This window comes from Manis javanica, chromosome 9 (genome assembly GCF_040802235.1).
Source record: "Manis javanica isolate MJ-LG chromosome 9, MJ_LKY, whole genome shotgun sequence".
NCBI classification, from domain to species: Eukaryota; Metazoa; Chordata; class Mammalia; order Pholidota; family Manidae; genus Manis; species Manis javanica.
In genome coordinates, this window is record NC_133164.1 from 73032207 (window position 1) to 73104295 (window position 72089).

At 41.6% G+C, this 72089-nt stretch overlaps 1 protein-coding gene and 1 long non-coding RNA gene across 8 annotated transcripts; one reads left to right on the plus strand and one right to left on the minus strand.

Moving 5' to 3' along the window:
- The first annotated feature begins 1646 nt into the window (after positions 1 to 1646).
- LOC140843406 (uncharacterized) lies at positions 1647 to 23159 on the plus strand. Its single transcript, XR_012121138.1, has 3 exons — positions 1647 to 2505; positions 3776 to 3853; positions 23025 to 23159. It is a non-coding gene; the product is annotated as an uncharacterized lncRNA (long non-coding RNA).
- LOC140843405 (bromodomain adjacent to zinc finger domain protein 2B-like) lies at positions 13463 to 43000 on the minus strand. Of its 7 annotated transcripts, none has more exons than XR_012121133.1 (7): positions 41142 to 43000; positions 30881 to 31020; positions 23168 to 23261; positions 21238 to 21312; positions 20238 to 20443; positions 15597 to 15659; positions 13463 to 15110 (listed from the first exon to the last, which is right to left on the minus strand). XR_012121133.1 is itself a non-coding variant. In XM_073212779.1 (6 exons), exons 3-6 carry the CDS (start codon positions 23176 to 23178, stop codon positions 15655 to 15657), a joined length of 297 nt encoding a protein of 98 aa, XP_073068880.1. In that variant the 5' UTR covers positions 23179 to 23261; positions 30881 to 31020; positions 41142 to 43000; the 3' UTR covers positions 15237 to 15654. The 7 variants fall into 7 exon arrangements, 2 of the variants coding, with proteins under 2 accessions (XP_073068880.1, XP_073068879.1); XR_012121135.1 differs by lacking the exon at positions 13463 to 15110 and having other exon boundaries at positions 15237 to 15659; positions 21238 to 22061; positions 23007 to 23261; positions 41142 to 41375; positions 41630 to 43000; XR_012121136.1 differs by lacking the exon at positions 13463 to 15110 and adding an exon at positions 39049 to 39114 and having other exon boundaries at positions 15237 to 15659; positions 21238 to 22061; positions 23007 to 23261.
- Positions 43001 to 72089: the final 29089 nt, after the last annotated feature.

A 72089-nucleotide genomic window follows, 5' to 3' on the forward strand; every position in this document is an offset into this window, starting at 1 on the left:
TGTCTGCTGTTTTTTAAAATTAATCAGCCCCAAATAATCCTATGCCCAAGAGGCATATTTTAGGGTGGCATATTCTGGTCCCTTTCACATGAATGTACCACAATTTACCTATTCATTCTGAATTTATTATCTACTTATTTCAAGTGTTTAGCCATTATGAATAGAGCTACTGTGTATAATTGCATGGTGGTTTTCTCAAAGCAGTTGTCTAAATACTGGAGGCATGATTCTTGGATCCTAACGTGAGACTTGTGTTGAAAGAAACTGGCAAACTCTCTTCCGAGGGACTGTCCATGCAGTGGAGGAGGCTCCCAGTGCTCCTCGCCCCACAGAGGTCGGTGTTGTCATGTTTCTGGAGCTTGGCAGTTCTCCTAGGTGTGCAGCGCTGTGTCTCCTGATTTCCCAAATCCTTTATCAAATATATACTTTGCAGATATTTTCTCCCAGTTTGTGTCTTGTCTCTGGGTTCTCTGAACAAGGTCTTTCATATTAGAAAATTTTAATTTTATAAAGCCAAGAAATTATTTTTCTTCTGTGAACATGCTTTTGGTGTAGGATCTTAACAGTTATCAGCAAATACAAGATTGTGTAGGTTTTCATTTTTTATCTAGAACTTATAATTTTGCATTTAAAATTTGCCTATGTACAATTCTGAGTGAGCTTTGGTGTAAGCTGTAAAACTTGTGTCTGTAAGATAAATTCTAGCTGAAATAAGCAGGCAAAGAGAGACAACAAAGGGCCAGGTAATTTATACGAATGCCCCCGGGTGAGGTTCTGCGGTCTGGCTATCACACACCGGGGAAGTCACATGAAAATAGACAGGCAGCGAGTTTTTAAAGAAGGTAGGGGGTGGCAGAGCTTAAATTTACAGCGGCGCAAGGATTGGCTAGCCTAAGGCACATTTTTCAGGTTGGGAGGCGGCAGCAGCTGGGGATTTTGGCACGTCATCAGTGTCTGACGTGCTCACCCCTCACTCCAGTGCCTTCAACCTTACATTTCAGCCTTTTGGTCACAATGGGCAATGACTTGATCTGGCTACTTCTGGCTGACAAGAGGTGTTGTGGGGAGGTTTCGTAGCATGTAGTTACATTGCTCTGACTGCAAATATCTTGCCTTACCTTTTCTAGAGGCTCCTACTCTACACTGCCTAAGCTCATGATCCCTGTCTCATTTTCTCTTCTATAGATAGAGGCTTTAGCTGCTGCCAGGGAAAAGGGGCGATGACACCTCTGGCTGCTTCATGCTGAGAAGGGGCACAGTAAAGGGTGCAGCTAGGTTTTTATTACTGGTCAGTTGAGAGGGCTTCGGAAAGTTGGCACTTCTATTCTGGAAGGACAAACTTGATGAGTTTAAGAATTCATGGCTGAATATGAGAACTAGAAATATGAAGAGTCTAATTGAGAATCATAGCCAGGTATTATGGGGAAACTAAAATTCTGGATTGAGTTTACATCTCAATGACTAGTATTAGAATGTAGTATAGAAAAGACTGGATTATTGAAACAATACTTTTTTCTAAAATCACCCTCATTTTTATTAGAAGCAACCAGGTCAAGAAAATAGTTAACACTTGGCTTAATTATTTGCATAAGTGCAGAAAGAAGAGCAATTGATTACATGGGCTCTTTTAAATGTGCTTTGCTGGAACTTTTTGTAAGGAATTTCAGATTGAACTTTTAAAGCCTCTGGAGGCCAGAAAGCCAAGCTAGACTTGCCATCACGTTGTGCCTGCAGTCCCAGGTTTTTGCACCAAATGTTAAGATAAATTCTACCCGAAATAAGCAGGCAAAGAGAGGCAACAAAGGGCCAGGTAATTTATTTAAATGCCCCCAGGCGAGGTTCCGCGGTCTGGCTGTCACAGTCTGGAGAAGTCATGTGAAAGTAGACAGGCAGAGAGTTTTTAAAGATGGTAGGGGAAGGCAGAGCTTAAATTTACAGCAGCGGGAAGATTGGCTAGCCTAAGACACATTTTTCAGGTTGGGAGGGAGCAGCAGCCGAGAATTTTGGCAAGTCATCAGTGTCTGACGTGCTCACCCCTCCCCCCAGTGCCTTCAATTTGATTCCTTATGGTGTCCAACGAATTGCTCCTTGACTGTTCAGAGAACACGGGGAATTCCAGCCCATTGCAGTTTGATTTTCCTGTCTGCGGGAGGACACCGCCTATTCCGAGCTGTGAGCGCTCGTCCTGCACAGCCCACTAAGGCCCGCAGGGGGCGCCTCTGCTCACCGCGCGGACCCTTGGGGCGCATGCGCATCCAGTCCCCGAGCGTTGCCTCAGCATCCGGCTGCCAGGTGACGGATTTGCTCAGAACCTGCCGCCGCTCTGGGACCCCGCCCGCAGCGTCTGCAGTGACAGCTCGGTTTCCTTGGGAGCCACAGGAAGGAAAGATGAGGAGAGGCTCCCCGTGCGCCGCCTGCTGAGCGCTCCTCTTAAGGGACCGGGCGAGCAAGGGCCTGCGGCCGCAAACAGGGTGTTGGCGGAGTTTGGAGACGTGGCGGGCGCGCGTGAGTTCAGGCTGCGAGCGCGGCAGGCGGTGCTCGGGGCGAGTTCGGGGCGTGGCTGAGTCCTCGCCAGGGCGGGTGTGCAGCGCCCACCGCGTCCTCGGGAGCCCGTGTCTCCGCGCTGTACGCCCCGGGCTCCGTGCGGCAGGTGGATTGGCCGCAGCTGCGGGACGCCATCCGGGCCCCAGGCATCCTTCCTGAACGAGGCTCTGAAACTGGAAGCGGGGAGGAGGGGACTTGGTTGCTGAAGCGGCCTGGGAAGTGGGGCGCAGGCCTTGCTCTGTGCCGAGTGCACGGGGCGGGTTCCTGGGAAGGGTCCGCGGGGTGGAGGCCGCCTGGGAGGCCCCTGGGGTGCAGCGTGGCGCTGACCCAGCCCAGCTCCCTGAGGGTGGCGCCCACCCGCGGCCGGGACCCAGGGCCTCGTGAGCCGCCTCCTCGGGCAAGTTTGGGGGGGGCGGAGGGTTCCCGGTGTCTGTTTCCACGCCTGCGTCTGCTTGGGTGCTGTGACGGGTCACGTTTGCTGCAGCCCCGCAGTGTAGTGGGAGGTCCTGGTGCGATGTCCCGGCTCTGCTTTCCCAAGACGTCTGTGGGGATAGGGGTCCCGTGCGGTTCTGTCCAACCTGTAGGGTGTTTGCTTCTGTGAGATGTGGACGAAATTTTGGTGGGGGTTGCACCTAGTCTGCACGTTGCTGTGGACAGATGGACTTGTAATAACCTAACCCTTCCCGTCCACATCCTCAGTATCCAGTGTTTTGGAGCTGAGGCCTCCCACCTCCTTGGTTACATTTGTTCTTAGGTACTTGTAACTCTGGGGGAAAATTCCGGGGCAAAATACCTTTGAACCGAAATCAGTCAAAGTGAGAAATAAAGTGGGAGAAACCTGTTTCTTGCTTACTAGCCAGTGTCTCGCACAACGCAGCTGCAGAAGGGAGGTCCCACCCAACTTCTCCAGTCCAGATATGCTCTTGCTCACCCTTGTAATTACCTGTTGATAGAGATGGACTACTTCTCTCCACCCTTTGGAAACAGCTATTGATACAGAGATGCACCAAGGCCAGGCGAGAGATTCTAGAAATACTGCAGTTTTACCCACAGCACTTTATTCTCTATGATGCAATTGTAAAGAGCATTGTTTTCGTAATTTCTGTGATGGTTATTAGTGAATACAAGCAACCAACTTTTGTACCTTACAAGTTTATTTTTAGTTCTAAAAGGTCTTTGGTGGAGTGCTGTGGGAAATTGGAATTCTAAAATCCCACTGTTGGTACCTCAGGTCGTCCCAACGCCCAAGGCCCAGTGGCTACAGGGGATCCTCCCTCGTGACTTCTAGTGACCCCTGGACCCCTGCAAGGTGAGTAGCGCCCCCATCAGGTGAACTGGATGGGGAGGCCTTGGCCTCTGTTGACGGAGTGTGATGTCTGCTCTGCTTTTCTCATGGTTGTTTGGCAAAGTAATTTACTTTCCAGAAATTTCAAACATACAGAAAACTTGCAGTGTCAGTACAAATTCTCATTTTACTGAATTCCCCAGCGTCTCACTTTACCACAGTTGCCACTTCACACAAAATGCTGTAGCATCTACCCCAAACAGGGACATGATCCCAGGGAGTATTAGGGTCTCCACATGGTGATCCAATGCACAGACCCACGGTAGCTGTCACCACCCGCACCAGCTGTGTGCACACGTCTTTCTATCCTGATGCAGTTTCCTTTTTCTGGAACAGTTCCCGAGATTCTACCTCAGTTGGGCTCTCAGGGACCTTGGACAAGTGGGATCACATAATATTTGTCCTTCTTTGAGGGGCGCATTTCACTGAGCAGAACGACTTTAGGTTCCATCTGTGTAGCAGGTTCTAGGACTCCTTGTTTACTCCACTGTGTAGAGACCACATTTTTTTCATGTGTCTGTGGATACCTTCAGGCTGTTGTGAGTAATGAAGCTCTGAATATGGATGTGCAAATATCTAAGCCCCTGCTTTCATGTCATTTGGGCAAATGCCCTGAAATGGAATCACTAATCATATGTTAATTCTATACTCTAGCTTCTGGGGATCACACACACACACACACACACACAGGAATCGCTAATCATATGTTAATTCTATACTCTAGCTTCTGGGGATGCCCTACACACACACACACACACACACTCTCTCTCTCTCTCTCTCTTCAAAGCAGCTTTGGACCACTTTATTTCTGTATTTGGCAGAATAATGCAGTTTGTGGGTCAACCCTGTTTTGTTCATCTGTTTACCCCTTAATGGGCATCAGGGTTGTTTCTGCCTTTTTGCTGTGGTCAGCAGTGCTGCCAAGAACTCTTGGGCCAGTTTCTGTTTGAACAACGTTTTCATTTCTTTGGGGTGTGTATCTAGGAGTGGGTGTTAACCCACAATTAGGTAATTGCATTATATATTATGAGGAAATGGCAAGCTGTTGTACACAGGCTGCATGTTTTACATTTCCACAAGCAAAGGTTAGGGGCTCCAATTCCTCTACATCCTTGACAGCATGTGGTTTTGAATTTTCCGGAGTATGGCCATTGCCGTGTGCTTGCAGTAGGTGGTCACTGTGATCTAATTTGCATTTCCATTATGACTAATGCTGTGTGATGCCTGGTCACGTGCTTGTTGAATGTTTGTGTGTCTTAGCTGGAGTCTTTTGTCCAATTTAAAATTTGGGTTGTTGTCTTGTTGCCCTGTATGAGTTTGTGGTGTTTTCTGGATAACAGGCTCTTGTAAGATGTACAATGTGCAGATATTTTCTTCCATCCTGTGGCTGTTTTTCACATTATGGTTGGTGACTTTTGATGCAGAAAAGTTTTTAATTTGGGAGAACTTTAATTTATGCTTTCTTTGTTGCTTGCCCTTTGGTGTCATATCTGAGAAACCATGGCTAAATCCAACATCATGAAGGTTTCTCCTCATGTTTTCTTCTAGAGTCTATAATATTACCTATTATATGTAAGTGCTTTACCTTGAGTTAATTTTTATATGTGGTATGTACTAAGGGTCCAGTTTCATTTCTCTGCACCGGGACAGCCATTTGCCCAGCACCATTTGCTGAAAAGACCATTCTTTCCCTAATTTAATGTTGTCCACCCTTGTCAGAAATTAAATGACTGTAGATGGTTGTGGTCATTTCTGGGCTTTCCTCTCAGTTGTGCTGATCTATACATGCAGTTGACCTTTGGACTACATGGGGGTTTGTGTAGCTCACATCCCACAGAGTCAGAATCCACATGAAACATCTGACTCCCCCAAAAGTAAAGTATTATCCTAAAACTGGTTGCCTATTTTGACTGGAAGCCTTACCAATAATATAGACACTCAATTAACGCATATTTTGTACACTATACATATATTTTTGTGCTGTATTCTAACAGTAAGGCAAGGTAGAAAAAAGCAAATGTTTCAAATTGTCTTAAGTCTTTAAACACTTTTTCTATATATTTGTGGAAAAAAATCCACTCAAGTGGACCTGGGCAGTTCACACCCCTGCTGTCCAAGGGCCAACTGTGTATGTTTATGCCAGTGTCACAGTGTTTTATTTACTGTTACTTTGTACTAAGATTTGATCTTGGGGGCCATGAGCCTCCCCCTTTGATTTTCTTTTTCAAGATTGTTTTCAAGGCCTCTTTGGGGTCCCTTGATACTCCATGTGTCAGGATCAGCTGGTACATTAAAGGCTGTGTGAATTTTCAAAGAAATCATGTTGACTCTGTAGGGTGTATTTGAGTCATTGCCACTTTAACAGTATTTAAGTATTTCCATCAACATGAGTTCCCTTTAAATGTATTTAGCTCTTTTATTGTTTTTAAATTATCAATGCTTTATTATTTTCAATGTACATGATTTGCTCCTTAAGTCTATTCTATAGTATTTATTATTATTCACATCATTTAATATGGAATTTTAAAAAAGAGAGGCTTCCCCTCTGATCACAGGGCTCTTTCCATCACCGTGGGGGAGGGGCCTTCACTCCCCACCCAGAGCTGCAAATGGACAGTTAGAGAAACTGCCTGTCAGACCCTCACATAGCCCTGGAAGCTGATACTTGTCACTATGGCCACATTGGCCTTTTGGTTGGAATCTCAGTCCGTACATCTTGGGGTCACACATTATATATTTTGTATAACTCAACTTAGTTTCTGTTTTATGTCCTTCTCCTCATGGGAATAGTGGAAAAACGAATTCCCAACCCTCTCCCTGGGATGTGCCACTATGAACACGGGAGTACAATAGAAAACATGCATATTGGTCTGGGCCTCGTTCCTGACACTGGGTTCCTAAAGCCCTGGGGATTTCCTGAGTAATAGTGGCATCTTTTGTTCTAAGTAGGTGGTTCTGGGTGGGTTCTGCTTGGTTGTCTGACAGGCAGAAAGCCCAAGCCATGATGAGAAGTTTGGGATTTTCAGCGTCACCCCTCCATTCTCCAGAGAAAGGGGAGGGGATAAAAATGGAGCCAATAATACACCATACCTGTGTCTCAAAATATGGAATTTGGAGAGCTTCCAGGTTGGCGAACACATCCATGTGGTGTACTGGGAGGGTGATGGCGCTCCAACTGCACAGGGAAGAATGAAGCCTTCTGCTGGCCCAAGGCCGGCCGATGCCTTCGTAATCCCAAAGAAGCTGTTAGAAACCATTTCTTACACCAGACCTGTAACCTCCAGTGATCAAGGCACCAAATTCACTGGGCAAATCACTGTACATTTCATTGTACAAGTTGTAGTGAAATGTTACGGATGTACCCCAGTTTGCCAAAGCATTCATCTACTGAAACACGTCCTGATTTCTTTAAGTTTTTAGCCTTTATGAATAGAGCTATTGTGTAAAATTGCATGGTGGCTTTTGTTGGGGCATAGTTTTTCAAAGCAGTTGTCTAAATACTGGCAATGTAATTCTTGGATGTTAAGGTGAGACTTTTTTTAATTGTAAAATATTTGTTATGGCTCATTTTTGTTTTATGGATTTTTGTATATCTTGAGTAGAAATCCTTTATCAAATATGTATTTTGAAAATATTTTCTTTCAGTTTGTGTCTTGTGTTTGGGTTCTCTGAACAAGGTCTTTTAGAGTAGAAATTATAATTCTATTAAGCCCATGTGATTATTTTTCTTTTGCGGATAGGCCTTTGGTGTTGGGTGGTGAAAGTCTTCAGTAAAGTTGTGTAGATTTTGCTGTTACCTACAAATTTTATAATTTTGAATAAAAAATGTGCCCATGGAGAATTTTTTAATGAGTGTACTATTAGAAAAAATTTTAATTAAGGTATTATTGATATACTCTTATGAAAGTTTTACATGAAGAAACACTGCAGTTACTACATTCACCCATATTATCGAGTCCCCTCCTTAACCCATTGCAGTCACTGTCCATCAGTGTAGTAAGATGCCACAGAGTCACTACTTGTCTTCTCTGTTCTACACTGTCTTCCCCGTGATCCCCCACACCATGTGTGCCAATCATAATACCCCTCAATCCCCTTCTCCCTCCTTCCTCACCTGCCCTCCCCCACCCTCCTCTTTGGTTAACCGCTATTACCTTCTTGGAGTCTGTGAGTCTGTTTCTGTTTCGGTCCTTCAGTTTTACTCTGCTGTTGTACTCCACAAATGAGGGGAATCATTTGGTATTTGTCTTTCTCCACCTGGCTTATTTCACTGAGCATCATATCTTCCAGCTCCATCCATGTTGTTGCAAGTGGTTGGATTTGTTTTCTTCTTATGGCTGAGTAGTATTCCATTGTGTGTATGTACCACATCTTCATTATCCATTCATCTACTGATGGATATTTAGGTTGCTTCTTGCTTCTATATCTTGGCTATTGTAAATAGTGCTGCAACAAATATAGGGGTGCATATGTCATTTTCAATCTGTGAAATTATATTCTTTGGGTAAATTCCTAAGAGTGGAATTCCTGGGTCAAATGGTATTTCTATTTTTAGTTTCCTAAGGAACATGCCTATGGGGAATTTTGAGTTAATTTTGGTGTAAGTTGTAAAGCCTGTGTCTACTTCATTTCATTCCTTTCACTCTCAAACAAAGTGGAGAAGACACAGGAAATTTGTGCCCATTGCGGCTTGAATTTCCAAAGATGTGTGGTTCATCAGTTTAGCCACAAGAGGGCACCACCTTCCCTGAGCTGTGAGCGGGGTCCTGCACCGCTCACTGTGGCCCACAGATGGCGCCTCTGCCCTCTTTGTGAACCAGCGGAGCGCATGCGCGGTCAGGTCGCAGGACTTTTCTCCCAGCTCTGACTGGTGCTGGAATTGCTCCGGCTCCCCTGCAGCTCCGTGACACCGCGGGTCGCGTCTGCAATGACAGCTCTGTTTTCTGAGGAGCTGCAGTAGGGAAAGGTAAGGAGAGGCTCTCCGTGCACTGCCTGCCGAGCGCTCTTCTTCAGGGCCTGGGAGAGGAAGGCCTGCGATGGGAACCATATTGCAGAGTCTGGGCTGAGGCAGGTGCGGGTGAGTTCGGGGTATGGCGGGTGTGACTCAGGGCGAGTTCAGGGCGCAGGCTGAGACTGGGCTGGGGCGGATGTGCAGCGTCCAGTGCGTCCCCGGGAGCCCGTGTCTCCGTGCTGCGCACCTCGGGCCCCATGCAGCGGGTGGATTGGCTGCACCTGCGGGATGCCCTCCAGACTGCAGGCGTCCTTCCTAACAAGGCTCTGAGATGGGAAAGGGGACGGAGGGGACTTGGCTGCTTAAGCGACCCGCTTACCCGGGCTGCAGCCCTTGCTGTGTGCCCTGCACATGGGGCAGTTTCCTGGGAAGGGTCCCCGAGGTGGGGTCCGCCTGGGAGGCTCCCCGGGCACAGCATGGCACACAGCCCAGCTCCCTGAGGGCGGCCCCCACCCACGGCCTGCGCCTGGGGCCTCGTTGAGCCGATTCTTCAGCCGATCAGGTTGGGGGATGAAGGGCACCTGGTGTCCTGTTTCCACACCCACTTCTACTTGGCGCCTCACAGGGTCTTGGTTGCTACAGGTCCACAGTGAAGTGGGAGGTCAGGGCATGATGCCCGGGCTCTGCTTTCTCAGGACGGCTGCGGGGATGGGGTCCCATGCGGTTCCATTCAGCCTGTTGGGTGTTTGCTTCTGTGTGAAGTGCGGTGGAGTTTCGGTGGGGGTTCCCACGGAGTCTGCAGGTTGCTGTGGGTGGAGGGGACTTGTAATAACCTAACTCTCCTGTCTAGGTCTGCAGTGTCCTCAGTGTTCAGAGCTCAGGCCTCAAGCCTCCCGCATCATTGGTTAGGCTTGTCCTTAAGTACTTTATTCTTTATGATGCAGTTGTAAAGGGCATTGTTTTCTTAATCTCTCTTTCTGGTGGTTGGTTATTGGTGAACAGAAGCAAACAACTTCTGTATATTGATTTTGTATCCTGCAAGATTCTTGATTTTATTTTTAGCTGTAACAGGTTTTTGGTGGAGCGGTGTGGAAATTGGAATTTAAAAATCCCACTGTTCCACTCCAGGTCGTCCCAACAACCAAGCCCAGTGTCTGCAAGGGAATTTTACCATGGGCCTTGTAGTGACCCCTGCAGGCTGAGTAGCGCTCCACTTCGGGTGAACTGAATGGGGAGGGCTTGGCCTCTGTGACCGGGTGTAATGCCTGCTCTGCTCTTCTGGTGCAGGACTGACATGGCTGTTTTGCAAAGTAATTTACTTTACAGCAATTTCAAGCATCTAGAAAACTTTCAGTGTCAGTACAGTCTTTACACTGAATTCTCCAGAATCCCACTTTACCGCACCCACCACTTCACACAAAATGCTCTTGGCCTCTACCCCAAATAGGGACAAGTTTCCAGGGAGCCACCACCTGACCCTAAATAAGAGAAGCATTAGGGTCTCCACATGATAATCCAGTGCACAGAGCCTGCACAGCTGTTCCCACCTACCCCAGCTGTGTGCAAATGTCTTTCCATTCTGATCCCATTTCCTTTCTCTGGAACTGTTCCAGAGACTTGAGCTCAGTTGGGCTCTGCCAGATCTCACATAAGTGGGATCACATAATATTCATCCTTCTGTGACTGGTGCATTTCACTGAGCAAAATGGCTTTAAGGTCCATCCATGCAGCAGGTGCCAGGACTCCCTTGTTCACTCCACTGTGTGGAGACCACACTTTGTTCATCCATTTGTCTGTGGACACGTGGGTCCTCTCCACCTTTTAACCATTGTGAGTCATGCAATTGTGAACATGGGTGTCCAAATATCTAAGTCCCTGCTTTCGTGTGGTTTGGGCAGAGACCCTGAAGCGGAATTGCTGCTCATACATTAACTGTATGTTCAAGTTTCTGGAGACGCCCTCCCCCCTTCCTACACTGTTTCAAATGAGGCTGTGGACCATTTTCCTTTGTTTCTTTATATGGCAGAAAAATGCAGTTTATGGATCAACCAGGTTTTATCCATCCATTCACCCCTTGATGGGCACTCAAGTTGTTCCTGACTTTTTGCTGTGGTGAACAATGCTGCCAAGAACTCGTGGGCCAGTTTCTGTTTCAACATCATTGTCATTTCTTTGTGGTATTATCTAGGAGTGGGTGTATAACCACAATTCAGTAATTGTATTTTATCTTTATGAGGAAACACCAAGCTGTTGTACACAGGCTGCATGTTTTACATTTCCACAATCAAAGGTTAGGGGCTCCAATTCCTCTGCATCCTTGGCAACATGTGATTTTCAGTTTTCCTGATTTTCAGCCATTCCCATGTGTGTGCAGGGAATTCTGTGTGACACCTTTCCATGTGCTTGTTGTGCGTTTGTATGTCTTGGAGTCTCTCACCCACTTAAGAAATTGGGATGTTGTCTTCTTGCAGTATACAAGTTCGTGGTGCATTCTGGATAAGAGGCTCTTGTCAGATGTACAATGTGCAGATATTTTCTATTCTGTGACTGTCTTTTCACTTCTTGGTTGGTATCTTTTGATGCAGAAAAGATTTTAATTTGAAGGAAATTAATTTATTCTTTCTCTTGTTGCTTGTACTTTGGTTTCAGATGTGAGAAACCATAGCTAAATCCAAGGTCATGAACATTTATCCCCATGTTTTACCTATTACACGTAAGCCCTTACGTATTTTGAGTTAATATTTGTATGTGATATGAGTTAGGGTTCATTTTCATTCTTCTGTATGTGGACAACTGGTTGCCAAACATCATTTACTGGAAAGACACTTTTTCTCCATAACTTAATGTTGTCCACCCTTGTCAGAAATCAACTAGCCATTGGTGGTTAGGGCCATTTCTGGGCTTTCCATTCAGATACGTTGATCTATATATACAGTCAACCCTTGAACAACATGGGGGTTAGTGGTGCTGACAACCTGCAGAGTCCCAATATACATAAAACATCTGACTCCACCAAAACTTTGTTATCCTAAAACTGATCGCCTATTTTGACTGGAAGCCTTACCAATAATATAAACACTCGATTAACAATATTTTGTATGTTATACATATTATGCGCTGTATTCTCACAGGAAAGTAAGCTATAGAAAAGGCAATGTTTCAAATTGTTGACTTAACATTTTTCCAATATATTTGTGGGGGGAAAAATGATTTAAGTGGACCTATGGAGTTCACATGCCTATGGACCAAGGGTCAACTGCGTATCTTTCTGACAGTGTCACAGTGTTTCATTTAATGTTAAGTTTGTACTAAGATTTGATTTTGGGAAGCCTGTGCCTCCAGCTCTGATTTTCTTTTTCAAGATTCTTTTCAAGGGCTCATTTGGGTCCCTTGCAATTTCATATGTGACAGGATCAGCGGGTGCATTTCTTCCCAAAAGGCTTTGGGAATTTTCACAGGAACCACGTTGAGGCTATAGGTTGCATTTGTGCCATTGCCATCTTAGAGATATTAAGTCTGCCATCACCATGGCAGGACCTTACATTTATTTAGCTTTTCTTCATTTTTCCTATTATCAATGTTTTTTAATTTTCAATGTATAATACTTGTACTTTAATTAAGTCTGTAGTCTGTTCCCAAGTATTTTAGTAATGTTGACATTTAGTAGAGAATTAAAAAATTCCTTTTGTGATTATTCATTGCTAATGTTTATAAAGAAAACACGTTCGCATAATATTCTTTTTTCCTGTAACTTCACTTAGTTAATACCGATGCTTACATTTGGAATTTAAGGGTTCAGAGCTTTGGGATTTCATAATTTAGATATTTAGGACTAAAATAATGCCTAACATTTAAGAGATGGAGGATTAGAACACAGTGAAGTGTAGGGTTTGTTATAGGGGGTTTGTTTGAAACCAGGCTATAGGAAGAGAAGGAGTGAGAACTAGGGATAGGGTACAAGAACAGCTTAGGGTTAGTTAGGGTTAGGATACGGGAATGGGTTAGGGTTAGGATATGGGAACGGGTAAGGGTACAGGAACAGGTTAGGATTAGGGTATGGGAATGGGTTAGGGATAAGGTTAGGATATGGGTTGGGGTATGGGTTAGGGTTAGGGATCGGGTTAAAGTTAGGGTACAGGTTAGAGGTCAGGGTACAGGTACAGGTTAGGGGTTAAGATTAGGGGTTAGTTACGGTATGGGTTAGGGTTTAAGGTATGGGTACGGGTAGGTTACGGTAGAGTTAGTGTTCCCACCCCTGTGCTCACCACGTGGGACCCTCCATGTGCTAGGGCTGGAGAGAAGGGAGGATGTAGAGTTAGCCCAAAGTGTCGACTGTGACAGACAGTAGCCCCTAAACGGGAGTTGAGGAGAGCCCCTAAGGCACCCAGGGCACACACAGACAGAAAGGCGGGAAATGAAGGGGCGGCAGGAGCTATCCTGCATCCACAAGCCACAAGCTATCGGCCAGGGGGCTCAGCCAATGCCTGAGTTCTAATGGGCAGGACTGCAGAGCCAGAAGCCCGTGGCCGGCCAGGCCTGTGTCCCCCTTCCTGCTCCCCCCAGCGTCTCTGGCCCTGGTTGGTGCTCCCTGGTGCCCAGCAGCTTATGTGACGGCTGCTCTTAGTCTCCCCATGATTCAGACGTTTTCTGACATCTGCTGGCATCCACTCCCTTGGCCACTGAGCTGTGTCATGATTGCTCACACCCCAGTGTCTGGGTTCCCGCAGCCTCTTCTCAGCCGAGCCAGGTGGGCTTGTGACCCTCGCGGGCCTGCACAGCCAGGGCGCCTGACTTGGCTACCCAGTCCTGACTTGCCCCCAGATCTCCCAAAGAACTTCCTCTCTGGCACTGTCCGCATGTCTCCAGGAGCCTCCCACCCTCCTGGTGGGCCTGGGCTCGTCCCACGCCTGCTGCTTCGCCGTCACCCTGGCTCTGGTGGGGAACCTCCTGGGAGCTGTGTGAGGAAGTGGCACCTCCCAAGTGGCACATTCACCACTGCCTGTTTGGAGGAGGTGTGGTCCCCACCTGGCACCTCCTCTCAGCCACCCCAGCCTCCTGCTGCCAAGCCCGGACTTCCAACTCGATGCCTCCATGAAGCCTGCTCTTTTTCTCTCAGGCATCTAGGGTGCTCTCATGTCCCACGTGTGGGATGTCGGAGGACGGATGCGCTGGTCCTTCCCACCCGTGCTTGCCACGTGGGACCTTCCAGGCAGGAAGCGCACCCCTTGGGACTCCATGGCAGTTTCCTCCCCAGCCGGCTGCACCTGGGTAGGTCTCAGGGGGTCTGCCAACGCTGGCTCTCCAGAACTCCCCACCTACCTTCCATTCACTCTTAGAAAGGCCCCTTGGACTCCAGCATCCCACCTTCTGTTGGTATCCACGCTTTGCTCTCCTGTGTCTAACTGCTGAACTCCTGTGAGTCCCTGGGTACCCTGGCAGTGTGGCCTACCCTCTACCCTCTCTGGTCCCAGCTCTGCCACCAGTTTTATGGGGAGCCTGGCAGCTCCTGCCCTCTGCACACCTGTCTCCTCCTGGACCCTGCTTTGCTCCGTGAGCCCCTTTCATGAAGGGTCCCGATCCTTGTGGCAGTGGGAGCAGGACAGCCACCAGGAAGTGCAGCGCCCAGTGGCCTGCTGCCAACCCGGCACAGCGGTTCTGGTGGGCAGCCCAGATTCTGGCACCTTGGCCTTTCCCAGCATGTCAGTGCTCTGGGGCCAAGAGACGGGCTGGGCTCAGCCCAGTGTGTGCCTTCCACCACGCTGCTGGCAGGGCCGCATGAGACCCCAGCCTCTGCTGCACGATGGCTTGGCGGCTACGGGCTTGCAGCACATTCTCAACCATCACTTGAGTCCAGGCTGAGAGGTGCTCAGCCCTCCCTTGTGCTCGTTTGGCCTCACTCTCCTTCTCCTCAAGATGAGTTGGCGTCAGGTGCCAGGCCCCCACCATCCAACAGCCTTGGAGGCTAATTCTCTTCAGTTTTCAGGAACTTGATGGGAAATTGTGACCCTATCAGTAGCAGTGCCTGAATTCATGGCTTTTCCCATTTAACATTCACTCGAAATTTCTGCTTGATCTGCTAGCAACACCCCTGCCCATGCTGTGCAAGCCACCCCCGGTGTGAGCATCCCCACACCTGGGCACCCCTGGGACCTCACCTGTGTTGTCACCAGTTCACTTGATGCTCTTCCTTGAGGAGCTCAGGGTCATACCAGACATGTTGCAAAACTTAGGCAGCATATGACTGAATTTTGGAATAACTGTGTGATGAATCTAATAATGACATAAAATACAGATATCTCATAATACTAATGCTGAAATACTTCACTAATGCTACTGAAATTCCATTTTACAGGAGAAGTACATATATGTACAGTTTCCAGTGCAAATAAAACCTACAAATACACTAAAGAAAAATAAAACTCAGGATGCTGAAACTATTACCATGAAATCTGACTGAATTTAAAAAGTAATGAATTCCAAGAAATAAAACCAAGCATTTATTGATATATTGTATTTAAATAAAGAGCTAAAGAATATAGCTATTGATTAAGTTAGCACCATGTCTTAAGAGGCAGGCCTTTAACATTGGCAAGAAACTTTTATGGTTCAGTTGTGAGAATGTTTCTGTAGCTCCCCATTATAATTACTTACAAGAAGCTTGCTTTTATTTAGCAGTCAGAAAAAAGGAATCCCATACAACGTGGATTTTTAAAACATTGCAAAAATGATGTAAGCTGTAATCTGTAAAGTGCTTACTTTACTCAGCTTTTCAGTCTGTTTTTCTAGCTCTTCAAGACTTGCTGCTTGGTCACCTTCATCCTATACACGAAAAACTACAGTATGATTTGCTGGTTTTAAGATTTATTCAATCAATCAGTGAATATTTGATGAAGGCCTCCTATATGCAAAGCACTAGGATAGCCTCATCTCTTGGTTCTTTGTAAATTAATCATCTGGTAGGGAGACACATGCACATCACACTAAGAAAATAAAAACCACTACACAGAGGAAGCCATAGGGACCCCAAAAGAGGTAGAGTTTAAGAGTCATGGAGTTCAGGAGAAGGTGAGATTACTTTTAGTGGGAATCCTTACAAAGAGAGGCTACATGGAACAAGTTGTGTCTTAATTAGCTACCAAAGAGTGGTTCGGATTCGATGGATCAGAGGAAAGAGGGCAGGGCATTCCAGAAAGAGTCTGATGTATCTTGACATGAAAGGTACAAGAAGAGGTAAAACAGGAGATGAGGCAAGGATGAGTTCAGGGTTAAACGATCTAGAGCTATAAATGCTTGACCATGGTCAATAACATGATCTTTTGAGGGAGGTTAAACATGAGAACTATGCTTACAAAGATAATACGGCAATAGTTCTAAAATACTGGTACCATTCACTGAAGGAGTCATTTTTAGGGCAAAGAAGATGTTATATTTTGAACACATTGAGCTGTTAGAAGAAAATTAATACCTCCAATATATACTACTAATTTCCAAAGTGGTATTTTACTAGTGATTACATGAAATCTTTCATTCTAGAAAACGAATAGAGAAAAACAACCACGAAATTATATGTTTTAGAGGGAAAGCATGAAGTAAAAGGTACATGTATTTTCTTTGTATCTTAGCCACGCTACTTACTTCCTATGGGCAAACTACGTAACTCATCTAAGACTATTTCCTTATCTGTAAATTGATAAGAACATTTCCTGTAACATGGGGGCATTTGTGAGGGCTGAGAAGAACAGATGTGAAAGTAACCAGCAAACGTCCAGGCACACAGTATGCAAACTGGTTACTTTCCCTCTTTCTGAAAATTGTACCTAGAAAATGCAGGTACCTCTTAGGTTTAAAAAAATAAAATTTGTTTCTGGTGCTCACTTTCTAGAAGCATTTTTAAAAAGCCACACTGACACCAACCACTCATGACCAGATATTTCTGGATGAGTATAGTTATCTCCCCAACAAAAGGAAATGAAAAGAAAGCCTCATGAGCTTTAGTATTATCTATCATTTATCTACTTCGCATCCAATTCAGGGGAGCAAGTTACAGAGGCATTTAGGCATATTACTTGTGCTAACAGTAACACAATTTCTACTTCAGGAAAGAAACCTTAAAAGAGAACAGGCCCAATGACCCTCAAATAGATAATTACATAATTACATGTCTGTATGATTCTAAAGTGACCTTTTGACTCGCAGGGCAAATGTTTGATAATACGCTTATACAAAAATACAATTCAAGCAACAGTAATAAAAAATACTTACAAAAGACATCAAAGTAACTGTGTATCAGTCAAATAAACTTACTGCTGTTTCTAAGACTCTCCCTAAGCTGAAAAGGAAGTAAAGTGTCTACTAAGGTTTGTTTAAAGCAAAGGCGTTTTGGCTAATAGTCCTTATAATTTTAAGACATGTGTAGAACTTGACAGGTCAGAGAGAAAAGCAAGGAGACTAGGCACAAAGAACCTGTCCCTGCTGTGGTTCTCCATGATTTCCCAACCCAAAGAGAGGCCATTGTATGTCCCTATGTGTCAAAGTTCAATCATCCACATAACCCGTTACCAGGCCAACTTGTGAAGTTAAAGCCTACATAGGTTTCAACACAATTCTAAGGTTTAGGTATACAGACTCCATGTGCTGAAGGAATGAGGAGTGTGGAGAAGAGGGAATCATCTTTGAGACAAAGGGGGATGACTTAGTCAAGGGCAGGACCTTCTAACTGAAAGCCAGCACATGGGTCTCAACAGAAAGAATCCCTGAAATTAATCTTCTAGGGAGTTTTAATTCCTGGCACTGTCTCTAAACTTTAATCAAGAATCTAAACCTGCTTTTTGAGGAATAATGTATCTATCTTATCATTGGGCTCATTAAATAGTTAACATTTTTTAGGCAATTGATAAGTGGCTACCAGTTCTTCATCATAACAAATAACTCTAAAATCACTTAAAATAAATGTCATTTTGACTTGTTAGGTCCTAAAATAATTATCTTAAGAAGTTTTTAAACTGTTTTCTCACATTAATAACATATACATTTGCCAGGATTTTGATCAATGAAACCCTATAATCTAACTCTGTAATTCAGTACTCATAAAAAAGTCACTTTAAATGATACATGTGGTTTAAGAAACATTAATGATGTTTAAATAATCAGTAATAAATTTTAGTAGTGTTTATCTACCATGGCCCATTATTTTCTTTATCTCTTCAACCCCCTCTCTTACTGACTCTTTCCCTTCAACCCGAAATCAAATTTAGCCTTTCACATCTGAGTAATCCTTGGTATCTGTCCCCCTTTAGGAACCAACTTTTCCTCTGAGGCACAATGCTTACAGAAGTCATCATCACCTCACCTTCTATTGCTCTTGATCCATCACCACCCAGCTCCTGCTCGGACCCATCTAACAACTGTGCTGCCTCTGGTCCCCAGTGACCTCTGCCTTGCCCAATCCAACAGACACTAGACTCCTGCTGAATTAACATTGTTTATCACTCCCTCCTTTTTGAAATGTTCAGTGTTCTTGATTTTTGCTACTACTACATGTGTAGAAAAGAGTTGAGATTGCAGATCTGACTGCTCTCCTTTGAAAGGCCCGCGTACAAGGCTGGTTCCTGGCTGGTGTCTGGGAACTTGTCTTTCAGACGGTTTCCTCCCACGCTGATAAGATTGGCTCACTGGAACCCAACTGTGCTAACAATGGGGTGCATACTGAACACCTGTTTTTCTCCTGGGAATTTTATACTTGTCATAACCCATTCCTAGGGGACTTAAGGCCATCCTGTGTGACTCTACTTGGAAAAGACTTAACATTGTGGGTCTGGTTTCCTCTGGGCCGTGGCTCACATGCCTTTTCTCTCTGCTGATTCTGATGTGTGAGCCTTCCTAGTGAGTCACTGACTCTGGAGATGGCCTCAGAGATCCTTGACCCATTACAGACATCTCCTACCTCTACAACTGCTCCTTCTTCAACAAGGAGCCCTATGGGGTCTTCTTAAATACTGACATCCCCCGAGGTTCCAACTTCAGTCTGCTACTCTGTTCCCTAAACCAATCCAACTGTACGAAAATCACCCACCTCATGATTTTAAACTATTGTCTGTGTGAATAACTTTCAGATCTATATTTTCATGACTGAACTCATCTTTAGGCTTCATATTCTTATATCCAACTTACTGCAGAACTGCTGCATAGGCACCTCAAACTTCACATGTCCAAAATAAACCGACCATTATTTCTTGTCTCCCGTTATCTGTTCTGCACTCCCCTCCTCCTCTATCATCTATTTACTCTGTTCCTCCTGATTTCTCTAACTCAGTTCATGGCAAGAATGCAAACCAGATGGTTGGGAATCAATCCTACCCTTCCATCAACCTACCAGTTCAAATACTACTCATTCTTCTTCCTATGTATTTACTGAAATCTTTTCCTCCTTCTTCCCAACTACCATCAGGCTCATTTTGGACCCTACAACTCACTAAACTCTTGCAACATCTCCTGACTGATCTTTCCACATCTGATCTTGCCCTACCCCAAATCTATTTCTATTTTCCATGGAGCTGCCATAGTGAGCCACTAAAAAAACCCAAGTGTGACTCTGTCATTCTGTTACTTACAAAGAGGAAGCAATGGTTTCCTCTTACCAAAAAAGTATAAATACCAGTTCATAGTTGTTGCTAGGAGGCTCTCTAATAACAATGAGGCACTTGTCAGTCACTTAAAGCGCATCGTGCTCTCAGATTTCTACGTCCGTTTATGCTGTTCTTTCTGCCTGAGCACTTTTCTACCGGTTCTTCCCCAGGTTAACATTCAGCCCACCTTTTAGCCTCAGCCAATGGGCCCAGAAAGCCTTCATGAGGACCAATTTCTCATAAAGGTTCAATGCCCTTCCTTTCTGCCTGCCTAGCACAGAGTAAATACCACCAGCAAAGCAGTTAACATGTAGTACATTACATTTTCTTATGGCAAATCTTCCTCAATGAGACTGCAAGTTGAGAGAGGACTTTCAATACCTTACTCATCTTTAATCAAAAGTGCCCAGAGCTAGGCACATAATAAAGTGATGCTTGAGAAATACATCACTTTCACTAAATGTGACAATACTTTCAAGGCAGGAAGTATTGTACACATATAAGCTAGTATTTTACCAGAATGAAAGAGGATATATGAAATTAAGAATCTGCATGGTTCTTTGAAGAACTCTCAATATGTTCTATACAAAGAAAAAGTTGACTTTGTTTATTCAGTGTAAGTCCATCCTACGTGTGGGCAATTATTAAACCATCACAAAAAATTTTATGAGGTGATTGTTATAAATATTCAGTTTTCAGATGAAGAAACGGAGGCAAGTAAGCGTTCAAAATGGACTTAAAACCCAAATCCACCCAAACTTGATTACTTCACCTTCACAGACATCGATTTTCTTTCCTTTTTTGTCTTCCTTGTCTTCCTCCTCCTCCTCCTCGTCGCCGTCAGCATCACTGTCCCCGCCCTTCCTTCTTCGCTTGCATTCTGCTGTGGGGGTGGCCGACACGTGCTGCTCTTCTTCAAGATCGACACCACCTTTAGTGTCTCTCTTGCCTGCTTTCTTAGCATGAATGATTCTGAGCCTTTAAATGTAACAAAATTATTATGCACAAGAAAAGCTTCTCTTCATATTTTGAGAGAGAATAATGTGAGTTTTAAGCAAAAATGCCTTATGGGTGAGTAATAAGTCGATGGCAATAAAATTAGAATTAAGGAAATTCAAGAAATATGTTTCCAGAAATTACAGAATATATTGACTTTTAAGAATTATTCTGGATCTCTTTGGGATCAGAACATATTAAAAAAAAAACTTAGAAAGCTGATAAAAAGTAACTCTAGCAATGACCAATGATAATTCTTGATCCCATGCTATCAGACTGTATAAATTTCTGTTCAAATTATGCAAAGAAATATCTTCTTACATAGAAATTGACTAATTTCAGCATTATATTTCCTGGCAGAAAGCTAAGTTTTAATTCTGAATACATTTGGATATTTTAGACTCTATGAAAGCAAACTTTAATTAGAAAGCAATTTTAAAAAGAGGTAGTTCTAAACAGATTCTACATATGACAAACATAACTTGATAGCAACAACAATCTAAGAAAACGCGATTGCTTGACTGTGAGATCAGAAAGGGAAACTGACTTTCTTCTAACTTTGAAGCATAAGATGTTCAATGACTCTAATTACAACTTTTGTCCATTGCAGACTCTCACCCTGGGTTTTATTAATTTCTTAGTTCATCTTAACTAAGCTTTAACTTTTTTTATTTCTTAGACAAATAAAGTTTAAACTCTATCTTTGCAATTTATGTTTTACTGGCGAATTTGGACAATGGGAAACAATATACTAACTTTAATAAAACAGGACTTACTTGTGGAGTTGACCTTCTACCACCCGTTTATCTCTCCTCAAGTTTGACATATAATCAATGTTCTTGTCAATTTCACTGTCAATACAAAAATTTATTAGAAGACAGAAATGGATTAATTTCTCACCATGTGAACTGTTGCCATTTCTTGCTAAGTAAAAATGATGTCAATGAGTAGCAACAACAAATAAAAAATTGTATCAATACAGTAACGCAGCTAAGAGATGTACAGAAGACTTAATATGTCCATCAATGGTAGAAATGCATGGCTCTGAAATATATGGATTGGTCCTTTTCCTAGAAAGGTAAAGAGCTAAAAGTAACATAATTAAGATAAGTAAAACAATGAATAGCAAGAACAAGGTGAATATGGATTTGTCCACCAAAACTTGAAATACTAGAGTGCAAAATTTACTTCAACTCTTAAATGTAAGTTTTTAAAAAGTACAATACATCAATAAACGAATAATATTAAATAGTTATTAGCACATAAAATAAAAAGCTGGATAATTCTATTAATGGCTGCAAAGGAAGATCAGGTAGTTATTTATCACTGAAAAATGTCAAAGAAAGAAAAAATTCCGGGTTCTTGCAAAGGTGCTACATTCCGGTGCCATAGTAAGAAAAAACTATTTTTATGTTTCCTTATATGAATAATTAACAGAATTATCAAGTAAACAAAATGGTTGCAAAGACAACATGGTCCTCAGGCTTTCAGTGAGCTCAGTCTGTCCACAACGGGCTTCCATAAAGATCTGCAAGGTCTCAGAAACATTGTCTCGATTCACACCAACATTCAGCAAATGTTCTCCAAGGGCTGTTTCGGCCTACAAAAGTTTGGCATTTTTGTCAGTACTAACCCTAACCATACAGAACATAAAAACAATTAAGATTTTAAAATATTGTTATTATATTATCTATATATTACTGAAAAGGGCTTTATTCACACTTTACATGAAGATAAAATAGGCAACAGATAATAGACAAGCATTTGAGTACTTGCATCTTTCCATTCCTTCTTTAGACCCTTGGTTTAACACGCGGGAAGGAGAGTATGTAAACAGATGAGTAGATACCATACCTTCTTCGACTACAGAAACTATCTCAAGCTTTCTAAGGCTTTATCTAGGCGTTCTATCAGTAGTGGTTGCGGGAGTTCCAGGGGCACTATTGTTGTGTTTTCCAGCTCTAGAGTGTCATGGACTTTATTGTCTGGTATACTAAATAGGAAAATGGAAGAACAAGCAACTGATGCATCTGGGAACATCTCTCTCCACCATATTATCTACAGCAAAGCTGACTGAAATGTGTATCTTAGCTGGAATTATGATAAATTTGAATTTCTTGAGTATCCACTGAGAGGTACAGAGCCTTAACATGCTGATCTTAGAGGTGCTGCCATTAGCCTCCATTTATTCACAGTGATTGAGAGCACACAGCATAATTTCAAAAGGCATACATAAATTTTAATTCTTTATGATCTATAAATTCTCTTTTGCTGAATATCACTTTCCTTAAGTCAGCTTGGTTTTGGCCAAAAGCTAGAGGAAAATTAGAGTAATTTGGGAATATCCACATTCCCTAGGCCTTATGAACCAGGTTTTCCTAGATGTGAACCATTTGCAACTGAATGCAAATCTACACTTAACTTTGTGAGATGTGGAAAAAACTGGATCAGTGTGTATACACTCTTCTGCTAATATGCTAAAGCCAGCTATCAATGCACTGAGGGTACAAATTAAAATTAGCTTTTGTATTTTGTTTTTTTTTACCTTGTATCCTGTAATTAGATCTGGATCACATACAGCAGCTGAGAGAAGCCTCACAAGCAAGTCTTGTACTTCACCTATGCTGTCCCCTATATTTAGCAATCCCTCTTGAAGAACACTCACGCATGGAACATCAATATTCACATCAAAGCCCAAAACTTTACCAAAGTTTCATAAGAACTGCACCACCATGAGACAGTCTGAAAATGTACTTCCAGAGAGAACAAGTCCTGGAACATGAGGCAACTCTGGCAAAGGCTGAAAAATAAAATAAAATAAAAAGCTAATTAAGTAAAAAGGCTATGACTTCAGATCTTCTGAAATAGAACAGGTTGCTATCTTTCTTTGCTCTTGAGTTCTACCAGTGGTTTTCTGTCTAGACTGTGGGTTCCCTGAGGACATTTCTGCAACCCCATAGTACTAAGCACAGGATTTTGAAACCAAGCAGCCATCAATAAATTTCAGTTGAACTCAATACGAACTCAGAACTCTGAAAAGAGAACACAAATTTTAATTAACATATACTGATAGAACATGGGTTACATGACTGGAGCAACATAAGAAATGAGTATTTCAAATTACTCGGACATGGACATCTAAGTAGGGCATGTGTACTAATTTCTTCTAATGATGGAGACTGATTAATAATTCACACTTTGTTGGTAGCTTAGAAACTACCGTGCATCTATGGGCTGATGGGAGAATGGTACCAACCTTTGGCTAATTAATGCAGATAAATTATTTGGTCCACATGACCAGAACCCATGATCCTATCAAGAACCCAGTTACACTGCAACTAATAGTCTCTAGGCTTGTAGCAAAACACTAATATTGAATTTCAATACTACAATTAGAAAGCGGCCTCTTTTGCTACTTCTCAAGTATGCTCACATATGAACATTTTAACGACTAAACTGTAGTACCAGTTGTCATGGATATTTAAGAAGTAAATAAGGTAATAAGGTCCATGAATTAGATTTAATAGCATCTTAAATCTTGATTTTAAAATATGAACTTTAAAATATTTCTATTTCACTGGTCTTTGTTAAACAATGTTCCTCCACCCTGCACTTACTGAAACAACTAACCAATGACCTTTTCTACTAAATACTGTGTGGAAACACAGAACTATGGATAATATCTGATAACATACAAACCTTTTATATTCCATTTGATAACCATCTAAGTCTGATCATCTTTTTAAACCATATCAGACAAACACATACCATATGATTTAAAAAATTTATATAACAAAGCTAACAAAAGTAAGGCATAACTGAGGCAGGCCACACTCACAGCAACCGTGGAGCTAAACTCCATAGTGGCCGGGCAAGAATCAGAAACCCCATCTGCACACAGCTGCCAAGCACAAGCCGCTAGAGGTCGCTGTTCTCCCAGGAGAGGAAGGCCACAAACCAAACAAGAAGGGATGTGCTCCCAGCCATCACTTGGGCCAGCTCTGCAAACTATCTCTATTGCCATGAAAAGGCAGAAGAATTTGATAAAGACCAAAACCACAACCTCTGAGGAGATAGACCTAACCAGTCTTCCTGAAAAAGAATTCAAAATAAAAATCATCAACATGTTGATGGAGCTGCAGAGAAGTACACAAGAGCTAAGGGATGATGTCCAGAGGGAGATTTCAGAAGTGAAACAATCTCTGGAAGGATTTATAAGCAGAATGGATAAGATGCAAGATGCCATTGAAGGAATAGAAACCAGAGAGCAGGAACACATAGAAGCTGAGGCAGAGAGAGAGAGAGACAAAAGGATCTCCAGGAATGAAACAATATTAAGAGAACTGTGTGACCAATACAAAAGGAACAATATCCGCATTATAGGGGTACCAGAAGAATAAGAGAGAGAAAAAGGGATAAGAAAGGGCCTTTGAAGAAGCAATTGCTGAGAACTTCCCCAAACTGGGAGAGGAAACAGTTGCTCAGACTATGGAAGTGCACAGAACTCCCAACAGAAGGGACCCAAAGAGGACAACACCAAGACACATAATAATTAAAATGGCAAAGATCAAAGACAAGGACAGAGTATTAAAGGCAGCAGGGGAGAGAAAAAAAGGTCAGCTACAAAGGAAAACTCATCAGACTATCATCAGACTTCCCAACAGAAACTTTACAGGCCAGAAGAGAATGGCATGATATACATAATGCAATGAAACAGAAGGGCCTTGAACCAAGGATACTGCATCCAGCACGATTATCACTTAAATATGAAGGAGGGATTTAACAATTCCCAGACAAGCAAAAGTTGAGGGAATTTGCCTCCCACAAAACACCTCTACAGGGTTTTTTAGAGGTACTGCTCTAGATGGAAGCACCCCTAAAAAGAGCACAGAACAAAACACCAAACATGTGAAGAATGGAGGAGGAGGAATAAGAAGGGAGAGAAATAATCATCAGACTGTTTATAACAGCTCAATAAGCGAGTTAAGTTAGACAGTAAGGTAGTAAACAAGCCAACCTTGAACCTTTGGTAACCACAATTCTAAAGCCTGCAATGGCTATTGATAATCACCCTATATGTAAATGGACAGAACGCACCAATCAAAAGACACAGAGTACTAGAATGGATAAAAAAGCAAGGCCCATCTATACGCTGCTTACAAGAGACTCACCTCAAACCCAAAGACATGCGCAGATAAAAAGTCAAGGGATGGAAAAAGATATTTCATGCAAACAACAGGAAGAAAAAAGCAGGTGTTGCAATACTAGAATCAGATAGAACAGACTTCAAAGCAAAGAAAGTAATGAGATAAAGAAGGACACTACATAATGATAAAGGGCTCGGTCCAACAAGAGGATATAACCATTATAAACACATATGCACCCAACACAGGAGCACCAATATATGTGAAACAAATACTACCAGAATTAAATGAAGAAATGGAATGCAATGCATTCATTTTGGGAGACTTTAACACACCACTCACTCCAAAGGACAGATCCACCAGACAGAAAATAAGTAAGGACACAGAGGCACTGAACAACAAACTAGAACAGATGGTCCTAATATACACATCGATACAACTCTACACCCAAAAGCAACAGGATGCACATTCTTCTCAAGTGCACATGGAACATTCTCCAGAATAGAGCACATACTAGGCCACAAAAAGAACCTCAGTAAGTTCCAAAAGATTGAAATCCTACCAGCCAACTTTTCAGACCACAAAGGTATAAAACTAGAAATAAATTGTAAAAAGAAAGCAAAAAGGCTCACAAACACATGGAGGCTTGACAACATGCTCCTAAATAATCAGTGGATCAATGACCAAATTAACATGGAGATCCAGCAATATATGGAAACAAATGACAACACAACGCCCCAACCTCTGTGGGACGCAGCGAAAGCAGTCTTAAGAGGAAAGTATATAGCAATCCAGGCATATTTAAAGAAGGAAGGACAATCCCAAATGAATAGTCTAATGTCACAATTATGGAAATTTGAAAAAGAAGAACAAATGAGGCCTACAGTCAGCAGAGGGAGGGACATAATAAAGATCAGAGAAGAAATAAATAAAGCTGAGAAGAATAAAACAATAGAAAAAAATCAATGAAACCAAGAGCTGGTTCTTCGAGAAAATAAACAAAATAGATAAGCCTCTAGCCAGACTTATTAAGAGAAAAAGAGAGTGAACCCACATCAACAGAATCAGAAACGAGAAAAGAAAAATCACGAGGGACCCCACAGAAATACAAAGAACTATTAGAGAATACTATGAAAACCTTTACGCTAGCAAGCTGGAAAACCTAGGAGAAATGGACAAATTCCTAGAAAAATACAACTTTCCAAGACTGACCCAGAAAGAAACAGAAAATCTAAACAGACCAATTACCAGCAACGAAATTGAAGCAGTAATCAAAAATCTACCCAAGAACAAAACCCCCAGGCCAGATGGATTTACCTCAGAACTTTATCAGACATACAGAGAAGACATAATACCCATTCTCCTTAAAGTTTTCCAAAAAATAGAAGAGGGGCGAATACTTCCAAACTCATCCAATGAAGCCAACATCACCCTAATACTAAAACCAGGCAAACACCCCACCGAAAAAGAAACTTACAGACCAATATCCCTGATGAACATAGATGCAAAAATACTCAAGAAAATATTAGCAAACTGAATTCAAATATACATTGAAAGGATCACACACCATGACCAAGTGGGATTCATCCCAGGGATGCAAGGATGGTACAACATTCGAAAATCCATCAACATCATCCACCACGTCAACAAAAAGAAAGACAAAAACCACATGATCATCTCCATAGATGCTGAAAAAGCATTCCACAAAATTCAACATGCATTCTTGATAAAAACTCTCCACAAAATGGGCATAGGGGGCAAGTACCTCAACATAATTAAGGCCATATATGATAAACCCACAGCTAACATCATACTGAACAGTGTTATTCAACATAGTACTGGAGGTCCTGGCCATGGAATTAGACAAAACAAAGAAATAGAAGAATCCAGATTGGTAAAGAAGAAGTCAAACTATCACTGTTTGCAGATGACATGTTATTATACATGAAAAACCCTAGACTACACTCCAAAACTACTAGAACTAATATCAGAATTCAGCAAAGTTGCAGGATACAAAATTAATACACAGAAATCTGTGGCTTTCCTATACACTAACAATGAACTAATAGAAAGGGAAATCAGGAAAACAATACCATTCACAATAGCATCAAAAAGAATAAAATACCTAGGAATAAACCTAACCAAGGAAGTGAAAGACCTATACCCTGAAAACTACAAGACACTCTTAAGAGAAATTAAAGAGGTCACTAACAAATGGAAACTCATCCCATGCTCCTGGCTAGGAAGAATTAATATCGTCAAAATGGCCACCCTGCCCAAAGCAATATACAGATTCGATGCAATCCCTATAAAATTACCAACAGCACTTTTCAATGAACTGGAACAAATAGTTCAAAAATTCATACGGAAACACCAAAGACCCTGAATTGCCAAAGCAATCCTGAGAAGGAAGAATAAAGTGGGACGGACTCACTCCCCAACTTCAAGCTCTACTACAAAGCCACAGTAGTCAAGACAATTTGGTACTGGCACAAGTAACAGAGCCACAGAACATTGGAACATTATAGACACCCCAAACATTAACCCAAACATATATGGCCAATTAATATATGATAAAGGAGCCATGGACATACATTGGGGAAATGACAGTCTCTTCAACAGATGATGCTGGCAAAACTGGACAGCCACATGTAAGAGAATGAAACTGGATCACTGTCTTTCACCATACACAAAAGTAAATTTGAAATGGATCAAACACCTGAATGTAAGCCATGAAACCATAAAACTCTTAGAAAAAAACATAGGCAAAAATCTCATGGACATAAACATGAGTGACTTTTTCATGAACATATCTCCCCAGGCAAGGGAAACAAAGGCAAAAATGAACAAGTGGGACTGTACCAAGCTAAAAAGCTTCTGTACAGCAAAGGACACCATCAATAGAACAAAAAGGTATCCTACAGTATGGGAGAATATATTCATTAATGACAGATCCAATAAGGGTTGACATCCAAAATATATAAAGAGCTCACACACCTCAACAAACAGAAAGCAAATAATCAAATAAAAAAATGGGCAGAGGAGCTGAATAGACAGTTCTCCAAAGAAGAAATTCAGATGGCCAAACAGACAGCTGAAAAGATGCTCCACATCGCTTGTCATCAGATAAATGAAAATTAAAACCACAATGAGGTATCACCTCACACCAGTAAGGATCGCCATGATCAAAAAGATAAACAACAAATGTTGGCGAGGTTGTGGAGAAAGGGGAACCCTCCTACACTGCTGGTGGGAATGTAGATTCGTTCAACCATTGTGGAAAGCGGTATGGTGGTTCCTCAAAATGCTCAAAATAGAAATACCATTTGATCCAGGAATTCCACTTCTAGGAACTTACCCTAAGAATGCAGCACTCCAGTTTGAAAAAGACAGATGCACCCCTATTGTTTATGGCTGCACTGCTTACAATAGCCAAGGTATGGAAGCAACCTAAATGTCCATCAGTAGATGAACGGGTAAAGAATATGGGGTACATAGACATAATGGAATAATACTCAGCCATAAGAAAAAAACAGATCCTACCATTTGCAACAACATGGATGGAGCTAGAGGGTATTATGTTCAGTGAAATAAGCCAGGCGGAGAAGGACAAGCACCAAATTATTTCACACATATGTGGATTATATATAAGAACAAAGCAAACCTGAAAGAACAAAACAGCAGCAGAATCACAGAACCCAAGAATGGACTAACAGTTACCAAAGGGAAAGGGACTGGGGAGTATGGATGGGAAGGGAGGGACAAGGGTGGGGAAAAAGAAAGGGGGTATTACGATTAGCATGTATAGTATGGGGGCACGGGGAGGGCTGTACAACACAGAGAAGACAAGTAGTGATTTTACAACATCTTACTATGCTGATGAACAGTAACTGTGAAGGGGTATGTGGGGGAGACTTGGTGAAGGGGGGAGCCTAGTAAAGACAATATTCTTCATGTAATTGTAGATTAATGATACCAAAAAAAGTCAAAGTGTACACCTAAAAACAAAAGAGATAATAAAAAAAAAAGTAAGGCTTAAGATGGACTTCCATATTTGATTTATTGCATATGGATTTAAACGGAAGTAACAAATTCAAGGAAAATAAAAGTCATTTAGGATTTTTAAAATTTCTCACTGTGAGCCTACTAAATGTGTCAACTGACCTATGTACCCTCCCTGGACTTCAGAAAACTTAAACATCCAGTTTTACTAAAACTAGTATTTATACTTTTATTTGTAGTTAAAAGCATTTGTGCTAAGTAAGAATATTATAACTAAATCCCCACTGGGATATTGTTCGCTTTATGTGCTTTAGAAAAAGCTGTAAAGAGACACTCAATTATTCTTTGTATTATCAGTTGAATGTGGCATATAATATAGATGCTATTGACTATAGTATTATTGACAGTATTACAGAAATAATATGCATTATTGATTTTCTAGAAATACCATCTTAACTGTAGTCAAACATAATTGATTTTTTCTGGTAAGTATGTAAATCATGCCAGTTAACATGATTATCTCGCTCTTTCCAAATTTTTACTTTTACGTATTTTAGCAACATCACACGTCTGTGGAAACAACAGGAGAGAAATCACATGAGGTACTCTGACTGGATGCATTTCTTGGCTTTCAAGGTGATAAACAGTATGGACCCTGGAGTTTAACAGATTGGAGTTTAGATTCAAGGTGTGTCATCTTGGGCAAGTTCCTTAACCCTTTGTGTCAAAGTTTCTCACTTGTAAATGGGCATAAATACCTGTTCTACAGGATTGTGGTGAGGATTAAATGGGAGAATTCATACATAAAAGCACTTAGCACAGTGCCTGGAAAGTAGTCAACATACTCAATGAAAGTTAGCTAACGAGTATAAAGCACTGAAGGAGGTTACAGATTATAAATCCTGATTTATTTAAATATCTAAGGGGGTTTGGGGAGAAGGTAGATCTTTATGTATCTAAACATCTGGGAAGGACCAAATGAAACACAGAAATCTTGTCTACTTTTATCATTCACCCTTGTAGATTTGTACAGTGTTTTTATTTCAATGAAAAAGATTTGAAGCACTCCACTTATATATTTAGAACTTCCATTTCCAGCTCAGGTCAAGAGACTTATTGGTGGACATCCAGGAGAAGCACACTGACGTAGACTTGGAAATCCACTGCTCAGCTGAAAGTGAAACCTTTCATCCTGGCAGCTCCGGCGGGCGAATGAGGTGAGAACACAGGAGAAATTAAATTTATTAAAGAAATGGTTTACATGATAAATTACCTTTCGGTCTGCTATGCACATGTCTTCATTAGACTTCTTTAGTTCTGTTGCCATTTCTATCTAATCTTCATTGCTCTACTTTATGCTCTTTCTTTAATCTTTTCTCATCATGTTTTTTCTTGCTTCAACCGTTCTTTTCCCTTAAAAAGAAAACCATGTCCACATAGTCTCTTTAACCATTATTACATTTGAAAAACCTTTAGTTAAATTTAAAAAGTGATCTGTGTATGTACATGAACAGAGCTGTGATAGCAGGTTTAGCAACAGACTAAGGATTGCATAGAGTTAACTTATTTTGCTTTTCAGTATTGTCACTCTTTGAGTTTCAAAATAATCTTATGTCTGTACATATTTTTGTGCAGTTGATCCTTGAACAGCACAGGCTTCAGCTGCATCAGTCCACTTATATGCAGGTTTAAAAAAATAAATACACTCAACTTTTCGGAGATCTGCAACAATTTGAAAAAACATTTTCTTTTCTCTAGCTTTATTGTGAGAATTCAGTATATAATACATATAACATACAAAATATGGTTGATGATCTGCTTATGTTATCAGAAAGGCTTCCCAGTCAGTGGTAGGCTACTGTAAGTAGTTAAGTTTCTGGGGAGTCAGGTGTTATATGCAGAGTTCTGTTTCCTTAATGTCACATTGTTTAAAGGCCAACTGTGTGTTCTGTGCGTGTGCGCATGTCTATTCTTGGGCATCATTTTTAACTAGTGATATGCAGTACTTTTTCCAATTAAAAAAAAACAGCTATAATATGGAACAGAAGGTAAGAGTGTGGTCAATTTTTAGGATAAAATGGAGATTTCCAAGAAATCTTTGAAATTAGTAGGATACTTAATACTTAGCGACAGGCATCCATTTTTGTTTACTAATACGGATACTTCAAGGGAAACATGGTGTCTCTAAATTCAGTAAATTTAGTGAACTTATTCACTAATTTAATTTATTATTTAGTCAAAGTATTCACTAACATATTTAGTGAATTTTAAAGAACTGTATTGGACTAATACAAATCCTGTTGTTCTGGTGTAAGATGACTCAAATAACCAGTTTCAAATGGCATACAAAGACAGTCACAATTTAGCCCCACACAAGGTCTGTCTCACATCTTATTCTCAGTGCATTCACCATGCCCTAGTCACACTGTTTGACACAGCTGGGTTGAGAAAAGTCTGCGTGACAGTTTGAGGCACTGCTTGGATGATGATGTGATGATGATGAAAATGGAGGAGGAGGAGAAAGAGAAGGAGAAGCAGCAACAAAGCTGAGACAGGTGGACACACAAGGTAAAAACTGACTCCCACTGCCCCTTCATCTTCCCCACCCCAAGGGGCCTACTCAGTCATCAGGCTGTACCTTTGTGTATGTCATCCCCGCCCTGCTTTGAATTCATAGCTCCTCCTCCACACATAAGTCTTTTCTTTTTTTACTCTTCCCACAACTACCTCAGGGACTTTAATATTTCTTTTTTGGGCTTCCACATAACACAGAATTTACTGCACTCTGGGACAATTATTTGTTTAAAGTTGATGTTACTCATGTCACTGTGAACTTAGGTCAGAAGAACTAATTTATTCACCCGGTTCTTTTTTTTTTTTTTTGAGAGGGCATCTCTCATATTTATTGATCAAATGGTTGTTAACAACAATAAAATTCTGTATAGGGGGGTCAATGCTGAATGCACAATCATTAATCCATCTCAAGCCTAATTCTCGTCAGTCTCCAATCTTCTGAAGCATAACGAACAAGTTCTTACATGGTGAACAAATTCTTACATAGTGAATAAGTTCTCACATGGTGAACAGTACAAGGACATTCATCACAGAAACTTTCAGTTTTGATCACGCATTATGAACTATAAACAATCAGGTCAAATATGAATATTCGTTTGATTTTTATACTTGATTTATATGTGGATCCCACATTTCTCCCTTTATTATTATTATTATTTTTAATAAAATGCTGAAGTGGTAGGTAGATGCAAGATAAAGGTAGAAAACATAGTTTAGTGTTGTAAGAGAGCAATTGTAGATGATCATGTGTGTGCCTGTAGACTATGTGCTAATCCGAGCTAGACAAGGGCAATAAAACATCCATGGGTGCAGAAGCTTTATCTCAAAAAAGCGGGGGGGGGGGGTGAGGTTCTAAGCTTCACCACTGTTGTTCCCCGATTTCTCACCTGATGGCCCCCCTGTGACTGTGCCTGTCTTAGGTTGTTCCTCCCTTGAGGAATCTTACCCGTCTCTGGCTAACCAGTCATCTTCCGTTCACCTGGTTCTTTATGCACCTATTCAATTCCCAGCTGTACAATTTGCCAGGCACAGTTTTTAGTGATTTTTTATCCTTTTCCCTGACTCTCAAGTCTGTATTGTTTCAACATTCCTCACCCACTGGTATAAATATTGTTTTTATTTCTGACTATAGTAATTATCATCTGACTGTAATGGACATAGTTGGTGTGCTTTAGCATATAAAACTTATTTAAGCATGAATTAATGATTAATTCTACAAACGTCACATAAAGATACATAACACCTGTACTAGTAGTCATTGAACATATTCAATAGACAGTCTTTTCTCTACTTTTTATGTTTTATATCATGGACAAACATAATTGATGTTTTCAATTTTCATTTATACACAAACCTTGTATCCAAAAGCAGAGATTAACACATTTGTTAATAATACTCAGGTTATATTTAGGAATTTTTAAGTATCTGAAATATATTTCTCACATCTACTTCAACATTTCAACAATTTCTTAACCACTTTAATTGCATTATGATTTCATGTGCTTGCAAACAGACCTCCCCCATATCAAAATTAAACAGACTTTATACTCTCTAGAATTTTTCCAGAACTAAAGTTAAAGGTGCAGTGCTACTTTATGCCAAATTTAAAGATGAAATCTGTGTAGTAGTCTCTCTTCCAGACTTGGTATACTTCTTCAAAGAGCAATACATTTACCTTTTCTTGACAAATTAAGTTGCCATGCTTGATCCTACATCTAATTTCTATATTACATTTTGTTGCTATGCCAAGTATTAAAGATTTCACAATGGACCATTCTGATTTTTTAAGGTTAGTTCACAATAGGCCTTTGACCTACCAGAGGTAAAACTAATTAAACCTATCATGATATAAAAGGAATGTTGAGACATATTTTAAATTAATATTGGTTAATGTTAGGGCAATAACTTAGAATTCCCTCAAATGACTACAAAATATAGCTCTTGACTATTTTTATTTTTAGATTGACTGTAAATAATTACAAGCAAATAACTATGCCTCCTCCCATTTTTTTTTGGCATTCACCTCACCTCCCCCATAGTTTCTAGAGGTAGAAATTCTTGAAATACATTTGGATTTCTGAAACGAAGTCATTTGTAATAATATGCCTTTTTTATCATCTTAATTATAGTAATGGAATTTTCTGTATAAAATATTACTTTTTATTAGTTAAGAAGTCATTTGAATTTGATTTCAAAGTTGGAACATCTTTTGATAGCCAATGCTTTAAATTTAGATTATATGAAACAGCCCCAAATAGACAGAGTGAAAACTTAAAAACTAGTTTTCTACTCCCAGAAAAGGTTTATTTTAGGGACTCTAAAAGCAAAAAATGGAAGTATTTCCAGAAATCTACAGTATAATAATGAATGTATGAAGTAAACTTATTCTATTTTAGAATTATAAAAGTTTAAAAACCAAACATGAATATAGTAGAATGACCTGTTACTGTAAAGTTTTACAACTTCTATGAGATTACAAAACAGGCTATTTTTAAGAGACACTGTTGCGAAGATGCCCGTATATTTTTGCATTTCACGATTTTACCGGGTCTCTTAGGTGTCTGTTCTGGGCGTAATTAGGAGAACACATTTCTTTTGACAGCAACTTGTACTTAAATTTCAAAGACATAAATATAATTTAAGACACATGGATTTAACTCAGGGTGTAGGAAGAATGCAAGTATAAATAAGATTAATAATATAAGCCATTTATAGGAGACAAGTATAGAGAGTAAAAATGATGCTGAGTATGGGTAAAACAATCAGGGTAATATTTTTAAAAAGGCCCACTATTACATTAAAATATTATGAAAATTAACAAATGAAGAAACTAGGATTGAGAAACCCTTATATTTTACATTTTAACAAAAATTTTACTTTATAGGTATATTTAATAATATTCCAGTCATATTTTCTTAAAAATCCACCAAAGAATTACTCAAAAATCTATACTTACTTTAGATTAAATATCTTTAAAAACTTCGTAGAATAGCTACTGTTACATAAATGTTTTCTAAATTAAAATCACAATTGTTAATAATCTTGAGTCAGATACTTTAGTACCCTAAATCGGTAACAATTCTTTCCAAAATGAACTGTTACATATTTAACATTTTATTGTATAGTTAATATAAAATCACTTCACGTTTGTTTTTAAAGGCAACTGAACTTTAACACTGAGATTGAGTACATTATAAATACATTGTGTTAGTATAATATACAAGCATGTCGCATATGTACATTGTCTTCAACTGAAAAATAGGATTGCTTAAACCAAACTGTACATGTAAAATCCTACATTTATTTTTATTCTTCACTGATTCATATAAATATAGGATCATAAAATATTCTCATGACTTGAATAATTGGGAGGGGTTATACTTTTTTTCTGCTTTCCAATTATTTATTAGATGACTTCTGAAGTCTGACCTACTCTCTTCTATTTTAAGGTTTTGCGTCCTGAAGTGCTGACACAGTCATTCTGTGATAGATGCATATTTAACAACCTTTGTAGTATATTGATCCTTGGGGAGGCATACCAATGACTCTTTTACAATTACTATGGTTGATTATTTAGTTATTATGAGTAAAGTGCTTATATATTTGTGACTGGTATGGTTTGAGATTCTGTATAAATGAAACAGGAGATTAGAGGTACTTATGGTGCTTAGTCTAAATTTCCAGTCTAAAATTCCAACAATGAAAGCAGATATACTTCACACTATTATTTGAATTATACTAGGCAATAAGCCTTTTTTATTCACTAGGCTAAGGACTATTCTTTCTTACGCTTAGGAAAATATTTATGAACTATGATGATGTATCAATGACCCTTTAAAATTAATATAGTGAGTTGAAGACAGGCACTTGTTCATCTCCTAGTAGATGGATGAGATGACCGTTTCAAGGCAGGTCACACTCATCTCAGTGGTATGGTCCAGTATATTCAGACCATTGTCTCAAAGGATTCAATCATGTTCCAGGTATCAACAAGATGGAGGTTGCATTGTTTTTGTACAATGCTGTTGTTTTGTGATAAGACTGTTGTATAAGTTAACAGTCGTATCACATCAAAATTCTGAGCACGCATTTCTACAAACAGCTGCCTCTTCTCTGCCATGGTCTTCAGTCCCAGTGGCCGCAGCCTCCGCCAGCAGGAGCCAGTGGGGCTGCTGGAGTGCAAGGGCGCGAGGGCGCAGAGCTGTGCCACAGGACAGCACCGCTTGCGTGAGTGCAGCTGGGCCATGATTTTGTTTTCTTCACACTTTGCCACTCAGCTCATTCATTCATACTTTCACTCAACTCTGATTTTCTAAGCACCTATTATATACTTGGTTCTAATCCAGACACTGGTGATACCATGATAGATAAGACAGACAAGATTCCTGCCTTATAGATATTTCATTCTGGGAAGAGATAGACCACAAACAAGGAATATATGAGTAAAATGATGGAATGGAGTTTGGGAGGTAGGTCATAAGAAAAGGCAAAATCAGGTGTTCTGGGAAGACCCTTTTGACAAGTTAACATTTGTTATGACTGAACCTCTTGAGTATTTGATGGAAGAACAGCAAGGTAAAGACCCTTTGTCCAGGAATAATAAAAATACAAAATGACTGGAATATAGTAATAAGGGACGAATTGTATGAGGTAAAGACGGAGTAGAAAGCAGAAGCTGGAGCATGTGGGGCTGTTATGACATGGCGAGGAATGTGAATTTGTTACAATTGCAAAGAAGTCACTGGACAGTGTGAAGATGCAATCTGGTTTCTTTCAGAAAAGATCACCCTTGCTGTTCTATAGAGAATGCGCAGGGAAAGCTGAGAAAAATAGGAATGAAAGCAAGGAATCAGGTTCTTAAGTTATACTTTATGTATATATGCACGTATTTACTTCTTTTGCTTTTATATTTTGCATGGTTGGTTTGACATTTCTGATTACTTATGCCTGATGTGCACAGCCCTAGTAGGTACTTGTACTGCTCCAATACAGGTGGGGTAATTTTCCTTTAGTTCCCTTATCACTCTCTCTGCTACTTGGTTTACAGTTTTAAGTACTTCAGATTGAAGAATGAGTTTTCTATACTATTCATGCTTTTTTTCTGAGGACAGAGAGGCCAGGAGAGGCAGAGAGCTGTGTTGGTTTCTCATAGACCTTTCCAGGTTTTACTGGAAGCACTGTGACTGATTCACTCTTTCCGGCAAAGGGTCATATGCTTTTCCCATGAGAGGGACGCTTGGGCTTTGATGCGTTCCTTAGAGACAATTTTAATTATCTTCACTTAACCTGCGGCTGCTACCTTCTACTCAAATCAGGTCTTTCATGCCTCTCTTCAACAGTTTTTCCCCACTTTCCTCCCAGGCCACATGGTCACATATAAAAAACCAGTGGAGGAGGTCCTACCTTTTGGGTCTTTTGCATACCTCTCAAACTGGGCACTTACTCCCTCAGATGGTCTTATTCTTACTATTCTCTTTGGTCTCCCCTTCTACTTAATCCTAGCATGTCTGGATGGAGTGCTACAGGTACTATACACAATATAAGATACACAATCTTATATTGGTTTCAAATGTACAACACAGTGGTTCAACAGTTACCCTTATTAAATCCTCACCCTCTCTAGTGCGGCTACTATCTATTCATGTACAAACATGTCACAGAATCACTGACCATATTCTCCATGCTGTACTACTATCCCTGTGACCAACTTATATTGCAATGGAGAATTATTGTGCCCCTTTATCCTCCTCCTCTTCCCACTTCCCACCCCTCTAACCCCACCTCTCTGTAACCATGAGTCACTTCTCTGCGTCTGTGAGTCTACTGCTATTTTGTTCCTTCTGTTTTGCTTTGTTTTTATACTCCACAAATAAGTGAAATAATATGCCATTTGTCTTTCTTCACCTGGCTTATTTCATTGCATGTCATACCCTCTAGATCCATCCATGGTGTCACAGATTTCTTTCTTTTTTATGTCTGCATAATATTCAGTTGCTTATATGTACCACTTCTTTATGTGTTCATTAATTAATGGACACTTTGGTTGCTTCCATATCTTGGCTATTGTAAATAATGTGGCAATAAAACACTGGGATGCATATATCTTTTTGAATCAGAGAGATTTTGTTCTCTTCAGGTAAATTCCTAGAATATGGTATTTCTCTTTTTAGTTTTTTGAGGACCCTTCATACTGCTTTCCACAGTGGCTGCCCCAGTTCACACATTCACCAATGGTGTAGTGGGGTTTCCATTTTCTCAGCATCCTTGTCACTACTTGTTATTTCTTGTCTTTTGGATAGTGGCCATTCTGACCGGTGTCAGGTGATATCTCATTGTGGTTTTGTTTTGAATTTCCCTGATGATTAGTGATATGAAGCATCTTTTTATATGCCTGTTGGCCATTTGTATTTCTTCTTTGGACAAATGTCTATTCAGATACTCTGCCTACTTTTTAACTAGGTTATTTGTATTTTTTTGGTTCTGAGGCTTATGAGTTCTTTATATATTTGGGATGTTAGATCCTTATTGGATATATCATTTGAATCAGGACACAAAGGACTTTTCTAGGCATGCTGTAACTCTGGTTATGGTAATAAACAGGTACTTTTAGTTAATGAATGTCATTCACTACATTCAAAAAAGATGATTAAAATTTCAGCTAAAAAATTAACATTTACATTGGAATCCTTCCTATATCTTTTATGTTCTAGCAGTTATTATTTATAACCTTTGGCTTGCTTATTATCAAAGCCAGTAAATCATGAGAAACCCACACTCTGAAAAATTTCCATTTTGAAGAGCCACTGCTTGAGGAAGAAAATATTAATTTATGACAGGTTAAATAGTTTCCTAGAAATATACACTGACTTCTGCTTTTTTACGAGCTTCCAGAGCTTTCATAAACATTGTATGTTGTCTCCTTCTCTCTCGTTCCTATTAGGCCAGATAAAATTAGGAAAATAACCATAGTCAATACTTTGATTTTCAAATCTAAAAACAAAACAAAATGAAACTCAGTATATCATTTCAGCATTTATAGACGAGTCACAGTAGATACTAAATATAAGACAAGAATGGCCAGTCTGTGCATGTTTCAGTTCAGGTTTAGAAAGCAAATACAAGAACAATCAAAAGGAAAATGGTAAAACAATGAACATGGAGACAGTGTAAACAGAAGCATACAACATTTACTTATGGTCAGTTGTGATGCTCCTTCAAAAGCTGGCAGAACAAAAAGCATAATGGTTGGCTGTAACAGCTCAGTCACCTTACATCTGCTATTAGAAAAACCAAAAATACATACTAAACTAAAGGTTGTATTGCTCTTGAATTTTTAGACCAGGCAGAAACTTATTTATAATCACTTCCCTTCATGGTTTTAGAATGAGTTTTATTTATTTCAACTACACTGTCATTTTATAAATCCAATAAGTCACCACCAATTAGAAAGTTTTTTTTAAAGCTTTTACACAAATTCGGTTAAGCTAGCTATGGTTCATATACCATACCAGTGAAATGGGACACTGCTGTTTACTGATGTCTATCAAGTGATGCACCATTTAAAGCCATAAAATCTGTACCATCGGCCATAGGGGCATCTTGAAGCCACAGTACGAAAATAAGCACCAGCACCAGCTTAGTTTGATCATCTCATATCACTTCAAAATTTAAAAATCAAAGTTGTAACATCTAATCAATTCTTTTAATATGCCAAAAGGGGTATTTCTGTTTTTTTTCTTGGTATCGTTAATCTACAATTACAGAAAGAACATTATGTTTACTAGATTCCATCCTTCAAGTCCCCCTGACATACCCTTTCACAGTCACTGTCCATCTGCGTAGTAAGATACTGTAAAATCACTACCTATCTTCTCTGTGTTGCACAGCCCTCCCAGTGCCCCCACCCCACTATAAACACTAATTGTAATACCCCCTTTCTTTTTCCCCAGCCTTAGTCCTCCCTTACCACACATCACCCCAAGTCCCTTTCCCTTTGGTAACTATAAGTACATTCTTGGGATCTGTGATTCTGCTGCTGTTTTGTTCCTTCAGTTTTCCTTTGATCTTATACTCCACATATGAGTGAAATCATTTGGTACTTGTCCTTCTCCGCCTGGCTTATTTCACTGAACATAATACCCTCTAGCTCCATCCATGTTGTTGCGAATGCTAGGATCTGTTTTTTTTTTATGGCTGCATAAAATTCTATTGTGTATATGTACCACATCTTTATTAATTCATCTATTGATGGACATTTAGGTTGCTTCCATACCTTGGCTATTGTAAGCAGTGCAGTGATAAACAGAGGGGTGCATCTGTCTTTTTCAAACTGGAGTGCTGCATTCTTAGGGTAAATTCCTAGAAGTGGAATTCCTGGGTCAAATGGCATATCTATTTTGAGCATTCAGAGGAAACTCCATACAGCTTTCCACAATCGTTGAACTAATTTACATTCCCACCAGCAGTGTAGGAGGGTTCCCCTTTCTCCACAACCTTGCCAACATTTGTTGTTGTTTGTCTTATTGATGATGGTGATGCTTACAGGTGTGAGGTGATATCTCATTGTGATTTTAATTTGCAATTCTCTGACGATTAGCGATATGGAGCATCTTTTCATGTGCCTGTTGGCCATGTGGATTTCTTCTTTAGAAATGCAGCATACCAGTTAAGAAAGACATCTGCACACCTAGATTTCTGACAGCACTATTCACAATAAGCAATCTGCCGTTATATGAGCACATATATATATATATATATAGTGTGTCCGGCAGCGTGCACGGGGAAGGCAGAATAACACAGCGATGATCAGCAGCACTTCTACAGCATATTCCTGGGCTGATGGACAGCGACTCTCATGGGCTACGTGCTGAAGACTTCACAGTGGGGGAAGTCTAGGAACTGTAACGTTGGCCATCTAACTCTTCAGTAGTGACAAAAAAATAAAAAGAAACACACAGTACCTGGGCTCTGGATTCCATTTTCCCTGATACTGTCAAGTTGGTCAGCATCCACCTCACAAGAATCACAGCTGCTCCTCTCAGCATACACATTCTGTCTCTGTGACAGAGGCACCACTGTGACATCATGGAATCTCCAGGCAACCGTGCTGCTCTTGCAAACTCCACCCACAGAGGCAGGGGAACTGTTCACTGGTGGGGAAGTGCATCACCTTGGCGAACATTAGTGCTTCTTGCCTACATATATACATATAAAGAGATTTCTCTCATCATTACAGTCTCAGAATAATGAAAAAACTGAAGAAAACAGCAGCAGTCTAAAAAAACCCAACAATGGACTAAAAGTTAACAGAGGAAAAGAGACTGGAGTGAGTGGAGGGAATAAGGAGGGGGGAACTCAGGACACATGAGAAAAAGCATTTATAAACTGGGACGGGGGTCAAAGGCAGGGCTGCAAAACACAGAGAAGACAAGGAGGGATTCTACAGTACCTTACTTTGCTCACGGACAGTGACTGCAATGGGGTATCTTGGGGCACCGGCGTGATGGGAGGAGTCTAGTAAACATAATGTTACAAATCTAATTGTGCTTTAATGACAGAAAGACAGATACACAGGTAGACAGACAGACAGATAATAAATGAATGAATGAATGAATGGATGCATGGATGGATGAATACATACATACATACATACAACCATATGCAAAAAATGCAGCATACTGGCGGAAGAAAGAAATCTGCACCCCTAGATTTATGACAGCACTATTCACAGTAAGCAATCTACAATTATATAAGCAACATTAAGGTTGCTAGAGTGCCCGGATCATCAAGTCACCCCCATATACCCCAGTACACTCACTGTTCACCAGCACAGTAATATGCTACAGAATCACTGCTTGTATTCTCTGCAATACACTGCCTTCCCCAAAGAACTGCCCCCCACATTACGTGAGCTAATCGTAATGCCCCCTCACCAGACTGCTACCATGCTTCCCAGTCCCTCACCCTTTGCTACGTTGGTGACGGGGGGAGAGTACTCAACATAATGACACACATGTAAGTGTAGATTAATGCTAGATAAATAAGTGAATAAAAAAGAATGATAAATGAATGAGAAAATGCTGCCCTTAGTTTTGAAGCGACATGTGCACCCCTATGATTACCACAGCACTATTCACAAGAGCCAAGCTCAGTGTCCATCAGTAGGTCAACAATTGAATATGACTCAGCCATGTGAAAACAACTCCCACCGTTTGCAAACACATTGATATGATTGAGAGGCCATTATGCACAGTGAAATAAGGCAGGCAGGAGGAGAAACCCAGATATCAAATGATTTCACTGGCCTGTGCAGGAGGAGAACCAAGAGACATGTGAAGAAGAAAAGAAGCCCAGATTCACAGAACCCAAGAAGGGACTAAGAGCTACCAAAGGGAAAGGCATGGAGGTGGACAGGTGGGAATGGAGGAATAAGATGGGGCAATCGGGGCAGAATGTGCCTGTTACCATTGGCATGCAAAAACTGGAAGGGGGCCACGGGGAGTGCTGTACAACACAGAGAACACAACTAGGGATTCTACAGCATCTTACTATGATCATGGACAGTGAGTGCAAAGAGGTATCTGGGGGCATCTCATGGACGGGGGCTGTTTAGTAGACTAAATGTGACTCACGTGGTTGAAGACTAAGGATAAATTTATAAATAAATAACAAATAAATAAGTGACTAACCAACAAACTAACTACATACACTCATACATCCACCCATCCAAAAATAAACACTAGAATGCAGCAGCCCAGGTTAAAAAGGACCTGTGCACCCCAATGACTATCACAGCAGGATCCACGATAGCCAAGGTAAGTGTCCATCAGAGGATGAAAACTGGAATATTACTCTGCCATATGAAGAAACAAATCCTACCATGTATAACCGCATGGTTGGAGGTACAGGGTATTATGCTCAGTGAAATAAGTCACGCAGAGAAAGACAAGTGTCAACTGATTTCACTCACCCGTGGAGTGTCAGAAAAAAGAAAAGGAGTGACAGAACAAGACAGTAGCCGACTCAGCGAACCTCAAGAATGGACTATGGGTTCCCAAAGGGAATGTGAGTGAGGAGGATGGGTTAGAAGGGAGGGACGAGAGGGAAAATGGGGCACTACGAGGGGCAAACATAGTGTGTCCGGCATCGTGCATGGGGAACGCAGAATAACACAGCGATGATCAGCAGCACTTCTACAGCATATTCCTGGGCTGATGGACAGCGACTCTCACGGGCTACATGCTGAAGACTTCACCGTGGGGGAAGTCTAGAAACTGTAACGTTGCCCATCTAACTCTTCAGTAGTGACACCAAAATAAAAAGAAACACACAGTAACTGGGCTCTGGATTCCATTTTCCCTGATACTGTCAAGTTGGTCAGCATCCACCTCACCAGAATCACAGCTGCTCCTCTCAGCATACACATTCTGTCTCTGTGACAGAGGCGCCACTGTGACATCATGGAATCTCCAGGCAACCATGCTGCTCTTGCAAACTCAACCCACAGAGGCGGGGGAACTCTTCACTGCTGGGGAAGTGCATCACCTTGGCTAACATTAGTGCTTCTTGCCTACATACATATATATATGTGTACATACATATACATATGTGTATATATATATATATACACATAAATATACAAAAAGATTTCTCTCACCATTACACTCTCAGAATAATGAAAAAACTGAAGAAAACAGCAGCAGTCTCACAAAACCCAACAATGGACTAAAAGTTAACAGAGGAAAAGAGTCTGGGGTGAGTGGAGGGAATAGGGAGGGGGGAACTCAGGACACATGAGAAAAAGCATATATAAACTGCGACGGGGGTCACAGACAGGGCTGCAAAACGCAGAGAAGACAAGGAGGGATTCTACAGTACCTTACTTTGCTCATGGACAGTGACTGCAATGGGGTATCTTGGGGCACCGGCGTGATGGGAGTAGTCTAGTAAACATAATGTTACAAATCTAATTGTGCTTTAATGACAGAAAGACAGATACAAAGGTAGATAGACAGACAGATAATAAATGAATGAATGAATGCATGCATGGGTGGATGAATACATACATATATACATACATACATACAAACATATGTAAAAAATGCAGCATACCGGTGGAAGAAAGACATCTGCACCCCTAGCTTTATGACAGCACTATTCACAATAACGAATCTACAATTATATAAGCAACATTAAGGATACTAGACTGCCCGGATCATCAAGTCACCCCCATATACCCCAGTACACTAACTGTTCACCAGCACAGTAAGATGCTACAGAATCACTGTTTGAATTCTCTGCAATACACTGCCGTCCCCAAAGAACTGCCCCCCACATTACGTGAGCTAATCGTAATGCCCCCTCACCAGCCTGCTACCTTGCACCCCAGTGCCTCACCCTTTGCTACGTTGGTGACGGGGGGAGAGTACTCAACATAGTGTCACACATGTAAGAGTAGATTAATGCTAGATAAATAAGTGAATAAAAAAGAATGATAAATGAACGAGAGAACGCTGCCCTTAGTTTTGAAGCGACATGTGCACCCCTATGATTACCACAGCACTATTCACAAGAGCCAAGCTCAGTGTCCATCAGTAGGTCAACAATGGAATATGACTCAGCCGTGTGAAAACAAATCCCACCATTTGGAAACACATTGATATGAGTGAGAGGGCATTATGCACAGTGAAATAAGGCAGGCAGGAGGAGAAACCCAGATATCAAATGATTTCACTGGCCTGTGCAGGAGGAGAACCAAGAGACATCTGAAGAAGAAAAGAAGCCCAGATTCACAGAACCCAAGAGGGGACTAACAGCTACCACAGGGAAAGGCATGGAGGTGGACAGGTGGGAATGGAGGAATAAGTCGGGGGAAGCGGGGCAGAATGTGCCTCTTACCATTGGCATGCGTAAACTGGAAGGGGGCCACGGGGAGGGCTGTACAACACACAGAACATAACTAGGGATTCTACAGCATCTTACTATGATCATGGACAGTGAGGGCTAGAGGTATCTGGGGGCATCTCATTGACGGGGGCTGTTTCGTGGACTACATGTCACTCATGTGGTTGAAGACTAAGGATAAATTTATAAATAAATGACAAATAAATAAGTGACTAACCAACAAACTAACTACATACACCCATGCAAACATACATCCAAAAATAAACACTGGAATGCAGCCGCCCAGTTTAAAAAACACCTCTGCACCCCAATGAATATCACAGCGCGATCAACGATAGCAAGGTAAGTGTCCATCAGAGGATGAACGGTGGAATATTACTCTGCCATAAGAAGAAACAAATCCTACCATGTGCAACCGCATGGTTGGAGGTACAGGGTATTATGCTCAGCGAAATAAGTCACGCAGAGAAATACAAGGGTCAACTGATTTCACTCACCCGTGGAGGGTCAGAAAAAAGTAAGGGAGTGACAGAACAAGACAGTAGCCGCCTCAGCGAATCCAAGAATGGACTCTCGGTTCCCAAAGGGAATGTGAGTGAGGAGGATGGGATAGGAGAGAGGGACGAAAGGGAAAATGGCACACTACGAGTGGCAAACATAGTGTGTCGGCAGCATGCATGGGTAAAGCAGAATAACACAGCGATGATCAAGAGCACTTCTACAGCATATTCCTGGGATGATGGACAGCGACTCTCACGGGCTACGTGTTGAAGTCTTCACAGTGGGGGAAGTCTAGGAAGTGTAATCTTGCCCATCTAACCCTTCAGTAGTGACACCAAAATAAAAAGAAACACACAGTAAACGGGCTCTGGATTCCATTTTCCCTGATGCTGTCAAGTTGGTCAGCATCCACCTCACCAGAATCACAGCTGCTCCTCTCAGCATACACATTCATTCTCTGTGACAGAGGCGCCACTCTGACATCATGGAATCTCCAGGCAACCATGCTGCTCTTGCAAACTCCACCCACAGAGGCAGGGGAACTGTTCACTGGTGGGGAAGTGCATCACCTTGGCGAACATTAGTGCTTCTTGCCTCCATATACATATATAATATATATATATATATATATATATATATATATAAAGATTTCTCTCATAATTACAGTCCCAGAATAATGAAAAAACTGAAGAAAACAGCAGCAGTCTCACAAAACCCAACAATGGACTAAAAGTTAACAGAGGAAAAGAGACTGGGGTGAGTGGAGGGAATAGGGAGGGGGGAACTCAGGACACATGAGAAAAAGCATATATAAACTGGGACGGGGGTCACAGGCAGGGCTGCAAAACGCAAAGAAGACAGGTAGGGATTCTACAGTAGCTTACTTTCCTCACGGACAGTGACTGCAATGGGGTATCTTGGGGCACCGGCGTGATGGGAGGAGTCTAGTAAACATAATGTTACAAATCTAATTGTGCTTTAATGACTGAAAGACAAATACACAGGTAGAGAGACAGACAGATAATAAATGAATGAATAAATGAATGTATGGATGAATACATACATACATACAAACATATGTAAAAAATGCAGCATACCGGTGGAAGAAAGACATCTGGACCCCTAGCTTTATGACAGCACTATTCACAATAAACAATCTACAATTATATAAGCAACATTAAGGTTACTAGACTGCCCGGATCATCAAGTCACCCCCATATAGCCCAGTACACTCACTGTTCACCAGCATAGTAAGATGCTACAGAAACACTGCTTGAATTCTCTGCAATACACTGCCTTCCCCAAAGACGTGCCCTCCACATTACGTGAGCTAATCGTAATGCCCCCTCACCAGCCTGCTACCTTGCTTCCCAGTCCCTCACCCTTTGCTACGTTGGTGACGGGGGGAGAGTACTCAACATAATGTCACACATGTAAGTGTAGATTAATTATAGATAAATAAGTGAATAAAAAAGAATGATAAATGAATGAGAGAATGCTGCCCTTAGTTTTGAAGCGACATGTGCACCCCTATGATTACCAAAGCACTATTCACAAGAGCCAAGCTCAGTGTCCATCAGTAGGTAAACAATGGAATATGACTCAGCCGTGTGAAAACAAATCCCACCGTTTGCAAACACATTGATATGAGTGAGAGGGCATTATGCACAGTGAAATAGGGCAGGCAGGCAAGAGAAATACAGATATCAAATGATTTCACTGGCCTGTGCAGGAGGAGAACCAAGAGACATGTGAAGAAGAAAAGAAGCCCAGATTCACAGAAACCAAGAGTGGACTAAGAGCTACCAAAGGGAAAGGCATGGAGGTGGACAGGTGGGAATGGAGGAATAAGTCGGGGGAAGCAGGGCAGAATGCGCCCTTACCATTGGCATGCATTAAGTGGAAGGGGGCCACGGGGAGGGCTGTACAACACAGAGAACACAACTAGGGATTCTACAGAATCTTACTATGATCATGGACAGTGACGGCAGTGAGGTATCTGGGGGCTTTTCAATGACGGGGGCAGTTTAGTAAACTACACATCACTCATTTGGTTGATGACTAAGGAGAAATGAATAAATAAATAAGAAACAAATAAGTGACTAACCAACAAACTAACTAAATACACCCATCCATCCATCCATACAAAAACAAATACTAGAATGCAGCATCCCAGTTCAAAAAAGACCTGTGCACCCCAAGGACTACCACAGCGCGATCCGCAAGAGCCAACGTAAGGGTCCATCAGTGGATGAACGGTGGAATATTACTCTGCCATATGAAGAAACAAATCCTACCATGTGCAACCGCATGGATGGAGGTACAGGGTATTATGCTCAGCGAAATAAGTCACGCAAAGACAAGTGTCAACTGATTGCACTCACCTGTGGAGTATCAGAATAAAGAAAAGGAGTGACAGAACAACACAGTAGCCGCCTCAGCGAACCCAAGAATGGACCCACGGTTACCAAAGGGAATGTGACTGAGGAAGATGGGTTAGGAGGGAGGGAAGAGAGGGAAAATGGGGCAGTACGAGGGGCACACACAGTGTGGCCGGCAGCGTGCACGGGGAAGGCAGAATAACACAGCGATGATCAGGAGCACTTCTACAGCGTATTCCTGTGCAGAGGGACAGCGACTCTCACGGGCTACGTGCTGAAGACTTCACAGTGGGGGAAGTCTGGGAACCGTAATGTTGTCCATGTAACTCTTGAGTAGTGTCACCAAAAATAAAAAGAAACACACAGTACCTGGGCTCTGGATTCCATTTTCCCTGATGCTGTCAAGTTGCTCAGCGTCCACCTCACCAGAATCACAGCTGCTCCTCTCAGCATACACATTCTGTCTCTGTGACAGAGGCACCACTGTGACATCATGGAATCTCTAGGCAAACGTGCTGCTCTTGCGAACTCCACCCACAGAGGCGGGGGAACTGCCCACTGGTGGGGAGGTGATTCACCTACGCTAACATTAGTGGTTCTTGCCTACATATATAAATATATAAAGATTTCTCTCATCATTACTGTCTCAGAATAATGAAAAAACTGAAGAAAACAGAAGCAGTCTCACAAAACCCAACTATGGACTAAAAGTGAACAGGGGGAAAGAGACTGGGGTGAGTGGAGGGATGAGGGAGGGGGGAACTCAGGACATATTAGAAAAAGCATATATAAAGTGGGAGGGGGGGTCACAGGCAGGTCTGCAAAACACAGAGAAGAGAAGGAGGGATTCTACAGTATCTTACTATGCTCACGGATGGTGACTGCAATGGGGTATCTGGGGGAACCGGCGTGATGGGAGGAGTCTAGTCAACATAATGTTACTCATCTAATTGTGTTTTAATGACAGAAAGACAGATACACAGGTAGACAGACAGATAATAAATGAATGAATGAATGAATGGATGCATGGATGGAGGAATACATACATACATACAAACATACAATCATACGTAAAAAATGCAGCGTACCAGTGGAACAAAGACTTCTGCACCCCTAGATTTATGACAGCACTATTCACAATAACAAATCTACAATTATATAAGCAACATTAAGGTTACTAGACTGCCCGCATCATCAAGTCACCCCCATATACCCCACTACACTCACTGGTCACCAGCATAGTAAGACGCTACAGAATCACTGCTTGAATTCTCTGCAACACACTGCCTTCCCCAAAGAACCCCCCCCCACCATTGGGTGAGCTAATCGTAATGCCCCCTCACCCGCCTGCTACGTTGCTTCCCATCCAGGCTGCCTAGTCCCTCAACCTTTGCTACGTTGGTGAGGGGGGGGGTGCACTCAAAATAATGCCATACATGTAAGTGTAGATTAACGATAGATAAATGAATAAAAAAGAATGATAAATGAACGAGAGAACGCTGCCCTTAGTTTTGAAGCGCCATGTGCACCCCTTTGATTACCACAGCACTATTCACAATAGCCAAGCTCAGTGTCCATCAGTGGCCCAACAATGGAATATGATTCAGCCATGTGAAAACAAATCCCACCGTTTGCAAACACATGGATGGAGTGAGAGGGCACTATGCACAGCGAAATAAGGCAGGCAGGAGGAGAAACACACATATCAAATGATTCCTCTGGCCTTTGCAGGAGGACAACCAAGAGACATCTGAAGATTCACAGAAACCAAGAGTGGACTAAGAGCTACCAAAGGGAATGGCATGGAGGTGGACAGGTGGGAATGGAGGAATAAGTCGGGGGAAGCGGGGCAGAATGCGTCTCTTACCATTGGCATGCATAAAGTGGAAGGGGGCCACGGGGAGGGCTGTACAACACAGAGAACACAACTAGGGATTCTACAGCATCTTACTATGATCATGGACAGTGACTGCAGTGAGGTATCTGGGGGCATCTCATTGACGGGGGCAGTTTAGTAAACTACACGTCACTCACATGGTTGAAGACTAAGATTAAATGAATAAATAAATAACACACAAATAAGTGACTAACCAACAAACTAACTAAATACACCCATACATCCATCCATACAAAAACAAATACTAGAATGCAGCAGCCAAGTTCAAAAAAGACCTGTGTACCCCAATGACTATCACAGCGCGATCCACGAGAGCCAAGGTAAGTGTCCATCAGCGGATGAACGGTGGAATATTACTCTGCCATATGAAGAAACAAATTCTACCATGTGCAAGCGCATGGATGGACGTACAGGGTATTATGCTCAGCGAAGTAAGTCACACAGAGAAAGACAAGTGTCAACTGCTTTCACTCACCTGTGGAGTATCAGAAAAAAGAAAAGGACTGACAGAACAAGACAGTAGCTGCCTCAGCGTACCCAAGAATGGACCCACGGTTACCAAAGGAAATGTGACTGAGGAGGATGGGTTAGGAGGGAGGGAAGAGAGGGAAAATGGGGCACTACGAGGGGCACACACAGTGTGGCCGGCAGCGTGCATGGGGAAGGCAGAATAACATGGCGATTATCAGCAGCACTTCTGCAGCGTATTCCTGGGCTCATGGACAGCGACTCTCACGGGCTACGTGCTGAAGACTTCACAGTGGGGGAAGTCTAGGAACCGTAATGTTGCCCATGTAACTCTTCAGTAGTGACACCAAAATAAAAAGAAACACACAGGACCTGGGCTCTGGATTCCATTTTCCCTGATGCTCTCAAGTTGGTCAGCGTCCACCTCCCCAGAATCACAGCTGCTCCTCTCAGCATACACATTCTGTCTCTGTGACAGAGGCACCACTGTGACATCATGGAATCTCCAGGCAACCGTGGTGCTGTTGCAAACTCCACCCACAGCAGTGGGGAGGGGGACCGTGCCCAGTGGTGGGGAGGTGCATCTCCTTAGCAAACATTAGTGGGTCTTGCCTACATATATTTTTTTTTAATTCCGCATGAGTTATGTATTCCCACCTAACAAATTACCCCAAAACTGACTGGTTTCAAATAGTAAGCATTTGTCATCCCATAGTTACTGTGCGTCAGGTATCTTTGAGTCATTTAGCTGAGTACTTCTAGCTGAAGTTCTGTTTTGTGGGTATACATAGGATGTTGGCCAAAGTTACATTAATTAGAAGGCTTGACTGGGGTTAGAGCATCTATTTCCAAAGTGGATTTTTTGCTATATTTTGGCAAGAGGCCTCTGTTCCTCATCATATGGATGTCTCCACAGGGCTGGTTGTGTATCCTCCCAATATGACTGCTGGTTTTCTCCTGAGTGTAAGGAAGAACCTACAGTTTCTTTAGTACCTAGTCTAGGAAGTCATACACTGTCACTTCCACAATGTTGTATTCTGTAGAAATGAGCCATTAAGTCCAGTCCACATCCCAATGAAGGGAAATCTCATAATGAGAGGCGTATCAAAGAATTTGTGTCCATATTTTTAAAATGCTGCAACTGTCAATGAAGATACAGGTATCTTTCAGGCCTTGGTATAGGCCATGGATTGTTAGCACAACATAAAAAGGATTGATTCTAATTAAAGGAAAGGATGATAAACTAGACTATATTAAAAATTAGTAGCTTTTACTCTTCAACATTTAGAGCAAGTTAAAGGTAGAAAGTAGAGGGAAGCTTTTCAAAGTAGAGATGGAAAAGGATTCATATCAGGAACTTTTACCATTTTGTAAGATAAGCTCAAACAGCCTAGTAGATAAATGGCCAAAAGGAAGATAGGAGACCAATAAACCTATGCACAGACATTCAGCATCACTGTTCATCAGATAAATACAAATCAAGACTGTAATGAGAAATTACTTCACACCCAATTCATTAGTGAAACTTGAAAAATCTGATGGTAAGTATTGGAGAGGGTGTAGATTCATAGAAATGTATACTCTGCTAGTGGGGCACAGATTGGTGTGACTACTTCACAAGATAATTTCAGACAATGATAAATACTAAAAGAAAATAAAACACAGTGATGGAAGACAGTAACTAGCAAGCCAGCACAAGGTAAGGACCACATTTGCAACGTGTTGCTGGTAACGGAGGCAAGATTTAGTGGGAGACATCTGAATATCAAGAAGGAGCCAGGTGTGCATTTAGGTATGACTTACTATCTTGTTCCTCGTTTTCTAACATCTGGCTAACAGTTTCTTGGCTTTCTCTTTTCGGGAGTTTTCAATTTCTCTTTTTCATCACCCTATTTTTCATCACTCTGCTGGGCTACTTGTTTTTCCACGTAAGCTTTATAAATCCAGATCTCCTAATCAACATACTACCCAAGATACTTCCTCTTTGAATCTCTCACACTTCAGACTGAGAACTTGTTGCCCCACTAATCCCCAAAAAACATCCTTGGAAAAAGAAGGCAAGTGGTACTTGACTGTGAACACTAGGAGATGGTGGAACTTGTAGAGGGAAGATGTTTTCTTCAATTTTTCCCTTGAGGTTAGCCTACTGATTACCTTTCCTCCCATGTTGTCTTTCCAAGATTGACCTTGCCCAGTAAACACCTCTGTCAATAGATTTCAGTGGCTATAGGATAAGCTAAATAGTATGAAATAGTAAACAAAGTAGACCATTTTTCAGAATAATGCCATAGATGCTAAGCAAAGTTGGAGTCCATCAATACTTCTAGATAATCTTAAAAATGTAAGAGACTGGATCTCTGCCATTCAGATGGCTCACTACTGATAATTAGAACTCTATAGCAGCAAGTGACCTTAACTTAAGCTAACTTAAATATTACAGCAAGATTTCAAAAAAAAAAAATATGGCCTTATGGAACTAAAAATCTGAGGTTTCAGGCATGGCTGAATCCAGAAGTTTCACCAGTGTCCTCAGGGCTTCATCTCTCTCCCTTTCTCTGAATGGGCATTGCTCCTTCAAGTGGCAATATCCTGCCATTCACCTAAATCCCACGCTACCAGATTAGCAAATTCAGCACAATCAGTCTTTTCCAATAGCTACACGAGGAAAGACCAAAGAATCTGTATTGGCTGAGGTCAGCTGCCTATCCCTGTCCCATAATCAGCTGATCATGTGTCAGCAAAGTCATCCTTTAATGAAAGGCTTAAAGGCATCTTGCACCACAGATAAATATTTCAAACAGAAGTAACCAAATGGGAAAAAACTAGGCAAAGAATGAGTAAATTCTTTCTTAACCCCAGGCGTCAGAGAAAACAAAACCCCTTTCTCCTGGCAATTGCTAGAGTAATGTGCAAATATGCATTGTCTGACAATACAAGTCACTGAGTTTTTACCTGGCACCCTAAATGGAAACACCCTCCACCATCTCAAAGAGAAGCACTGCATGCATGGCTTATTCCCACACTGAGTGGCAGTGGCATTCTAGGGTCGAGTAGAATCTGGCAGTTTCTTCCCAGTAGGTGTGGCCTTAATAGGTGTTTCATTAAACCAGGCTTCGTTCTTGGCACAAGGGGAGGATAAGGTATGGGCAGCTCCCATTTACCATTGTCCTGCCACATGATAGAGCAAGAAATCCCCTTCTCTGCACTCATGAATTTGAGACTTGGAATCATGAAAGAAAAAGTATTTTCACACATTGTGATTTCAGACTCACTTAAGAAAACTTTAAAATTTTTTTCCTTTCATGCATACTTCATTATTCATCACTATGTTTTCTCTGCTGTAGCTAAGTGAAATAATGCTGAGAAAAGAGTTCAAAAGTTGTTAGGAAGGACACAAATCCCTAATAACATCTTGAAGTCCATAACTGCCCTTGTTGTTGGTTAAAGTAAAGGTAAATGTTGACTATATCATTCAGGGTCACACCCAGAATACAAAATTGAGAATGAGAATTCAGAGAGTGGAGAGAACCAGCAAGAACAGTTGTTCCCAGAACGTAAAGTGAGTCAGCAAAAAAAAGTTGCCACTATGTGACATCATTCCTGTAGACGGAGATTCTGACACCTTTAGATGGTTTTATTAAAAAGATGATGATGATGGAGGGGGGAGCAGGGAAGGAAGGAAGGAAGGAAAAAGAGAAAGGAAACAAGGCTGATCCCGTAGCAGTGTAAACTTCCGACACTGAACTGCTCTTCTGTTCTACATGACTACTTCACTGCAGCCGTTGACTGTGCTTCCTTCCTTTAATTTTATAATACTGAGAAGTTTTCTAAAGACAAGCTTCAGTGGTTAAAATCACTGTCGTAAAAATTCCTTCTGCTAAGGAGCGAAACTAATGGAAGCTCTTCTGTGCAGTGAAAATAGGGAAGGAGCATTCACATGCAGTGCGGGATTGGAGCCTAGGAACAGATGTAGGGGAGGGTCAGCTGCTGTGGCTGGGCTGTCTTGATTCTCCTGCTGAATATTTACAGCTGAGACTGGCTGCAGGTGTCAGGAGTTGGCCTCCCAGTATCTTGACCATTGCAAACGAGGAGCAGCTTGCTTTGTCTCTGGAGCAGTGCACTCTTCCCTCATGATTTGACCATGGCTGAATGGCTCCCTCAGAAACAGCAGAGGGCACTGTTCCATGGTAAATGCAGGCTCTCCTCAGAAGCTGTTTCTTTACCATAGGTATATATTGTGTACCCCTGCAGAGTGCCAACCAGATGGGGGCAGGTCTGTGATAACAGCACTACTATCCCATTTTTCACAGGGTCAATGGCCAGATCTGGGTTTGAACATCGAGAGCACAGATGATATAGTCTCCTACCCCAGGTGCTGAGTCACTACCTACAATGATCATCTGCCTAGTATCTTCAGAATATGTGTTCTAAGTGGAAGGATTTCCTCACATGGTCTCTGCCCTTATATGTATGCCCACCATGGAGCAGAATTCCTCAGTTTGATAAATTCCAAAAACAGATATCGCTCCACAGTGCTATTTATATTAAGTTTTATAAATAAATAAATTTAAGATTCATGGAGACAGGAAAAGGATGTATGTTGCTATTTGCTGTACAGAAAGTGAATCACACCCCTCTTGGTCATGTTTATCGTTTCAAAATCCCCTTTCCTCCTGACTCTGGGATCCATCTGCCTTCCTCTTCCTGCACAGCTTTAAAAAAAAAAATTGCTGCTAAAGCCAGTCAGCTCTCCCTCTCAGACTGTATTTTCCACTCAACAAAAACCAAAGCTTGGGAGTTGACCTGTAAAATAAGCTGAGTTCGTCTGACCACACACACTAAGATGTCTCTCTCATCAGACCCAGAAAGAGTTTGCCATGACACTTATCCAGCCCCTTCATTACGTTACATGGTGTTAATGACCATCAATTCCATTTATTGAGCACTTATTATGTGCCAGACACATCACTAAGTGTGTTTCACTTGCATTATTATTTTAAATGCTCAGAGCCTTCCAAGGTAGATACTATTATGCCAGTTTACAAACAAGGAAGCCAATTCAGAAAGCACATAAACGGAAGTCATGAGTTGAAAGAACCAGGAGCGGTGCCTGAGTCTGGCTCCAAAGCCTCACCTGTAAAAAACCTCTATTGCATCTTGACAGTAGACGTTGACCGGATAGCTGGCCAGGGAGAGGTTGGTATACAGTCCAGAATGGTGGGATGTTCACCCACCTGTGAAGGGGGGAATCCCAGCCACAGCTGCATTTATAGAATTACACACCAGAGAAACTCTCAGACAAGTCATTGAGTTGTAGGATTGACAGGGAATTTAGAGACTGTTCGGTCATTCAGACCCAGAAAGATACTTATTTACCCCACAAATCATATGACTTGCTAGTGACAGAATCAGGATAAGAACCTGGTCTCTTGAGTCTTTTTTTCAGTAGCCCTTACAAGGGCTGGCTGGCAAGTCTGCTGTAACACCTGGCATTCTGAAAGAAGTAGGGACAACTGGACTGCCACTCTTCTAAAAAAGTTTCTACAAGGATATGTTGACTGCCTGGGTTAAGGCTCTCCAGTCACCCAAGAATCCTTTCCTAAGTAACCCTTACCACAGTCCAGCCCTTCCCGAGGCTCCTTGCCACCTGCACACAGCAGGAGCCAGGGTGATGGGAGGGAGACTGGACCTTGCGACGCGGCCTGTGGTCCTAGCTCTCCAGGGGATTTGGGCTGTAATACACCAGATTACACTAGGGAGACCGAATTTCCACAAAGTTCACTTTCAATATCATGTCTAAGGAATAATTAATAAACAGATTAGGACAAACATATCCTTTTTAGGCAATAAAGATTTTAGAAAAGCTTCCAGAGACGGACTATGTAGACTTCTGTTAGCTGCTTATTAGATACAGGAATGTCCCCTTGCACACAGGCAGTACTTCCACAAAGAACCAGGTAGGCCCATTACAGGAAACAACCCAAGTCTTCCGGGAAGATACCACTAGTACTCAGGCGACAGCCATGAAAAGATGACCTGCCTTTCAAACACTGTGCATCACGACACAGGACCGGGCAGGGAACCATCGTCACCACCAGCGTCTTGCTCTCCTCTTCCCAATTTCTGACACCCTGAAAACTCTCCATTTGGGGTACAAGACACATAATTGAGTACTGAGTCCATTTCCAACCTCAGTAAGTTGTGTTCTAGGATGTGAGGAAAGGGAAGGTGTGAAGTAAGTGAAAGAACCTAACAATTAAGATAAAACATCCAAAGAAGTTAAGAGTCCAAAAATTGGCACTTTTATTAGGACTGATAAATAATCCATCACTCACATACAAGTCCCCTGTTCAATATCAGGTATAACATTTTGCAGGAGAAGCCAACAGAGAAGTATTAGTATCCCTAATAAGGCACCTAAACTATACTAATGAATATTATAGATTCATGGAGTCCCCAAATAAAGTTTGGAATAATAAAAGAGAGCCTTCTAAAAGGCTCTAGATGGCCATCAGAGAAAAGCTGTATGGCAGAAAAAGAGATCTCAGTGTACCTGAGGACAACAAAATTGACATTTCCTTCCTTCTAAAATGTAGCCTGATGTCGTGAAGAAAAAAGTCCAAACCTGCAGAAATCTTCTGAGAACTCTAGAAAAAGCTTATTAGGCAACAGATCCGGAGCTGACTCGGTAATGAAATTCAAACTTCAAATCAGTGCAAGAGAGTAAGGAGATAAAAAGAACTCTGGACAATCTAGGAAGAAAGAAGAAACATAGTAAGACAGACCTGGGAAGAGTAACAGGCAAACAAAATCATTTTTCCTCGGCTGTCAAGTTCACCCACGCTGAATGCTGTATGGGAATAGGACAGTGTTCTCAGAGCAGGCCTAGGTCACAAATACACCTTGAACACCATTCCATCCAATCTGAACAGGGTCACTGGCACCAAGGTGTGAGGCAGCATCCTGGAATGACTCACAGAAGTGGTAGACTTGGAGAGTATGTCAGAGGCACTAATTTTAGCCCTGTCTTCTTAGTGGGCCTGGAGAAGCCTTCAAAGTGAATGAAAATGTTGTATCAATTGATAAGGGGAAGATTCTTCATATTTTCATATTAACCTTCAAGCCTATTTGGATAGCTTTTGGTTTAGGTTTTTTTTTTTTTTACTATGCAAAAAGTCAAAGCAACCTCTAGAACAGAACCTCTCAGTAAGTGGCAATAAAGACATTAACAAGATAAAGACAAAATTATATCTACAAAAATATTAACTCCAAGTACTAAGTGAAAACGAAGACTTGGAAAGGTATTCTTCCTAGGAAAAAAAAGTATTTTCTCTAAAAAACTTATATCTGACTTTCACATATTATTAGTTCCATAAAAGTCTAAGGCATTAATAAGTCTACTAAATGTGAGTCTGCTTATGTATCAGGGATTAATTTGAATATGGGAGATTAGGTGTGTTTTTTAATCAATGCACTAAGATACTGGGAATCAAATTAGATCTAGGATTCATTTGATGCTTCCTACCATGTGACAAGTAATCTTCTAAACTGCACGATAAAAGAAAAATGGAAAGAAGAAAATGAGAAAGGACAAAGTTGGTAAGAGGTTTGACTAAAAGTTGAAATACTTTTAAAATTTGTTGAGCAGACTAGCCTTTCCTTATTGTGTATTCTTGGCATTGTTTTCAAGTTTCAGCTGACTGTATGTGTAGATTTATTTCTGGGCTCCCTATTCTGTTCCATTGGTCTATATGTCTACCTTTACGTCAGTATTAATACTATTTTGATTACTGTACCTTTGTAATACATATTGAAATCAGAAAGTACGATATCTTCACCTTTGTTCTTCTCTCTAAAGATTGATTTGCTATTTATGATCTTTTGTGGTTACGTAAGAATTTTAGCATTGTTTTTTCTATTTCCGTAAAAAATCCCATTGGGATTTTGACAGGGACTGCATGGAATCTGAACACTTTTGAGCAATACAGACATTTTAACAATATTATCTTTTAATATCCTTCCTCTTTAAGTTTTGATCCCTTTAAATTCTTTATTATCTTACCAGTAATGCCACACATTGTTCTGGCTCACACCGAATATTAGAATTTACACTTTTAAGACTCATCTTTAAAATGTGCACTGAAATACCTCATCTTCTCTCTCAGACTTTTATAAAATGCTAATGTATATGAAGTAAATAAATTAATATAAAATGACTGAAAAGAATATACTGGGAATATCTTCTAGGTAGATATAATTAAGACTTTACTTTATAATGTAAAAAGGACAACTAAAAAATAAATATCTTAAAATTGGGCAGAAAGTTACACTAATTACTTATGGAAACTTCTTTACCTATCCTCTTACAACAGATTCCTAGGGTATGAGAAATAGAAATTTGATAACCATGTTCTACAAAATATTACATATAAAACTGAGATTACATACAACCAGAAGGCTTAATTATTTAATTAAAATTCACTTTAAGAGGTGGCTCTTCATACATACAAATGTTCTCATGAATACCATACAGCTTTGTTTACTTTTAAAAATAGTGTGTGGTTTGTGCTGAAGCTAGTATTCATTCCGTCTAACCTTTCACATACTCTGTATCTATAGCACAATGAATAAAAAGTAATGCTTGATGCAGTCGCTGTTCTAAACAGTTTGACAGTCCCTCCAAAAGCTAAACATAAAATTACCACAAGACATAACAATTCCACTCTAAGGTACACACATACCCAAAATAATTGAAAGCACAGATTTGAAGAGATATTTATATGTCCAAATGTCTATCAACTGATGAATGGATAAACCAATCTGATATACGCATATGCATACATACATATATATGCACCTGACCCTTGAACAACATGAAGGTTAGGGGTGTTGACATCCCTTGCCATTGAAAACCCACATGTAACTTTGACGCCTTTAAACCTTAACTACTAATGGCCTACTGTTGACTCAGAAGCCTTACCAATAACAAACAGCATCTTTTTTTTTGTTATACATATTGTTCACATTTCTCTTAACTGTGAATGGCATCCTTTATGGTCTGTGTTTGTGCATATTTTATGGTAGTAAATGATAAAAGACTATTATCTACGTATATTGTATGTATTCATGACATACCTAACTTTCTTAACTGTTTTGGTTATTTGTAGGCTATTTGCAAGTTTTTCAAATTCTTGCAAATCTCCAAAGAATTTTCTAACGTACTTACTGAAAAACATCCATGCTAAAGTGGAACCACACAGTTCAAACCTATGCTGTTCAAGGGTCAACTGTATGTCATATTTGTTGTATATATGTATATATGATGGGATATTACTGAGCGTAAAGAACAAGGAGGCTCTGACATGCTGTAACATGAAGGAACCTTGAAAGCATTATACTAAGTAAAATAAAACCTACATAAATGGACAATGTACTATATGATTCCAGTTATGGGAAATGTCTAGAATAGGCAAATCCATGGGGACAGAAATAGATTCAAGGTTACTGGGGCCTGCAGTGAGGGGGGAATGGGGAATTAGTGCTTAATGGTCACAGAGTTTCTACTTGGGATGACAAGGAAGTTTGGAAACAACAATGGTGATAGTTGCACAACACTGTAAATAAAATTAATGCCAATGAATTGTACACTCGAAACAGTTAAAATGGGAAAAATAAACATGGGAAAATAGTGGAATCTTTGGTATCTCCACCTGGGTGACAGTTACAAGAGTGTACATACACTAAAATTCATCCAGCTGTACACAAGATTTGTGCATTTTATTGTATGTACTTCAGTAAGAAAAAAACTAGAATAAAAGTAGTTAAGATGGCAACTTTTATGGTAAATATTTTACAACTGAAAAACTTTAATGTAATACACCAAAAACTGTTGCACTGTCTACTCTAAATGTATGAACTGCCTTGTATGTAAATTGTATCTTGATAAAGATGTTATAAAACTAAATGTTTGAAGTCCTTCAATGCTTGAAGCTCAGGATCCCTTTCCTTAAAGGATCCTCCACCACTCATTCTAGTGACCACCGTTCTCTTATCTCAACTCCTGGTATTATACCTTTTCATATCACTCCCTTAGCAATTAATTTTATCCCCCATATGACAAATCTCCGGTGTCTTTTAACTACCATTACACCTTTAGTATTTCATTATGCTTTGTTTACAAAACTAGTTTCGTTGCTCAAATTATTAAATTAAGACCCATATTTAATTTTTGTTTGTACTGTTTCTCAAACAAGATTAATAACAGCTCACTGTTAAATCAGGATCCAGAAGCCCTCTGCTTTCTTCAAATCATCAAAAATAATTCAGTTTTATACTTGTACAAATACATGAAGAAAAAACTTCAGTTACGTTAAGAGAAAGCATTCTGGGAAAAAATAATCAGAATATTCATTCCTTGGGCACTCCAATTAATAAGGGGCGTAACAGATTTAGTTCAGCAAAATTATTTTTAAAAGACAATAAAGGTTATTTTCTACAAAAAAATTGTGATTGACTTGTCATTTTTCTTTTTCCGCAACTGAATTAAAAGACAAAAACACTACAAATAAAAAATTAAAACAAAACAGTCAAAGAAGACACAAACATTCAGCGCATGTACTGATATTTTTTATGTGTAAGTAGAAATGTTCAGGATATATACTTCTACTCCTGGATGGAATTAACTAAAATATGAAATTACACACATTATTTAGTTACAATAAAGAAGGGTGTTTGGGGCCAACCAAAATTTCTGTTTACTTAAAAAGTTCATTTAATGATTACAATGAACTTAAATTATACTTAAGTATTTGGGGTAAAATAATGAAAGAGTAGACTTTAAAGAAAGGAAAAAGATGGATGAATATGTATTTTTTCTTTCTTTGAAAAACAGCATAAAATGTTTTTAAATGTAAAAACCAGTACACTTGAAATAAAGCCATATATTTACAGAACAGAAACATAAAGGCTAGGTGAATTTCCTACTTCCTACCTATGCCCTAAGTATATGCTTAAAATGACCTTTCAAAATTATAGGCTTTGTGAATCCACAGCAGGGCTTTAACATTTCTTGTCTGAAGAATATCTGAAAGTACTTGCTCTTAAGTATGCCTTTCAAAACATATGAATACATACAGTATCAAGTTTCGTGAAATTTAAGACATAATTTTGACCTAAAGCAAAGGTTTAAGTTTTTAAAATATGGCATCATTACCGCAAAAGCAAACGTTTCAATGGACACCAATATTCCCATTTCCTACTGAAGTAGAAGGACTTATGTTCAATTTCACAGTGAAAATATCCATTGGCATCTCAGAGAATATTGCTTTTCCAGTCAGAAAAACAGCTCTTTATCAAACTCACCTCCCCAGAAAACAGCCAATAGAGGGAAAGAAACAAAAAATGGCTTCCGTCAGACAAAATACATGCGTTAAAACTTATGATTCATTAATTAGGAAGTCCTTAATCTCTGAGGTTTTATAATTTACACGATTCCAATAAGCTTGATTTGTTATTGCCCAGGCCACAACATGCTAGAGGGGGAGATAAAGACGATGATGACAGCAGCTGTAGTTAGAAAATTCTAAGTACATATTAAGCACTACACGTGGGAATGGAGGCTGGGGTAAAAGGAGCTTCTGTAAGAGCCAACTGTACTGACAGCTGCAGTTCAAAAAATACCTACCAATGATAGGACTCCACTTCCTTGCAACATTAAACAAAAGTTTAAAAATTCATAAAGTTATAAAAAGACATTTAAAAAATAAGGAACATGGGCAATAGGACCTAAAGACCTAGATCTTAATCCACACTGATTGCTTAATATATCACTGACCTTTGGCAATGTTAATCTCTCTCAGACTCAGTTTCTCCAAATGTAAAATAGGAGTAATGTTTTGTTAAGGAACTATGGTAAGAATCAATATATGTAAAAGCACCCAGTACAACTTAGGGATACAGTAGCCACTGAAATACTCTGTAAACTTGACCCAGAATAATTTGTTGAGATAAAAAAAACTTATTACTTTTTAAATAATACTCTTTAGATGTTTAGATATTACTATGTAGTAGTAGTAAAGCAGAAAATGTGTAAAGTAGATAATGCCAAGATTCATTTAAGTGTATAAAGAATGCTTTCAAATCTCATCATAAATCACCTCTTTGGTATGTACAATTTAATCTTCAACCTCGATTTAGATGGTATTCCTCTGGAAAGTTTTCAACAATCTCCACTTGTGTATCTACTAGACACTTAAACACCTACTATATCCAAAACCAAACTCCTGAATTCCCCATTCCTATTCCAATCCTGCTCCATCTGACAAACTTCCACATCTCACAGTTGATGATGACACCATCTTGCCAGTTGCTCAGCCAGAAAGTCAAATTGGGATTCATCGTCTTCTCGTTTTCTCATATCACATATCCACCCAATCAAAGACTTTCCTGTACCTTATAAACATTCAGAAATTGACTGCTACCACTCTTATACAAGCCACTATCTTCAAATACCGACTCTTCATTCCTTATGCAGACGTCCATGTCACACAAAACTTGTACTACATAAATCTGTATGCTTTCCTCCTGTTGATCTGTCTTATGTCAGTTTAACCCCCAGGCCCAGGCAAAAGAACTCTAAAAAGGTACAAGTTTACCTCTCTTACAACAGAATTAGCCCAGTTATTTGCGCATATTAGGTATCCAATATATGACATTGTTATAAATTAAATAGAGGCACTACATAGGCACTACTGTTAAGTCTCACTTCATTGAATCTCACTAAGCTAGAATATTTGCTAAGCATAATCTTAGAATCTCTTTAGGAAGCACCAATAGTTTATATAAAAAATTCCTGAGTTACCAAATAACTCTGATAAGCATTTTGTAAAATAAGGTACCTGTAACTCTCTCAACAAAAGTAGGATTCTATTTACATCATCAGAGAATATACCTGTATAATATAGTAAGAGCATTAAATATCAGCTATTTGAATGAATTAATAAACGCAGGTAATCTAGTCTGGCTGTGTATAGGCCATATGCAGAAAATAGTGGTTGAAAAGGTAGTTTAGGACCTTATTATAGGTAACCCTGAATACCACATTAAGTGTTTAAATTTAACACTGCAAACAATGGTAAACTACTTACATGAGAAATACTGATCTAGCACTTTTAAGCAGGATGGATTGGAGCAGGAAGAGATTTCCAATAGAGAGATTTCAATATTCACTCTGGTGCAATAGTTAAGGCAACAAGTAAGGGTCTCATCTAAGCTTGTAGCAGGTAGAGTCAAAACTACAGAGATGATTATGAATACGAGATAAAATGAATCAAAAATTTTTCTTACTTCGTGGCTGGGCAAAGAAGAGCTAGAAATAAGAGATTGTTGAAGTAAAATCTACTGGACTTCATAGCAAGTTCTATACAGAGAAAGTGGGAAGGCAAAAAACAAGGAAATCCCAAAGACTGGCAAAAATGTAGAGCAGGAAATCTCTTACGCCCTGGTGGTGCCAACGGGTATAAGCACTGTATAAAAATACTAAGCAGTACATACTAAAATCAAAGCTGAATGCCATTTCCATCACAGCAATTCCACTTCCAGATATAGAATCCAGAAAAGTTCTCATCCATGCGCACAAGACGGCATTTACAAAAATGTACATTTCAGCACTATTTGTATACTGAAATATTGGAAAAATAAATTAAAAGGCTGTGGTATGTTTACAAAGCAAATTAGTATATACCAGTTAAAAATGAATGAACTAGAGCTACACATATTAACATGGATATATATATTTTAGTATATAAACACAGCCACCTGAGGAAACAAAAAGTTATGTTTATTTACTTCTATTCATCATTTTTAAGACAGCAATCCTAATAAACCAGTGAAAAAAGGAAATGGGGATGTCTTATGAGTGACCGACGAAACACGTCTCTGGAGAACATAGAAGAGGATGAAAATCAAAAAGCAGGAATAGTCTCAGATTTAGTGGGGGGATGAAACAGTTTTTTGTTCGTTTTTACAAATGTTAAGACTTGGAACAATAAAACTCTGGAGAGAAAGAATAGGTAGTAAGCGCTTGGATGTCGTTTTCAGCAACATTTTTCTGCTTATGTCTCCCCAGGCAAGGGAAACAAAATCAAAAGTAAACAAGTGTGGCTACATCAAACTAAATGGCTTCTGGGCAGGAAATGAAACCCTCTAAAAGGCAAAAAGGAAACTACTTGTTAGGCAGGAAAATAGCTGTAGCGAGGTAGAAAGAGAAAAAAGGCCAGAAAGTCCACTAAAAAGACCCAAAATTAATCAATCAAAGCTCAAAACGCTAAGAGCAACTTAGTTACTTCTGGGCAAATAGTGAGTCTGTGGCATCTTACTACACTGATGGACAGTGACTGCAGTGGGGGTAATGGGGGGGCATCTAGATAATATGGGTGAATGTAGTAACCACATTGTTTTTTCATGTGAAACTCTCATAGGGGTTATATCATAATACCTTAATAATAATAAAAAAAAGAATCTTACTTCTCAACTGCCTGGGTGTTAAAATGCAATCTCATCTTTAAGATGGGATGCTTCCTGCCTTTTACTATGTTGTCTGTGGCTGGGCTTACTTGCCATATTAATTGTCCAGGTTATACATTGCTTGATTAGGGGCTGGAGGAGGAAAAGCAGCATCTGGGCAAAGTTAAAGATAAACTGGGCCTTTTACCAGGCTAAAGTAAATTTCACAACAGCCTCATTTAATTGACACAATGAAGACATGGTCTATTTAACTTGCTGGGTGTAAAAATGCAATCTTATCCTTAAGATGGGGTGCTTCCTGCCTTTTAGTATGTTGTCTGTGGCTGAGCTTACTTGCCATATTAATTGCCCAGTTTATATAGTACGTGATTGGGGTTGGGGGAGGAAAAGCAGCATCTGAGCAAAGTTAAAGATAGGCTGGACCTTTTAGCGGCTAAAGTAAATGTCACAACAGCCTCATTTAATTGGCACAATGAAGTCATGGGCTATGTGGAGGTATTTTCTTATCTGGGGGATGTTTAAACAAACATTCCAGGACGGGTTACGGGTTACTCCTGGCTTTTTAGTTTTAACTGATCTTCACTGAAGAATGCTTACACTCATAATTTGGCATTTTGCTTTAGAGAATTAGTGTGACTCTGACTTAGCTGAATTAACATGGAATTTTGGTAGGCATATTTTTCCAGAGGCCCCCACTCTACTGTGACTACACCCAAGGTCCCTGTCTCAGAATCTCTGTGGCTACTTATAAATTACCCAGCTGAAGATTAAAAACAGAAAAGACAGAAAGACAGGAATTTCTAAATACAAGGAAAATGCACTGTCAGTTCCCAAAGTAAAGAAACTTCATTCAAAAAAAAAATACGGGAGGTGCCTCATGAAAAACTTCTAATTCTACAGCTGCTGCCTCCGTGGGCATCTCGCCCGCCGCCCTGCCACGGGTCACACTTGAACCTCAGCCCACCCGGCCTGCGCCCTCGAGGCCCCCGCCGAGAAAATCCACACACGGCAGGGCGTCCGCCAGCCTCCCCATCTGCCCCGCCCAGCCCGTCCCCTCTGCTTGGGGCCCCGGCCCGGGCGGAAGCGCGACACGGGGCCGGGCAGACGCGCGCCACGAGGCGGATAGCAGCCGCTCTCACCATCCGGGCCCGGACGGAGGATCAGCGGCTCCAGCGGGCCCCTTTACCCACGCCCCGGCAGACTTCGCAGGCCGGTGGGACGTCTGCCCCGGGCCCTCCTACACCGCTACCTCCCTTCCTGGGCGGCCCCTACGTCGCGCTCCGCCGACTCCCAACCACAGGCCGGGCCCCGCGAGTCCCCCACCCGTGGCGGCCGCCCACCCCCCGACCCCGCGGGCCACGCGCCGCCCGCCGACCTCGCAGGGCCTCCCACTCCGGGAACCGCGGCCACGTACCTTAGGCTTCCAGAGCCGTGGCTGTCGCCTTCACCCCTGAAGCGGGGCCCTATCTAGACGCTCCGCCGTAGGTCGGACGGCGCCAGGCTGGAGGCGGCATAGATGGACGAGCGCAGGTCAGGCCGGGGCGGCGGCTCAAAGTCTGGGCCGGTCACCGCCCTCCGTCCGCCGCGGGAGAGTCGCGAAGGGGCGAGTGCGGCGCTGGGAGCCCAGCCGGCGCAGGGAGGAGATCCGAGGCTGGGGGCGAGGTCGGTGCGGCCGGCGCCTGCGCGCCAGTATGACGGCGCGAGTCCGCCATCTGGGCTCCGCCCGTCTCGCTGCGCGGATGGGGCGGCGGGCCGGAGGCGCCCGGACAGGGATGGCGGACAGCAGGACGGATTGAGCCACGGGAACAGCTCCTCCCTACGGCGCTCGCAACGCTTCGGACTCTTCAACACGGCGGCGGCGGCGCCTGCGGCTACTACGCAGACGCCGCAGTTACATGTTCTGCGCGCGCGCCCAATGGATGCCTGCTCCACGGCGTCGCTCCCTCATTGGTCGCGAGTGCCGCTAGTCAGGGGCGGGCCCGAGCGCGGCGCCGCAAACTCATTGGCCGCGAGGGCTGTCAGGCAGGTGCTTGCATTTTGTTCAAAGCAGTTTCCAATTTTTCATGAGATGACCCACTTGTTATTTTTACTTACTTATTTTATTTAATTTTGCTGTCGTTAATCCACAATCACATGAGCAACAATGTGGTTACTAGAGTATCCCCGTCATCAAGTCCTCCCAACACACCCCATTACAGTCACTGTCCTTCCACGTAGTGAGATGCTGTAGAGTCACTACTTGTCATCTCCGTGTTGTACTGCCCTCCCCGCGCCCCCCACCCCCCTGTATTATGTGTGCTGATCTTGATGCCCTCATTTCCTTTCTCCCTCCCTTCCTACCCACCTCCCCAGTCCCTTTCCCTTTGGTAACTGTCAGTCCATTCTTGAGTTCTGCGAGTCTGGTGCTGTTTTTTCCTTCAGGTTTTTCTTTGTTCTTATACTCCACAGATGAGTGAAATAATTTGCTGCTTGTCTTTCTCCACCTGGCTTATTTCACTGAGCATAATACCCTCTAGCTCCATCCATGTTGTTGCAAGTGGTTGGATTGGTTTTCTTCCTATGGCTGAATAATATTCTATTGTGTATATGCACCACCTCTTCTTTATCCATTCATCTACTGATGGACACTTAGGTTGCTTCCATTTCTTGGCTATTGTAAGTAACTCATGTGTTATTAAGTTTCTTAATTTTCAAGTGACTGGAATTTTCTAGATATCTTTCTGAAGGAACAAAACAGCAGCAGAGTCACAGAACCCAAGAATGGAGTGACAGTTACCAAAAGGAAAAGGACTGGGGAGGGTGGGTGGGAAGGGGGGGATAAGGTGGAAAAGTGGCATTACGATTAGCACACATAATGTAGCGGGGGGACACGAGAAAGGCAGTAAATACAGAGAAGACAAGTAATGACTCTATAGCATCTTACTACGTTGATGGACAGTGACTGTAGTGGGGTATGTGGGGGGGGATGATATCAGGGGGAGTCTAGTAAACATAATGTTATTTAAGTAATTGTACATTAACGATACCAAAATAATAAAAATAAGCAAATTCATTTAAGCACTACTGTTGTTTTGGTGTCTGTTCTTTGGATCTTCCCTTAAAGTACTAGTGACATCTTACTGGTTCCCTTGCTAATTAATGAATTAAATAGAATCTTTACAAATGTTCATTTTATGTTTGTATGAAAGTCATGATCGTACCTTTTTAAAACAATTATCCCCTAGCAGCATTTCAAATAATAAACTATGATAGGATTCTAGTAAATGGAAGTGCAGAGAAATCAGAGTGAAGCTTAGAATTACTTTCTGCATGGCCAGCACTATGCCAGAGGCTGGAATAAGTGAAGCTCAAGACCTGGCATCTGGCCCTGGGAGCTTAGATGCTATCATGCACGGCCAATGTATGTGGCTCTTATCCCATCAGTGTTCCTCAGGGATTGGTTAGTTTTTCTCATCCATGCTCCCCTCTCCTGTGCTCTCAGCTATGTCTTAGTTGTCGCTCCCATCTGCACATGATCCCCTCTTCCATTGCTTCTCCACCATCCACTTCTTGCCCCCCCACCAGAGCCCTGTAACCAACCACCTGCTTGTACTATTTCACTTTGACGCCCCACCAAGTGCCTCAAGCTCAGCGTGTTCAAAGCATTTGCACGGTCCATCCAAGAGTACCAGCCTTCTTCAACCTGCTGTACTTTCTGTATGGCTGAGGCCATGCCTGGAACTGCTGGGACTATGGGCGGTACACACTTTAGCTAAGCTTGAATAGTCTCTACCAGCATCACACATCACACACCACACAGTGAGAAATACAGAGAACGGTGTACTCAACAAGCAGTAAGGAACGTACACTACACACATTACACGTACTAAGTACACACAACACGGACAACACGCAACACACGGAAAACAAGCGGCATCCACAGACCATGGACAACACAACGCAAAACACACGAGACCAACGGCACGCACAGCGGACCACCACAGAGTACACGCACCGGATCACCAAGAAGCAGCACAAGTCCCTCACTACCATACATGCCAACAACACATACAGCACACCTCGCACACAGCAAACAAACCCGAAAAACACCAAAGAGATCAAGTGTACAGCCTTCTAGGGCAATGTTCACTAAGTTTTCTATTTCACATAGGAGCAAGTTGCATGCAAGGGGAAATCAGCGTAGTATTCTCTCAGGGAGGGTCTCCTCAGTGCACGGTGGATGGTTTCCCCAGCAGAGTTTGGCAGAAGGCTCTTCTGCACAGTGTTTGACACTTTACTACTAAGGCATCTTCATGGCATTGCTGTTACTCACCGGGACGCTCCACTTCTGTGCATCCCCTTCTAGCACCCCCAGGAAACAAGGACCTCCTGTGGAGAAAACAGCCAAGCACGAAAGACTTTCTTCCTCAGTGTGCTTGAATGCAGAAGTCTTAGGACTGCCCTTAAGCAGTTTAGCTTTAGAATCCTAGCAAAGGATTCTTTCCCCCCTGCAGATCGCAAAGAGAGAGCTGTGCTGCACACGGTTAGTTCAGCTTGATGGAGTTCTGGCCCAGAGAAGAGCTTTGTTCTGATGACAGGATGATCAGCTGAAGGAGTCCCAACAGCACCTTCCCTTAAACCTAGTTGCAAGTCCTATTCGCAGCACCCGTATCTCTTGGACTTAAGGTGCATTCAGAGAGGACACCACGCACACCTACGTTTGGCCATTTCACTCTGTACGAGTGAGGAGAGTGTCACTGGAAGTGTCAGGTCGTGAAGTTAGAGCTCAGTTACCTACCCCAGGACAATTTCCATTGCCGGTTTGAATTAAGCCTCACTAGCCATAAAGAGGAGCTTCCCTGACAGAGGCTCCTGGTGCTGCCTGCTTTTCGCCTGTTGAACAGAACGCCCATGCGTCCTGCATCCAATGCTGTGCAGAAAGCGACTTGCTCTGCCTCTTCCCCTGAGGCTGGGCGGAAGACCTCTTCACAGTGTCCTTGTGTCTGGGAGCACAACTGTATGTAAGAAGCTCACCTTGCCACAGCAGTGTTTAGCTGTCAGTCTGGATATGTCTGAGGAGCCAATCACTTGGACGGAGACAGCCTCAGCGCCGACAGCTCTGAGGCTTAGGGCCCATCGGCCACCAGGCCTTGGAGAAGCTTGCACACACCTCTTGCTGACATGATGCTGGGGGACTGAAGCCAATGTACACTTCGTTTTCAAAGCTCAGACTGTGGCACGGTAGACCGGTGTGCATACCCCACAGACCAACCTGGGCCTCTCTGCAGCAGCCAGGAAGTAGCAGAGAAAAGCGACTTTTTTAAACTTCCAAGCCAAATTCGCTGTATGCGGGCATGTTTTCTGACAGCCAGGCACCCTCAGCAAGGAAGGCCTCATGTTAATGGCCACACAAGCGAGCATCTGCCGCTCAGCAGAAGAGAGCTCTACACAGCAGACCTCACTCAGGTGCTTAGAGTGCAGGCACACAGGGCAGACACGGAAAGCACATTGCAGGCTCAGTTTCAGCGTCCACTGCAACGGTGTCAATGATTCCCTGAATGGGGCATCCTGCACTGCTTTCTTTCACCCACGTAAGCTGAATCCAACGCTGACTTGCGTCCACTGCTGTTATTTCAGAGCCTCTTGTTCTGCAACTTCCCGTGTGGCTAGTGCTAAGGCCTATTCGAAGCCCACTTACGTCTTTGAGATAGCACAGGGCGTACAGAGAAGACCGCCTTCTACTACAGTGTTTACTGTTTCCCATATCACGGAGGAGCAAATTGCACGCAAGGCGAAAGCAACCTAGTATTCTCCCACGGAGGGTCCCCTCAGTGCACGGTGGACTGTTTCCCCAGCAAGGTCTGGCATAAGGCTCTCTCCTGCAGCAGTGTCTGACTCTTTACTGCAAAGGCATCATCAGGGCATTGCCACTAAAGGGCTTGAGGGGGCTCCTTGCGTCCTCTCCTAGCGCCCTCAGGAAACAGGGCCCTCCCGGAGGGTTGCAAACCTGTGGAGAAAACGGACAAGCACGAGAGGCCGTCCGTCTTCAGTGTGCTTGAATGCAGAAGTCTCTCAACGCACAAACAGCACATCACCCTAAGCATCAAACCCCACACACACCGAGAACATAACTGCACACAAGACACATGAACCACGGTTCCCCGAGTAAGCACAGACACACACAGTGGGGCTCACTGGCCAAGCATGACCACACCACAGCACACACAGCACAAATTTCACGCATTACTCAAACAGCCAACCACACACACAAACTGTCAAACACAAGCCACACAGAAATCACGATCACACATGCAAAACGCACCCCACGGATACAACACGTGCAAACCACACACAATCCCCAACAAAAAGAACCCCGAATTTATGAAACACGCATTTCGCACACTACACACCCCACACAAAACACACGCGAAAGCATACGTCACACAGGGCCTCACAGATGGCACAATGCAAAGTACACAACATACATTCAAAGCATACGACACAGCACACAATTAATACCCCACACAACACGTACAGCACACAGATGACACAACACACGCACAATTCGCAAAACAGATAAGAAGACAGACACACAGCACACACGCAACTGAGAACACAGTACGTTGCACATCGTGAAACACACGTGCGGTAACACCACCCTAAACATGGAAAAGAAACCCACTCACAGACCACATAACAGTCCCAACCACGAACACAACACGCTACACAAAAGACGCCAAACACACAACACACAAAGACACATTCCAAGCACACAACACCCAACACAGACCCACCCACAAACGCACCAGTCACACAGCACTCCACAGAGAAATACACACAGAACATACACCGCACACAACAAAGTACCCAAACTGCACACGTCACACACACATAACCCTCACGACACACAGGAAACACACACACGACCACATAAACTCCGCCACGCACATTAAACCAACAGATCACAGACCTCACAGCAGAAAACACAAAACAACACAGCACACAAAATGGAACACAGCACAGAATACACACACCATCACACAACAAACACCACGAGACACGCCCTACCGTATGCGCAGAAGGCAAGCACTGCAGTTCACACATAACACAAAACCCAACAAACACAAAACGTATCACAGAGAAGGTGCACAGCATAAACATCGCACACACCACACACACACACATTAGAAGAAACACACCAATACATTACCACAACACACAAAATAGTACACGGATCAGAGAACCCATACATCACA

Excerpts from the sequence above, each read along its gene's own strand:
- LOC140843405 (XM_073212778.1), bottom strand. Across the intron at positions 20,444-21,237 it reads GTAGAAGGTCAACTCCACAA|GCTCAGAATCATTCATGCTA; the intron begins GTAAGTCCTGTT and ends TTACATTTAAAG.